This window comes from Gossypium raimondii, chromosome 12, assembly GCF_025698545.1.
Source record: "Gossypium raimondii isolate GPD5lz chromosome 12, ASM2569854v1, whole genome shotgun sequence".
Taxonomy (NCBI): domain Eukaryota; kingdom Viridiplantae; phylum Streptophyta; class Magnoliopsida; order Malvales; family Malvaceae; genus Gossypium; species Gossypium raimondii.
In genome coordinates, this window is record NC_068576.1 from 6687451 (window position 1) to 6740677 (window position 53227).

Here is a 53227-nt window from a genome sequence, read left to right on the forward strand (position 1 = left end):
GAATGTAGAATGCTATTTTTGAGAATGATCCCCTTTTTCGCTTAAGTTATCATTGCTCGAAGTTTATTAAGGCTTTATCTCTGACGTGCTACAACGCTTTCTTGCTCGGCTAGCGTCTCCACTTAGTCAGATTTCCCCCACTGTAAACCTCAAAGTTCAATCTACTAAGACGTAAAATTTGTACCATCATTCTCCCACTGCAACCAGAGGGTAGAAATATATGGCTTCTTCTCAATCCACTCCTATCACAATTCAAGGATACAGAATGTAAAATTCTTTGGCCCTTTACACCATGCCCAAGGTGTCGCACCAAAGGCTTATGTGCAAATGAAGTCTTTCTTCTCCGAGGAAACCTCTTCCTATTACCTAGTGACCATTGCTCGCTTGTTTATTAAGCTTTGTCATCATCATGTCATTTGTTCAATAAATGATTTTGACAACAGAATCCAGAAAGTTCTAATTAGACTCTTCCTTATTAAATTTCCAACCTTTAAACCTAGTGCGTTCTAAATAATAGTCTTGTTTTAGGTTCCTGTATTATTTTAGAAACTTTTAAAGTAATATGCAAAACTTCCCTTGTGAAAGTTTTATTAGTCCATTAATCATTATTCCAATGCAACATGCTTGCAAAAAAGGTCATAACAATAGGTAAGAAAAAATTGGTTCTGAGCATAGCTCGAAAGAAATAGTTATCAAAAATAGCAAAGAAGGATAACAAAGAAATTGATTGGGAATGTGTATCTTTGAAAAGAATGAGGTATTCCAAGAACAACAAATTCAATAGTATGAAAATTGGGTGCCCCAGATATCGCAGCTTGAACTTCTCTGTATAAACTTTCTAAAGACCCTTCTGAGTTTGACATGTGTTTGAGAGATCTACAGTACACTGTCGATGCCTCAAGATGTTGCCTACTCTTTCCCGTTGGTTCGAGTATAACTAGATCACCACATGCCCCAATCTGGTCAAGATTCGAGTTGCTCTGATCACCTCATGCCCCATTTTAATCAATATTCGAGCCACCCTTTTTGGGTTTTAAACTCAAATCCCCTTTAGTCTCAAGGCGTCCTTTGATGATTTTCACCTTGGCCTCTCCATTTTTCTTTTCTTTTTCTTTTTCTTTTTATCACTTTTAATTTTTATTTCGATTTTGACTCCCTTTTTTTTTGAATCTGAACTCATAAGATTAGGAATATCCTTGTTATCCCTTCTAATCGACGCTTTTCCAGATAAGGCCTTCAACATAAGGTCCTTCCCAACTTGGAATAAAGTTCTTTTTGTGTGGGAAGGATCTTTTTCAATACCAGGTCCCTCTCAAGGAAATCTCTAGGGCGGACTCTTTTTTGTGAGCTCGCATCATTTGCTTTTGGCACATTTGACCATGATGAATAACTTTGAACATTCCTCTTCAATCAGAATTAATCCAAAAATTCAGAGAGTAAGAATCTTGTCTTCAATAGGCAATACTGCAATGGGCCCAAGAGAAAAGCATTGCCCCGGCGGAGTTTTTATTTTTTATTTTTTGCGATATGGCATTAATCATTAACAGACTGCAAACCTTTGATATTGTGCTGTTGTTCAAATTTAATACATTGTCAGATATGATCTTTTTGGGGTTTCCATACTGATATAGGATTCTTCGAGAATTTACTGACTGTCGACTTCATGACATTGGCTTATGAAGTAGCTTCCCCTCATTTAGTAAAGTAATTGACGATCACAAAGATAAATCGATGACTGTCAAACTCTTTTGGTGAGATCGACCAAATGACCTTCATGCCCCACATAAGGAGAAGTCATGTATCCCAATGATTCTTTGTAGGGTAAGATCCGTTTCTCGACTTGTTCTACCATCCTTAACAAATCTAGAAATAGGCTACGATCTATGTCATCTTCAAATTCATGAGATCCCTTTAAACACATGTCTTGCTCAGAAGGAGATTCTGAATCAGTAGCAGCGTCACTCATGCCATTGATATCTGGAGACCCATAGTAAGCGCAAAAGAATATATAAAAGAATGTGTGAATTTACGAATAATTATTTGTACAATATAATTATGAATGAAAGAATGATGTGGAAGAAAATTCAAAAGAATGACATAATAATTACTCGCAAAGAATGAAAGAATGTTGGCTCAAAAATAAATGCAAAGATGTGTTTTATTAGAATAATGATGTTCAGACATGAGCCTATTTCACAAAGGAATTCCTATGATTTTTAGGCTAAAAATAACAAGAATGTTCTGAACATTACTCTAAATAAGCTCTAAAGACTACAGAGATTTCTTCCGCAATCCAATTACTTAGACGCTTCCAAGTTTATAAGGGTGGATATCTAACAAGCTCCCTTTTTAAGTGTGTCTTCATATACGACATTGACATGAACGCTCTCGAACTCTTCTTTATATGTCGTATTCATCCCATTATCAATGTGATTGGGTAGCAGATTTTCTCCGCTGGTGGCCTCATTAAATTTGACAATGCCAATATTAAAAAATCTTTCAACTATCTTTTTGAATGAGGTGCAGTTTTCTATCGAGTGCCCCGCAATCCCTGCATGGTATTCACACTGAGCATTTGCGTTATACCATTTAGGAAATGGAGGCAACATTGGTTTCTGGTAGAAAGGGGACACCACATGTGTATTAAATAGGCTTTGATATAGCTTACTATATGATATCGGTACAGGCGTGAACTGAAGCCTTTCTGCATTTACCTTCGTGTAAGATTCTTGCTTTAAAGGGCTCTGATGGTTGGTGATTTCTGTCTTTGACCGACCCACAGTGATTGGTTTTGAGTGGCCCTTGTTATATCTGTCTTCATTATTCCCCTTATTCCCCTTCTTCCTTGAGGCTTTCATGGTATCTGGGTGCTCTACCTTCGCCTGTTTTATTTCTGCTGGATTGTCAAAAGTAACAGTATTAGCTAAATTGATCCTCAAATTGGATTCTAGGCCCGTCAGGCGATTCACTGATGTCGATGTACCAGTCTGATATTGTCAGGAGCTGATAGTAAAGAATGCCCCTTGTGGACGTTCATCTAGCTGGACCTGGACATTTATCGGAGTACCACCTAGAGAATAAGCAAGATCCTCATTATCAACCCCCAAGGTGGACCACCGTTCTTTTCATTTCTTCTAACTTTCCAGCTAGCAATCGGTTAAATTGGCTCATCATAGTTCTCTGTAATTCTAGCATCTGATCTCTCATTTCCTGCTGAAATTTGGTCAATTGCTCTCATATCGTGTTCGCATTCGCTCTAATTTTTCCAACCTTTGTTCCATTTCTCTAATCTTTGCTTGGATACCGTAAGGGTGTTGGTAAGTTGGTTGGTTTCCAGATTAACTAAGGAATGATTTTAATTGATTAGGCTCTTTTAGTGGACTTTAATGTTATAATATTATGTAATGCGAATGCATGAAATAAATGCATAAAGAGACGTTGATTCTAATTCAATTCCATTTAGAGAACTTTACTAGAAAACAAATCTCTTTACATAAAATGGATATTTATACGGCCTTGCCCTCATAGGCAGAGATATTCAATCATTTTCTTCATTCGAGCGTTAAGATAAATCTCACGAACTCTTCAAAAAACGTCTCTTCTATCTCCTTTTTACTCGATCCGGGCCATAACTTGTTGTTCGCTCATCCTCATGATACTCGTTGGCTTCTCTTTAAGAAAGTTCAGCAGCTCTCAAATAATCTTTGTCATCTTGAATCATTGGGCAACGGAGCCATAGTCGTGTAGTCCTCCATTAGATTATCATCCTTCTCTTATCATTTGTTTTTGGACCCTATTCGGACAACCATATTGTCATCCACTTTATCAAGAAACCCATTTTCTTATGACAAGCTCTCTATTTAGCAACTGAACGCGAATCAACACCTCTTTTTTATGATGCAAATGCAATGCAATCATAATAAAAACAACATGAAAAACAAGTTAGTACAAAGTAAAAGCAAATAAATAAAGTACCTACTCGGGTGACCTCTAGGGATTTTGCATAGTTCTACCTAGGGTAAGTTCCTAAGGTTCATTATATGTGGTTTGGTTCTAAAGTAAGGGTACCTGAACTAGCAGATTCCTCGATCCTCACCCATTATAGGTTCATACGGACCAAGATTAGTTCAAGGGAGTTCATTTCCCTATGGCTGCACGGAGATGAAAATCTCACGAAGACATAGGTACAGATGTATCCCGAAAGCAATCCGCTATCCTGCATGGAGGTGAAGACCTCACGAAGGAAATAACTTCTCACTCCCACTTATAAGGGTAAAATCATTCAACTCATGTAATGAATAATGCAAAGATCAATTAAGCAAGAAAATGAATGAATGCACAATGATCTCATGATTTAAAAAAAAAATATTTTCTCGACCATAAGACAAAAATTAATCAACTTTGTGGCTCGACTCTCTTATTTTTTTTAAAAATCCCCAGTGGAGTCGCCAAGCTGTCGAAACCTTCTTTTGAAAAACAAAATTTTTAGGTTGTCGACTTCAAATAAAATTAAAATTTGGAGTCGCCACCAATCTTTTATTGAGGTGTGATTTGATCACCTAAAAAACGGCTTTCGTCTACGAGTTTTTAAAAAAAAAACGGGTCCGGGAGTCAGTTACGTACAAGGAAGAATTAGCACCCTTGTAACGCCCAAAATTGGTACCTAATTAATTAATTAGTGTCTTAAGGTCGAAAAAAATATAATCTTTAAAACACTTAAAACGTTACGTATTAAGACCCTTCTCAATTCAGAGAAGCAAAAATGCCACACCCAATGCGTTAGGGCACAACATTCTAATTTCCTCCAAAATGAATTAGGTCAGAATACTCGTATAATAAAAAAAATTAAAAGAATATCCATTTATCCAAGATTTAAAAAATCGCGGGCCAATACGTTAGGGCACAATTCCTTTAGAATCCCAAACTCGAAATATTTCCTTTATTGTTTTTAGAAAAAAAATTTCATTTCGAGAAATCAATGCGTCACATCCAATACGTTAGGACACAACGTGTTGAATTCCCAATAATGAATTATTATTTTTTGATTAAAAAGAAATGCTCGATTGTTAGACTTAACGAAGAAAATCGGAACCCAATACGTTAGGGCTCAATTTCCTTGAAAATCCTAAATTCAAGCATTCTCTCAATTTTGAAAAGTTTGAAATCGAGTAAAGAATGATGTGATGCTATATTAAATATACAATGCAATAATAAATATTACAATGGCATAGAAATAATATAAATAAATGAATAAATAAAATCAATATACATAATAAAAATAATCACATACAAAATATCAAATAAATCATAAAAACAATTCTTTTAACATATAAACGAAAACATGAATTAATAATCGAATGAAGAAAATAAACAAAATATAAAGAATAAAAGACACATAATATATGTATTGAAATTAAAAGCCATACACGTAATTTACATATGTAACTTTGGATTAAAATTTATAAAAGCAGAATATATAATGCATTTGTGAAAATAAAATATAAAATATAAAGTAAGTGTTAAAAATACATATATTTGAGCAATTAAAAACAATTAATATATTCATATATATATACAAGTATTAAAAACTGGTTAAAAATATTAATATTTATACATACATATATATACAAAGATAAATATAACATATATAGATTATAAAAAAATAATTATATATAAATAAAATAAAATAAAAATAATTACCTCATATTAAAAAAATATACGAAAAATATTAGTTTTAAAAAATATATAAATACGCACATAGAAACAAGTATACATATATATATAGCTAAAATAATAATAATTACATATGAAAATAATAATAATAATAATAATTACATTAACAAAATTAACTAATTTTAAGAAAAATATAAAAAGGATTAAATTGAACTACAAGTAAACAAATCTGGGGTAAATTTGCAAATAAATAAAATCTGGAGGACTAAATTGAACGAGCGAATTACATAGAGGGGCTGGAAGGGAAATTTTCCCTTCTCCTCTAAAACGGTGTCGTTCAAAAGGACTAAATTGGAATTTAAAATAAATAAAAGGGTAAATTAAAAAAATAAAGAAAACTTAATTACAAAAACATTAAAAGGCGGAGGGGCTAAATAAAGTAAATAAATAAAATTCGTAGTGGTATCACATTCTCCCTTTTTTAAAATCGTAAATAAGTAAAAAAATAATCGAAAGAAAAAAAATAGTAAGCCACCTTTAAAAATCTGCCAATCGTTCTTTTTTTTATTCCTCCTCCTCTTTTCCCTTTTTTTTTTTACAATGATGGGAGAGGCCTCTATTTATAGTTGAGCCTCCCCAAATCCAACGGTACAGATCAATTATATCAACGGCTGAGATTAAAGGGTATCTACAAATTAAATCTCTAAGATTACAAAATCATATCTTCTAAGATTACATATCATATCTAAGATTGCATATATCATATCTAAGAGTTCTAACTTTTATTATTTTAAATTTTAGTTTTGATTCTAAATTTTTATTTTTACTTAAGAGTTCTAACTTTTGGATTTTAATTGTGTTATTAATTTATTATTTTAAATTCTAAATTTAAATTCATTAATTTTTAAATTTAGTTTTAAAGTTAAAATTTTTGTAGAAAATTTAATTTAAATAATATTTTTTATTTATCCTTAAAACATAATATAATATTTATCATAGAAATAAATATTATTTAAAAAAATTATTTTTTTTAAAAGATATGTTTTTAGCGGCGTTTGTGGGAAAACGTCGCTAAAAGTGATGATTTATAGTGGCGTTTGTGGGAAAAGCGCCGCTAAAAGTCATGGTCTTTAGCGGCGTTTGTGTGGTTGTGTTCTATAGCGGCGTTTGTGTGAAAAGCGCCGCTAAAGGTCCTGTTCTATAGCGGTGTTTATTTCTAAAAACGCCGCAAAAGTTCACGGCGGTGTTAGTAGCGGCATTTTTTGCGGCGCTTTAAGGCCGAAAAAACGCCGCTAAAAGCCTATTTTGGTGTAGTGGTGTAATGTATTTACTGAATGTTGGTCTTGCATTGGGGTATCTGGTGCAATTAATTCAGACTTGTAACTTTCCAAAGCATCAAGTCTATTTTGAATTTCTGTTAAGAAATCATTTTGGGATTTTTGGAAAGGTTTTGGAATCTCATAAGGTGTAAATATTGGTTCTTTAGAACTTTTTTCTGTTACCTCTTTTACTGGTTCTTTCCTAAGCGGTTGTCTTTCTACCAAATTCTCAATATAATCTAATTGTTTTCCTATTATATGAAGATTGATATTTGTATAGTTGTTTTGTTGTACTATGATTTTAATATCTTTTGATGAGATTTGTTCTCCTGCATCATGAGCTTTCATTATTAAAGAATTTGCTTTTATTCCAGTATTTTTGTGAAGATATTGAACCTCTTTTAAAGGGGGATGTTGAGATTCAACTTCTCCTTTATTAGTCTGCCATCTAGTATTATGTTTGATTGTATTAACAGATTCTGGATAATATTATTCAAACCATTCAAAGAAATTTATATGAATTTTATGAGTATTCATAAATTCATAATATTCTTGAAGAATGCTTTCTTTTTATCATTATAATTTTTAAAGTAATCTTATCTTTTTACTTATTTTTTGGAATAGAAGTGTTTTCTACACCATTCCTTATTTATCTCAAAAGTGTTTTCTAAAACAAATATTTCTGAATTTGCTCATTGTCTTGCATTATTAGTCATTAATGAATATGTTGGTGACATATTAGGTGAATTTTAGGGGCTCTCTTCCTGTCTGACACAAATAGGTTGAGCTATATTTGAGGAATTATCTATTCCTTGTAAATTGGTTCTAAATGTTGTTATGATGAAGAGACAGAGGCTTTAGCTGTCCTAAAATCTGCCGTTTGTGTTTTTGGATTTGACTCTTCTTTTGAATTTAACCTTCTAAAAGCTATGCTGGTACTTCCAATTTCGAATAAATGTCTTGGAGGCATTGTTCGTCGCCTGTTGAATATTAATTCAATTGTGCCATCTTGGTGTTGAGAAATTTCACTTAATAAGGTGTTTCTTATTGGAGTTGGTGCCATAGGGTCTGTAGAAGCCTCAAGTTTCCACCTATCCGGAAGTTTTATTTCATGCCATTGTATTATTCTTGGGATTGTGGTATGAGATCTTGATGTATCTGTTTCTATTAAGAGGGTTTCTCCTTTTGGGCTTTGAAGTAAAGCCTTGGTATTAACTACAAAATACATAACTTTGAAGTGGAGTCTATAGACTAAAGTTAGTACTTCCGAATCAAGAAGCATTTTGTAGTTATGGGTATGTATTTGGAGAGATTGTAAAATATTTTTGTCAGTTAAAGAAACCATAAAATTTGGATAACAATTAAAATGTCAGTACATAGGCATGTTTCTATAGTTCCTAATAATGAGTCATGAAACATGATGTGCCTTTGGTCTTTTAAGACAATTAAAATTGAGGTATTTTTAGTGGCTTCAACACTAAGAGGTTTGACACCAACTTGGACTAGTCTAAAATGGACATATTTGTATTTTTGTTCTGTTAGTTTATTAATGATGATTTTATCTAATAATTGGATTGTTTCATATTCTTTTTGAATAGGTAAACTCCTTTCTTTTTTTATGACATAACTACAAAAAGCATTTAAATTTTCACAAGTTGTCTTCTTGTAAACTTGGTTTGTTGGAACTCTTGGAAATGTCCAACTATCAAATCTTTGAGGAATATTTTCATAATGTTCTTCTTGTTCATTAACAATGTTGTTTGAGGTTTGGTTGGACTCTTGGGATTGATTGGAAACAGAGCTTATAGAAGAATTGGTTCTTCTAAGGAATGGAAATATTCTCTATTTTCTTATTTCCTACAAGGGGGTTCTACTATAAGGATTTTTGGATTATTATAGTTGACTATAGAGATACTTTGCCTTTGACATGCCTAACCCATGGCTATCTGGACTCTGTATCGATATTCAACAAAATAATAATACATTAATGAAGACAGTTAAACCAGAACTCAAAAAAATGAAAAAAATGAATATTTTCAAAACTTAAGAATACCTGCTCTTCCTTGACTCTGATACCACATTGTCCCGAATATATTCTCTAGTATCAAAGCCAGAGAGCCAATGAATCAGTGTAGAAAGGAATTAGGATCATTCTGCCACCAATTTGACATTAGGAATGAACATTCTTCTTCAAAAACATGTTTCCCTGTAAAACCAAAAAATAAGAGAAAGAATATTTTAGAATATTATAAAAAACTCAAATATAGAAAATACAGAAAATAAAAGAAACAACAAAAAAAACATAAAATAATAGATAAAAATAAAATGTTATAGATGTGGAAAACCAGGACACTTTTCAAAATATTGCTAAATTAAAAGAAAAATTATTAATTCAAATCTAGATGAAGAAATAGAATAAAAATTAAATGAGATTCTCTTAGAAACAACTTCTTCGAAAATGATACATCTACCAAACAGATGCATACAACATCCCAATTTCGATGATGAAAATGAACTCTCAATTAATATGTTAACCAAAAACCAATAATTTATGATTAAAGTTATTGATAAAATTCAAAACCTAGAACTTAAAAAGAATACCTTTTGAAATTAAAATCCTCATTAAAAGATAAACCAAAAAAAGAAAAAGAAATTATTTCTAGTCAATCAAAATGTATAATATACAAGATACAATATTTAATAAATATGAAAAAATAAAACCCTGACAAATTGCAAATTCTGAATTACAGTTATAAATAAAACATATTAAATTAGAACTTTCTCAGCTTAAAATGGAAGATCAAGAAATGAAAAAACAAATGCAAACCTTAAAACATGGAATCCCCAAAAATAGTTCGTCGGAAACTGAACCCGAACCTGAAGAAAATACACAGGAATATATGATGGTTTTAACTGAAGTATCTATCCAAAGATATTTAATAAGAATAAATATTGTCATAAATAATGAATTTCAATTAGTAACAATAGCCCTTTTTGATATAGGAGTAGACCAAAACTGTATTAAAGAATAGATAATTCCAATAAAATATTATGATAAAATATCAGAATCTCTTAAATCAGGAAATGGTAAAAATTAAAATTACTTACAAAATTCCCAATACGAAATATGCAACAAAGGTATGAAATAGCAAACATGTTTTTAATGGTAAAAGATATTACCCAAGACGTCATATGAGGAACCCCATTCATATCCTTACTCAAATCATATAAAGTAAGAAATAATTCTATCTCCACAAAAGTTTTAAACAAGAAAGTAGAATTTCCTTTTGTAGAAAAACCAAAATAAGAAATCTCAACTTATTAAAATCTTTATCCATCTATAACGGGCAAATCAATAATTTAATTAATCATAAACGGAAAAAATTATTTTCTAAAAGAAGAAATATGTTTTAAAAATTGACTGAACAATTAGAAAAAGAGAAGTACAAAAAGGATAAATCAAATCAAAGAAGAAATAGAATCAACAATTTGTTCGACATTCCTAATACTTTTGGAATAGGAAAAACACGAAGTAACATTAACATATGAAAATAATTTTGATGAAAGACAAATACCCACAAAAGCAAGACCAATACAAATGAACAAAAAATGGAAGAATTTTGTAAAAAGAAATATAAGATATTATTAATAAAAAATTAATTAGGAAAAACAGTTCTCCTTGGAGTTATTCAGCATTTTATGTAATAAAAAATGAAGAACTCGAAAGAGGAACGCCAAGATTAGTAATTAATTACAAATCTCTCAATCAAGCATTAAAATGGATTCGGTACCCAATACCAAATAAGAAAGATTTGTTACAGAAACTTTGTAATACAAATATTTTCTCAAAATTTGACATGAAATCTGAATTTGTGCAAATCCAAATAAAAGAAGAAGAAATATATAAAACGGCATTTATTGTACCATTTGGACAATATGAATGGAATGTAATGCCTTTTGGTTTAAAAAATGCTCCATCTGAATTTTAAAGAATAATGAATGATATTTTTTACCAATATTCTCAATTCACAATAGTATACATTGATGATGTATTAGTGTTTTAGAAAATTTAGAAAACACTTCAAACATTTATCCATCTTTATAAAAGTCATACAAAATAATGGTTTAGTAGTTTCTAAATCCAAGATAAGTTTGTTCCAAACTTACCCCAATAGAAAGGTCCATAGAATTTGCTAGCAAATTCCCAGACCAAATCCTTAATTTTACGAAGATTCTTAGGAAGCCTTAATTATGTCATAGACTTTTATCCAGGTCTTAGCAAATTATGTAAACCATTATACGATAGGCTCAAAAAGAATCCACAACCTTGGACAAATGACCACACCAATATTATCACCCAAATTAAAATTACAAAAAATAATTTAAGAAAGAAAGATATCAATGTAGAAAAGAATTAATATCATTTTGCCACCAATTTGACCTTAGGAATGAACCTTCTTCTTCAAAAACATGTTGCCCTGTAAAACTAAAAAATAGGAGAAAGAATATTTCAAAATATTATAAAACGAAATATAGAAAATATAGAAAAGAAAAGAAACAACAAAGAACATAAAACAAAATAGATAAAACAATAAAATGTTATAGATGTGGAAAACCAGGACACATATCAAAATATTGCAAAATTAAAAGAAAAATTAATAATTTAAATCTAGATGAAGAAATAGAACAAAAATTAAATGAGATTCTCTTAGAAACAACTTCTTTCAAAAATGATACATCTACCGAAACAGATGAATTACAAATAGACGAATTACATACAACATCTCAATCTTCTGATGATGAAAATGAACCTTGAATTAATATGTTAACCAAAGACGAAGAATTTATTATTGAAGTTATTGATAAAATTCAAGACTCAGAACTTAAAAGAGAATACCTTTTGATATTAAAATGCTCATCAAAATCGTCCAAAAATACAATCGTTCAAGATGCACAAGATCCAAATGAAATGGTTCTCAAATCAAAAAATGGATTGAGTCCCTTTCTCAATCTCCAGAAGTGGCACTGGCCTTTTCTCAAATGAAAGAGGAAACTCCTTTCAAGCATATTGCTGGTGAAGTAGCAAAGATTTCAAAAAATAAAGAGATTGTTTTACACAAACCAAAATCTCTCAAAAATATTTTAAAAGAGACATCTCTCTAAGGTGTTTTTTCAAAAGAAATAGCAGTGTCTTCATAGACCACTACACAAAAATCCTCACAAAAACCTCCACATATACTTGGAAAAGAACTTTTCAATAGATCGCATTTCAAGCCATTGGATTCTCAAAAACCCAACAATATTATAAAAACATACTGGTTCTAATTGAATCAGTATTGTTCAAACACTACACAGACTCAAAAGATCCAAAGTTTATTACCCATTCAACAACCCAAATATTAAAAATTGTTCAACCAAGGGATTGGAGTGAAAACCCAAATACTCCAAAGAAATTTCCAGCCAAATTTACCACAAAAAGTGGCCACCACCTATATTTCATATATTGGGATTACCAAATGGCGTGGTACAACACATTCTTAATGAAGAACCAACATATGAGACATTCTTGGCTTATATATTTCAAATAAGGTACCCAATTCAAATTCCCAAATTGGTTCCAAGAATGGTGGAATTGGTATGGACCATCATCCTTCGAGATCCTACCAGAAAAAATTCAAAATTTATGGCCCAAATTCTTTAACAAATTTCAACCTGAACCAGACCAAAAACACATTTACAGAACAATCCATTTTTTTCTCACAGTTGTGCATTTCTTGGATTGTTTCTTGGAATTATTCCTATGAGCAAGATCAATGTACTGGAATTCCATTATTAATTCAAAACTACAGAAATAAATGGTGGGACCAGTTTAATGATGAAAAATATGATTCAAAATATTTGGATAATTTTTTCAACAAGAATCCGAGATTATATAAGTTCGAAGCCCCAGATCAAACCACAGCAAAATTCCTTCAAGTAAAATCGACAGCTAGTGTGATGTTAGCTCAAACCAAGACCAAGAATGAATACAAAAAACTCATGGTTGAAATGCTCAGCTCAATGGATTCTGAATCCGAAGATGAGAAATCTTCAGCGTCTTCAATCAAAATGGTGGATCTTGCAGACGATACCACCTCCGTAACTATTACTAGGACAAAAAAACATGATGCAAAAGAAAGAAATGAATGAAGAGGAATATGAAATATTCTCTAGGGTAAATAGTAAATATTCCCTGGCAAGAACAGTAAGATTCTCTGGCACATGAATAATGAATATTCTCTGTAGTTTGTATTTTTGTAACCAGAGAATATATTCTCTGAAAAGTTTCAGTTATATAATGATGTAAGGGATTGAATTTCCCAATTCAAATGATGTAAAGAGGCAATAGCCCTCTATAAAAGGGTATCAGATTTAGAATGAAGGGCACGACTTGAAATACCCAGTTCAGAAATCAAAACTCGTTTCTCCAAATTTTTAAGTTTTCAAAATTTAAGTTTTAAATTATTTTCCTTTTCAAGATTTAATCAAATTTTAATTTCAACTTACAAATTACGATTATGATTATCACATTTCAAATTCCATCCTCAGATCCTCGGGACATAAATATTAAATTAAAATATTTACGAAGTTGGTATAGTAGAATATTAAAGGTTGGTTCTTTAATTTTTCTTATTAATTGCTTAATTAAGGTACAAAGACTAAATTGTAAAAATCTTATCTCTATAATTTTTAATTGACCAAAGATTTAGGGACCTAAATTGCAAATAGCCAAAGATTCCTAATGGAAATTAAACCAATTTATAATGTATGTTAGTGGGAAATGATGGAAGAATCCATTTATATGTTAATTATTGAATGATTAGGTTAATTAAGGTCTTAATTAAGGTCTCTTGCAACCTCCTATTCTGCTTCAGTAATTTCCTATTATCTTCAACCAAGTCCGCATGTATCTTGCGAGCTCTTTGTAGCACCCCCACGGTAGATTGATGAACATTTTTTGTTTCCTTCTTCTTAATCTCTGCTTCGTTAATGCCCTCAGCGAGCCCCACACTAGCCATGCCAGCTTCAGTTAAGATCATTTGCAGAGAGAGTACTAACTCTTGCGGAGAAGGTTTACTTGTGCTACTAGATGACTTAGATGGTCAGATGTACTTCTTTGCTTCTTCAGACATACTACTGTTCCATTGCTTCCTCACCTTATTAGGACTAAAAGAAAACTTTTCTTACTGAGATGTTCTCTCTATTGAAATAAAGTCCTTGGTTCACCACCAGAAGCGGTGAACTTCATGGAACCACTAGGGGGCCATGATCAACAATAGCTCTGAAGATGTCATCAGTTGTTGGTCTTAGTGGTGGAGGAGAATTATTAGGAGAAATGGGGAGAGATGAAATTGTGGCAGGAACTGTAGTAATAGGAGTTATCTCGACAGATGGCTCATCGTAATCTCTTCTTTTCTTATGACGAAGCTCCCCTATTGGGCTACCATCATCTTCAGTACTTAGTATAAGGTTAGCAATTCCAGCAGTAGTCTTTTGCCTCTTTCTACTACTAGCACTTCCCTCCCCAACAGTAGTGCTAGAGGGACCACCTCGCACACCCTGCGTTAAAGACCACACGTCCATGTATATGTCGATCTCTCTTGATAAGCTGGTGGATTCCTTTAAACTTTTTTCAATAGTGCGAGCTGTGCTTGCATCACTAGTAAGTATAACATCAGCACCAACAATTAGTATAAGATGGTTCTCACCACTTTCCACATTCCTTGAAGATTTCGAAGACCATGAACGAGGCTTTAATTTACAAAAAATATAGAAATAATTTTTAGGTTTATCTTTGTGTCCCAATAATATGAGCCCCAACTCGTGAGTAGCTCCATGTGGCCAAGCAAACTGTGCAGGTAGTAATCCAACGATGTCCACACCATCACCAGCATCAACTTGTCTCCATCCATTGTTAGCTATAGTAATATAATATTAAAACTTATAATTTTTTAATAACATAATTGAAAATTTCACAAATTAATCTTAAAAATTAGTAATTTTTTTAAATGTAAGAGAAATATAATTTTCTAAACATTATTAAAATTTTATTTATATAATTTTAAAAATACACATTAAAAATTATTAAAAGAACACATTAAAAACTATTTAAAATTTTTAAAAATAATTTAATCTTTTAAGCAGCATACATGAATTTAAATTTCAAAATATGTACATGATATACTTTAAACATAGATTAATAAAAGTTTCTAAAAAGTTTTAGAAATATGTACATGAATTTAAATTTCAAAATATGTACATGATATACTTTAAAAGTTTCTAAAAATTTAAAATAATTTTTGAAAAACATTATTATAAATACATTTCATAAATAAAATTTTAATAGATTTCATGAATACTTTTTTTATATATATGTTTAATTTAAGAATTTGTATATATCGTACTTTATTTTTATCAAATAAACATTGAATACAAAATGTATAAAAAGTATAATATAATTCAAATTTATTTATAATGTGAATCATTAAATTTATACAAAATTATTAAACAATTTTTGATACATATAATGAAACCTGTGCATTGTAAGAAAACTAGCATAATATATAAATAATTCAAATTTCTTTAAAATTTTAAAAATAAAAAATATAAATATAAATTAAAAAATCAAAATTTTATATAAAATATAAAAATTCATATATAATTTATAAAAATTCAAAATTTTAAAAAATTTTAAACAATGAAAAAGAATTCTACAATATATAAATATATAAATATCAGAATATTATATAAAATTGAAATTTTAAAAAATTATATAAAAATAAAAATATTATATAAAATTTAAATTAAAAATCTAAAATTATAAAACATATAAATTGAAATTTTAAAAATAAAATATTATATAAAAATTGAAATTTTCTCATAATTTTTTTTCAAAACTCTAAATTCTAAAGATTCAAAACATATATCTAAATTTCTAAAAGTTAAAATTTGTATATGTTTTGGATGAACTTTGTCTATTTTGGAAATTTAGATATATTGTTTTGACTTTTTAGAATTTTAAGTTTTTGAAAAAATAAAATTTATGAAAAAATTTATTAGAATATATATTTGAAAAATTAATTTTTTCAATTTTTAAAAATCATTTTGATTTTTAAAATTTATATTTATATATTTCATAATTTTATATTTTTAAAATCTTTTGTTAAAAATTAATTTTTGAATTATTTATATTCTATATATTAATTTTTACATTTTAAATAATATATTATCTATAATATTAAAAAACAATAAAGAAGGGTGATGTGATGTGTTTTAATTGCGCGACTCAGATAGTTAAGGTTGGTTAACGCTGACCAATGGTCTGTCAACGGTTGGTCAACATTGACCAACGATTGGTCAATGTTGGTCAATGACCAATAAATGGTGAGTTAATGTCTTTATTTTAAATAAACTTAAGTGCCGCATGATATATATTGATTGGTGTCATGTGACAACTAGTTTTTAAGGGTATTAAAAACAAAAAAGACTATTTCACTAAAAAAAAAACAAAAAAGACTGAATCGGGTAACAGAATGATAATTTTTTTTTGATGTCTCAAGATATCTACTAGAGCGAGCTCAGTAACTAATTTTTTGTATTCTGTAGGCCTATTAAGGGGTAGATATTGACCACGAGTTTTAAAGTTACTCTATATCTGGGGCGAGGATCGAACTCTCAACCACTAGTTAATGTAGGAAAGACTCTTAGCATCTCACCTACCTCCCGTGGTTAACAAAATGATAATTTAAGTATCTATCTGAGACAAAAAAGTTTAAATAATGAATGGGAAAACAGGCCTAGTTGAAGGGCAAAATTTAGCATAAGTCTAAAAAAAAAAAGATTTTTGATCCCAAAATTAGGGAAGAGTTATGGGTGAAAATTTATATTGACAAGTTTGAGATCGACAAGTGAATAACCTTAGATTGTCGAGAACTAAAAAAAAAAAAGAAAATTTCAATATAGCACTCAACAAGTAATCTTTATTACCTCAAATTTGTTTACCAAATGTTTGGGGGAAATCCAAAATCAAAACTGGGTTTTGTGTTTCAAGAGATTGAAGGGTTAAAACAAAGGAAAACGACGACCGCTTTAGCTTGATTTTGTCTATTTTGACATTTTATGAAGCATAAAATTTGTGCAAAGGGAACAAGGACAAAGATGATAAATAATTCTTGATTTAATCTACCATCTTACTCTTGTATGGTTTGGGAATGGACTAATGAAATAAATTAAAATAATGGTGGTGAAGAAAATTAAGAAATGAGAAAGGTTGTAGGCAAGGTACTTTCATGAAGCTCTCTTAAGGGTAATAGTTTTCAGCTATGATGCAATCTCCATGGGAAGTCCAGATCACCCGTGAAGCTAATTTTGCAGCAGCCGTGACTAGGTACTAGGCATGCAATTGTTCGATCATACTCCTAGCGGCATTTGAATCTGCTCTTATGAGGTGTTCAGGGTACAATTTACCAGTAATCCCCGCAAGAGCAAAACCCATCTCTAAAATGGTGAAACCGGCTTTGATCCCTCACGATAATCTCTCGTTCAAAAACTTTTGATGTAAGCTTAATTGCCAAGTGACAATCTGCACAAATTCTCAAATTCTTTACAATCCTAATGGGGGTCCCTGGTGCTGTCTTAAGTAGCATGAAAGCAACCGCAATCTTCTCGCTATGGTAAGATAAAGCATTCTCTTTCTCTTCTTCCTCTATATCAGCAAGCACATTTTCTGTATGGGGAGCATAACCTTCCAATCTTAACCTCTTTGTTATTTCTGCTAGCATTGCATAAATTTGGTCACTTTGAGGATGAGATCTATCGCCCATTAGAAATTCATACACATGATTGCCAAACTCTACTAGGCTATAACCTGGAATTTTCTTCACTCCGTCGCTAAGCATCTTTCTCCTGAGGACATGCACATCGGACCAGCGTTGCTCTGAAGCATAGAGATTGGAGAGGAGCACATAGTCTCCACTATACCCAGGTTCTAGCTTTAATACTTGAGCTCTTGCATACTCTCCTAAAGTCAAATGGCCATGCATTGCGCACGCTCCTAACAATGTCCTCCATATAACAGCATTAGGCTGCAATGGCATGTTTCGGATATATTGATATGCCTCCTTTACCAAGCCTGCCCTACTCAACAAATCAACTATGCAACCATGATGTTCTATCTTGGGCACAATCCCGTATTTCTCTTTCATCCTCTTAAAGTAACTGAAACCTTCATCAACCATCCCACAATGACTACAAGCGTAGAGAACCCCAACAAAAGTAACTTCGCTAGGCACCAATTCCTCTGTTTCCATCTCCTTGAAAAGCTCAAGTGCTTCCTCACCAAACCCATTAACAGCCAATCCGACAATCAAAGAACTCCATGAAACTGCATTCCTTTCCTTCATCTCATCAAATACTTTCCTTGCCTCTCTAATGCTTCCACACTTTGCATAAAAATCTAACAGCGCATTATTAACATGCAAATTATCAGTCAAACCAACCTTCACCATATATATGTGAACTCTCCTCCCCAACGCCAGAGCACAGAGCTCAGCACAAGCGGATAACAAGCTAAGCACAGTATACCCATCAGGCTTTACACCTTCCAACCCCATTTCCCTGAAGAGAGTCAGAGCCTCGTTAGGTTTTCCATTAAGAGCGAACCCATTAATCACAGAATTCCAAGCCACAATATCTCTCTCAGACATTAATTCAAACGCCTTATGCGCACTATCGACGAGCCCACAAGCGGCATACATGTGAAGCAAAGAATTCTGAACAAAGGCTAACGAGTCATACCCATTTCTTATAACTGTGGAATGCACAATTTCCCCGATTCTTACATCTGCCAACTTGGCAACGGCTTTTAAAAGAAAAGGGTAAGTGTGGGTATCAGGTTGGATGCATGACGCCCGCATCTGGCGGTATAATTGAAGGGCTGGCTCTGAGCTTTCACTCTCAGCATAGCCTCTAATCATGGTATTCCAGGTGAACACATTAGAGCTCCGGATACAAGAAAAGATGTTGTGAGGATATGACATAGGAGCAGAGAGCGAAACAAGGCTGTGGATAAGGTGCTTGCCAATATCAGGGTCATTGAGTGGGACCCCATTCCTGATAGAGAAAGCGTGGATTTGTCTGAGTTTGAGTTTGGAAGAGCCGCAGTTTTGTAAAAGGAAAATGCATTTCTTGACCAACAAAGACTCTGGTTTGTGCGGGGAAGATGAGGTAGGTGGGGTTGTGGAGTAGAAGCATGAGGTTCGCGGAAGAGGGTGCTTTGAGAACATCGATCCATAACTTCTACATTTTGCTTTCTTCATGATGCATTATGGCTTGCTTTATTAGAAAATATAAATCATCAAGGATTCAGGATTGGAGTTTATCTCAAATGTTTTTGATATTTAATCAGAAACAGTTGCTGGCAAATTTACTAATAGTAGTAACATTAGACAGAGTAGCAAGTCAACTAAGCTTCATTTATATATATTCCTCACCAACCAACCAGTACTGACACCCGCTTTTTTGTCCATATATACAATATCTTGAGCTATATTACATATCAAGGTTGAAAAAAAGCATGACTCCTATTTTCAGTTAAATTTGAGAAGTAATCTTCTAGTTAAACTCAATTTATTTATTTCAATCAAACACTGATTAGTTTAGATTATTTTATTATTATTTGACATATGAATTTAGCCTATAAATAGGCTCTTTTACAACTTTAAAAAAGACATCCCATTTAGAGATTAGAACTCATAACACATTTAGAGAATTTTGTGTTTACGTTTTGAGGGTTCTTTGTTTTTGGGGTTTGGGGTTTAGTTTTATCTCCATCTTTTGTACTCTTCGTTCTTTTGCCATTATAGTTAAATTATCTTTGCCTGTGGTTTTTTATCCTCTTGGGAGGGGTTTTTCCACGTTAAATTTGTGTGTTTAATTTATCAATTTATTCCGCTATTTTTGTAACTTGTTTCTTAATCGGGTCGATCCCTAACAAGTGGTATCAGAGCTAGTTCAATTTTCATAGATAAGCCCATTCAGATATGGCAACAACAAGGTTTGAAATTGAGAAGTTCGATGGTGAGACAAATTTCAATCTGTGGCAAGTTTGGATGATGGCAATTCTAGTTCAATCCGGTTTGAAAAAGGTTGTTACCGGGAAAAAGCTTGAGAATCTAAATAAAACAGAATGAGAAGAGCTTGATGAAAATGCCTTGTCTGTAATCCAGTTGTGCCTCGCGAATACGGTATTGCAGGAGGCATTGATGGAGAAGACCTTATCCGCCTTGTGGAAAAGGTTAGAAACTCTTTATACGACTAAGTCTCTGGCTAACCGTTTAGTGTTGAAACAACATTTATTTACGTTTCGCATGAATGAATGTGAGCTTTTTAGAGATCACATCAGTCAATTCATTACTCTTTTAAATGATTTAAAGAATGTTGAGGTTCATATTGATGATGAAGATCAAGCTATGCTATTATTGTGCTCTTTACCCCCTTCACACAAGTCTATCAGGGAGACCCTGATTTATGGCAGAGACAAAATCTCGTTCAAAGATGTGAAAGGTCATTTGTTGAGTAGAGACAAACTCGAAAATGAGCTTCATTTGGATAGCAAGGCAGTTATGCAAGCTTCCGTTTTGATGGCATCAAAGAAACGAGACAAAAGGTATCGCTATTGTAAAAAGTTAGGTCACGTCAAAGCAAATTGTTATAAACTGCGAAATAAAAGAGCTACTGAGAGTAACGAGAAAGATGTAGTTGGTGCTAATTTGATCGATGAAAGCGGTGATGTTTTCTTGTTAGTGTCAACGAGCGATAACTCCAAGTTCACGTTCCAGTGGATCCTAGATTCGGGATGTTTTTTCCACATGTGTCCCAATAGAGAATGGTTCTCCACATACAATTCGGTTGAAGGTGGAGTTGTGCGTATGGGAAACGATTCATCTAGTAAGGTAATTGGTATTGGTACTGTTAAAATTAAGATACACGATAGGATGATTAGGACACTCTCAGATGTCAGGTATGTACCTGATTTACGGAAGAATCTCATCTCCTTAAGTATTTTAGACTTGAAAGGATGTAGAATCAACATCGAGTCAAGTGACATTAAAGTATCTCGTGGAGCTCTCGTTTTGTTAAAAGGTAAAAGAACTGGCAGTCTTTATATTCTGGAAGGTTCTACAGTGACCGGTGAAATCGGACGTCCCTCGTCCATAACAGAGTCGAATTCAACTCGTTTGGAGCGGAGACAACTTGGTTATAGGAGGGAAAAATGTATGACCATTTCGTTGAAGAGAGGTTCTCTTTTGAATGTAGGTTTTGAAAAGTTAGGGCACTGCGTTCGTAAAAATCAGACTCTGGTTAGTTTTGATTTGGCAGTGTACAAGTCGAAAGCTAGAAGTCTTCTAGTTTCTAAGCACAGATTCGACTCAGTTAATTCCCTGCATAGTTCAAGATAGGCTCGTGGCGGGCTTTTGGCAAAGATGGCATTGTAGAAATATGAGCCAAGGTGGAGATTTGTTAAGTATGACTCCTATTTTCAGTTAAATTTGAGAAATAATCTTCCAGTTAAACTCTGTTTATTTGTTTCAATCAAACACTGATTAGTTTACATTATTTTTTTATTATTTGACATAAGAATTTAGCCTATAAATAGAATTTTTTACAACCTTAGAAAAGACACCCCATTTAGAGATTAGAACTCATAACACATTTAGAGAATTTTGTGTTTACGTTTTGAGGGTTCTTTGTTTTCGGGGTTTAGGGTTTAGTTTTATCTCCATCTTTTGTGATTTTCGTTCTTTTGCCATTATAGTAAAATTATCGTTGCCCGTGGTTTTTTATCCTCTTGGGAGGGGTTTTTCCACGTTAAATTTGTGTGTTCAATTTCTCAATTTATTCAGCTATTTTTGTAACTTGTTGCTTAATCGGGTTGACCCCTAACAGTAACGAAAGGATAATTAATGATTGTATCAATCAAAAAGTTCCATTGTGGCGTGGCATTGGTGAAGGATCAAAGGTCTCCTACTTGGTTGAGTTGTGACAGCAACAGGCTCTGCTCTACCATTTGATATCTTCAGCATGTCAAGTGTTTCAACACATTTCTCAACCCTCTTGCCCTAGAAAACCATACACTAAACTGTTCTGATTGTTGAGTCACGTTCTGCATTTTACGATGACGGGATCAATGTTTATTATGTGCGAGGAATTTGAAACTTCTCTCGTTCTGAATGAATCCAGCTTAGGCACCTGCAAACTTTTCTGGGCAACAGCATCTCTCTCGGCAGCAATGTTGTCTACCTTTATTGGTTGTCCCATCAGCATCTCACCTCCGGTACCTGGACTCCATTGGAGATTGATTTTTCCATTGCAAAAACCTAAGAGCCCGCCCCCCACCCCCAGCCCCCAACAACATTCAAGTTCCTAGCTCATGCAACAATAACATTAATTTTCTTAATGCATTAAAAATAAAAAGGAAAAAAAAAATTTTCAAGTACAATTGAAAAAGGAATTTGTTCTTATGTATCTAATAGAAAAAATAAGGATTTTGAATTTGGCTAAAACTTGAGATTGTGACAAACACGTTGATAAGGTGATGATGGGGCCTGTACTAGAGGTGATCATGGCTGGGCCAGGCTCAGACAAAATTTTAAGCCCATTTTCTAGGCCCGAGCTTGGCCTACCCCGATATATGAGCCTAAAAATTTGTCCAAACCCGGTCTGAGAGAAAATTGCTAAGCTCGAGCCCGGCCCAGCTCGGCCCATATTAAATATATATAATATATAATATATATTTGATTAAAAATAAAAAATATATTTAATATATAATTCGGGCCAGGCCGAGCCCGACCAAAAAATTTTTACCCGAGGCTCGGCCCGTTTTCTAAACGGGCCTCTTTTTTTGCCTAAACCCATATTTTGGGCCTATATTTTTACTCGAACCCTCCCATTTTTCGGGCGGGCCGTCGGGTCGGGCCGGGCCGGGTAGCCCAACCCATGATCACCTCTAGCCTGTACCAAAGCTCCTAAAATATGGGGAGTGATAGGATTGTAAAACTTGAACTATTTCTTGAATTTTAGTACGGATGGTAAAATTTGAACTGTTTCTTGAATTTCAAATTGATTTGTTTCATGTGGAGTGGATTTTTTTCTTCTGAAAAGTGGATGTGGGGCGGGTGGATTTTTTTTAGAGGGTGGGTATGAAGTGGTTATAGTAATTGCTTCTCTTGCTCCGCTCTACAATATAAAATTACCATGTTATTTTTGTATATATATAACTATTAAAAGGGTAAATTTATAATAATGTATTATAGAAAAATTCATATATTTTATGTTTAAATATTTTTCTAAAGAATTATGTTTAATTGTTTATTTTTTAATTTGAAATAAATTTTCATTAAAAAATAAGGATAACGGTGCCATTAAATGTTCCACTACACCTCATGTCTCGGGCCCCTCAACCTACCACAAAAAAAAAATAAGCAAACGGTAAAAACAAATGAAATAGACTTCTTGATAGAAAGCTAACAAACGAACAAACACCAACAAAAACAGTGTAAACTAATCAAAACAACAAGAAATAACAGCCCCTTCCTTTCCTCCTTCAGTTTCGATGAAAACTTGCTAAAAATCTCTCCTCGGCACCTCCCCATAATATCATTGCCTACGCACTCTGAAAGATTGAGAGGAGAGAAAAACTTTGGAGACCACATGGAGGTAGAAATGATGGGCATCTCCAAACTCCAAAGCTGACTGACACTGTTCATCTTCGAGAAACCTAGCGCTGCTGATCTCTTTCAGTTTCTCGTTTCACTACCAGTGGGGCTTCCTCCACCTAGTATCATAGCTCGTGTAACCGTCACCCTTCAGCAGCCAAGGCTTGCGCAACAACGCTGGCTCGTCTACCAACAACTGAAAGGTGATTATTTCGAATCCCCCATTTTTCCTTTGATGTCTTTGATGATCGGGCTCAACATACTTGTGTAGCTAAGTTTACTTTCTTGATTATTGTCAGAGAGTCCCCCTCCACTTGTACCAATTTAAACCCTAGCTCCACAACAAAATCAATGCCCTGTTCACAAGCTCATGCTTTGGCAACAAAAGCATCGACAATCCCATAATGCGGGTAGGTACATGCAGCCATTATTAAGCCCAAAGAATTCCTGATTAGAACCCGTGAAATGGAACTCTTTGTAAGAAGCATTGAAGTTGACTTTCATACAATCTGAACCGGGCGGCATCCATTCCTCCTCTATCTGCGAGCAGGTTGATGTTTTGAACTCATCCACGACCTTCAACTTTAATAGGGAAGCCTTAATGAACACAATCAACTCTTGCACAGACTACCTAACACTCTCATGCACAATCTTGTTTCTAGCATACCAGATTGCCCAATACGATATTGCTATTAGTTTTAGTGTTTTTTCATTAGAAATCAGGACCACCTCTGCTAACCATGACTTATGGTCTGAGCTCTCTGAGATAGGAACAGTTCCAATATTCAAAGAATCCATAATCTATTTTGAGATAGAACAGAAACGTACCACATAATTAATGGACTCTTCCTCTGAGTTGCATAAAAAGTAGATATTACTTACTTGGAGATTTTTCCTTTGTAAATTATTCTTCCTCTAAGTTGCATAAAAAGTAGATATTACTTACTTGGAGATTTTTCCTTTGTAAATTATCAAAAGCTCGTAGATAATTATTTGTAAACCTCCATAGTGTAATCTTTATTGTTGCTGGGATTGGTAAAACCCATAACCTAGAATAGAACTTTGTAAATAGGTAGGCGTGGTGGCATAAAATCCCCTTTTTTGTAACTATTCTTCTAGTAGTAGCCTATATCCTCTCTTATAAGTATATTCCCCAGAACTCTCATACCTCCAAACCATCTCATCAGTTATGATCGGCCAATTGGAATACAAAAAAATTTCTCTGCCAACTCCTCATCAAACAATGCTCTAATTGCCCCCTAGACCCAAGTATTAGTGCTATGATCAATTAAATCGGCTACTGTTGTGTACCTCACATCAATGTCCTGATGCCTTACTCGTCCATTGCCTTGTCCAGGGATCCAAAAATCATTCTAGATAGTAACATTCTCACCTGCACCAATTTTCCAACCTGTTCCCTTTTCAATTAAGCTTCGAGCACTCTAAATACTTCTCTAGGTAAGTGACGGGTAAGCTTCTAACTGAGCTTGGGAAATATCTTGCTTTTATAACTTGATCCAACAAACTGGATGGTTTGGTTAAAATACACCAATATTATTTTTCTAACGAAGAAACATTAAACAACGCTAGATCACGAAATCTCAAACCACCACAAGATTTCAGTAAACAAAGAGTTTGCCAAGTGCTCCAATGACAACCTCCACCCGAGGTGTTATTCCTCCACCAAAATATATTAAGTACACTTTCCAACCTGTTACAAAGTGGCTTAGGAAAAAGAAAGCACTACATGACATACACTGGTTGTAACTGCCCCATTTCAGTGGTGCTAGAAATAGTGGTTCGAGACCATTAAATTTGACGATTGAGTTGAAAATTTTATTATCTAGTATTTATAAGCCAAATGTAATTTTAGGAAGACTTTTGAATTAGTGAATTGTGTTTTAGAAGAATTTCTTAGGATCATTGGTTTTGAAAACGAGGTATCGAGACCTCGATTTTATTAATCGAGCCGTGAATATTTTATAAATATTTACGGAGTTTCATTATGGTAGTATTAAAGTTTCGTTAGAAAATTTTAATGTTTTGATAATTAATTAATTAAAAAGGATTAGATTGAAAAAGGTGCAAAACTTGTTAATTAAAGAAATAATGATTCAATGGCTCAAGTGATAAATAAGGGAGGAATAAAAGGGAAAATTATCCCAAAGAGGATGGTTGGGGCGGCATAAATAGAGAAAAATCATAAAATTAGGTTAAATAATGGCAAAATTAAAATTTTTGTAAAAATTAAACAAATAAACAAGCAATTAAAAGAGATTGGGATTGAAATGGTTGTGTAAATGTCAAGAGTTACATTTTGTTTATGTTTCAAGTTAACTTATATATGTATGGTTTTATCATGTTTGGTATAAGTACTAGTGTGGTTAATGGATGGATAGTTCCTAGTCATAATAATGAATAAATTGGTAAAACATGTTGATATAGGTAGTTACACGTGTGAATTGATTTATAATCTAATTAGAATGTTAGAATATATGTGATAATATGGCCATATTAAAATTAGGAATTGGTATTTTTGGTGACCTTGTTACGACCTATATGTAATGCCATTTGATGTGTGTAGGTTGAAGTCAAGAATGTGTGAGAAAAGAGACCATAAAATGACTTGTTTTCGTCTACACGGGCAGAGACACGGATGTGTGTCTCAGCCATTTGTGACACACAGCCTGACACATGGGCGTGTGGTTTGGCCATGTGTCCCCTGTATCTTAAATTTTCGAAACAGAATGTCCAAGTTTTTTCACACGGCCTAGTACACGAGCGTGTGAGTTGGCTATGTGTCCCCTGCATCCTACACACGGCCTAGCACACGGGCGTATGGCTGGCTATGTGACCCAAGTCAGAGAGTTACACGGGTATGGATACAGGCTGGGACACGGCCATGTGCCTCACGCCGAATGTCCATACGATCTACGGCAGGGCATGTCTCTTCACACGGCCGGCCGCACAGGTGTGTCTCCTCTGCTCCTAAGAAAAATTTTGAAATTTTGTGAAATATTATTTGAGCTTTCGATTTAGTCTTAATTTATTTCTAACGCGTGTTTTGAGCCATGGGGACTTATACAAGGGACAATACGAGTATTTTGCATGGTTTCTAATATGTTTGCTAAATGTTATGAAATGTTCCTATTTAATCCGGAAAGTCCAGTAACACTCCGTAGCCCTATACCGACGACGGATAAGGATTAGGGGTGTTACATTTAGTAGTATCATAACTTGGTTTAGCTGAATCTCAGAATGAATGTAGTGTGTAAAGTGTCTAGAAATACATGCCATATAAATCTGTGATAGTGTGATGTGTATGATTCAATCTAACCGTTGTTTTTCTTACAGATTATAAAGATGTCAGATAGATTTGAACATGCTGATCATGATGAGGCTAATAGTAGAGTACAAACATCTGAACATGGGACAAGTAGTAACGTCCCAATTCTTTCGGCTCAAGAATAAGTGTTTAAAAATATATTTTTTTGGGTTTATGAATCAATGGTTTAGTGAATTCATGCAAGAAAGAAACTTGGCTCAACAACCTCCTCCCCCTACTACACCGTCCGAAATGCCTCCGGTTGCACCTCCACCTCTTCCGATGACTGAATTCAGTAATCATACACCGATCGAAAAACTCAGAAAGTATGGGGCCGAAGAATTTCGAGGTAGATCAGAAGATGATTCTGTGAAAGCTGAATATTGGCTTCAGAACACGATAAGAATTTTTAAGGAAATAGCTTGTTCTCTTGAAGATTACCTGAGATGTGCTGTGTCACTACTGAAAGAGGAAGCATATAATTGGTGAATGACTATAGTGGTCGTGGTGCCGAAAGATAAAATCACTTGGGAATTCTTTCAGAGTGAATTTAAAAAGAAATATGTCAGCAAAAGATACTTGGACAAAAAGAAGAGGGAATTTTTTGACTTGTGACAAGAGAATCGGTCAGTAGCTGAATACGAGAGAGAATTTGTATACCTCAGCAGATATGCCCGGGAAATTGTACCAATAGAAGAAGAAATGTGTATTCGATTAGTAGAAGTGTTAAAATATGACATCAAAATGGTGATTAGGGGCACGAAAATATGAGAATTTGTCGTTCTATCAGATCGTGCTCCGAAAATGGAAGAGGTGTACAATAGAAAATGCAACGGGATAAAAGGAATAAAGAATCCTACAAGAGAAGTTCCTCCAAGTCATTTTCAGCTTTACCTGCGAAAAAGTCTAGAGATGATTTCAGTCGAGCTACTCTAATGCCGGAATGATCAAATAAGAATGTAGAGGTAAAGTGATGGCTTGTTACAAATGCAGAGCCACTGATCATTTTATTCGGAATTGTCAATTACAAAGACAGGAGGAAGACCAAAAGAGGAACAGTTGGCCACTTCTCAACGAAGTAGACTTTCGGGACAAAATAGTGCTACTGGAATAGCTTGTTCGGGTATTAGGGATTCTGCTACCCGGTCAGAGGCTAGGGCACCTGCATGTACTTATGTCATCCGAGCGAGAGAGGAAGCTACATCTCGGACGTGATTGCTGCTACATTCTATCTTTTTTATGTTACTATATATGCATTAATTGACCATGGATCCACACATTTTTATGTTTGCACTCCATTAGTAACAGAAAAGAAATTGTCTGTTGAGTCTACTAATTATGATATTCAAGTCACTAATCCATTATGCCAAAGTGTGATAGTTAATCTAGTGTGTCGAACTTGTCCATTGAAAGTAAAAGGCTGTAAATTCCCTGCTAATTTGATGTTGCTAACCTTTCGGGAATTTAATGTTATTCTGGGAATGGATTGGTTAACGAAGCATGATGATGTAGTAAATTGTTGAAAGAAACAAATTGATCTGAAAGGTCAGACAGGGGAGGTAATGAAGCATTTTTAGCCTACATTCTTGATGCTCGAGATTTTGAATCGAAGTTAGAACAATTACCAATTGTTAATGAGTTTGCTGATGTGTTTCCTGAGGAATTACTGGGTTTACCACCTGATTGTGAAGTTGAGTTTGTAATTGGTGTAATTTTGGGAATAATTTCGATATCAGTAACACTATATCGTATGGCGCCAGTTGAGTTAAAGGAATTAAAAGCACAGTTGCAAGAATTACTAGACAAAGGGTTCATTAGGCCGAGTATTTGTGAAAAAAAAAAGGTTCCTTCAGACTGTGTATAGATTACAGACAATTGAACAAGGTCACAATTAAAAATAAATATCCTTTGCCTTGAATTGATAATTTATTTGATAAATTAAAGGGTGTCGCAGTATTTTCGAAGATAGACCTTAGGTCTGAGTATTATCAGTTGAAGGTTAAAGAGTGTGATGTGCCAAAGACTGCTTTTAAAACTCGATTCGGTTTGACCAATGTCTATGCTGCTTTCTTGGATTTAATGAATCGAATTTTTCAACCTTATTTGGATAGATTTGTGGCTGCGTTTATCGATGATATACTAATTTATTCACAAACAAAGTACGAACATGCACAACACTTGAGAATTGTGCTACAGACTTTGAGAGAGAAACAACTGTATGCAAAATTTAGAAAATGTGAATTTTGGATTTATAAAGTTGGATTTCTGGGTCATACTATATTAGCCAAAGGGATTCGAGTATACTCGAGTAAAGCATCTGCAGTGGTGAATTAGAAAATTCCAAAGAATGTTTCTGAAGTACAAAGTTTTTTGGGTTTAGCAGGATATTATTGCCGTTTTGTCAAGAACTTTTCGATGATTACTTCGCCGATAACTAGATTACTACAGAAAAATATTGAATTTGTTTGGTCTGATGAGTGTCAGCAAAGTTTTGATCAGTTGAAGAAAATGTTGACAGAAGCTCCGATATTAACTTAGCCAGAATCGAGTGTACCGTATGTTGTTTATAGTGATGCATCTCTAAATGGATTGGGTTGTGTATTGATGCAATTAGGAAAAGTAATGGCCTATACTTCTCGACAGTTAAAGACGCATGAGAAGAATTATCTTACACATGATTTTGAATTGGCTGCAGTCGTATTCGCTTTGAAGATTTGAAGACATTGTTTATACAACGAGAAATGTTATATGTTTACGGATCACAAGAGTTTGAAATATTTGATTACTCAGAAAGAGTTTAATTTGAAATAAAGACGGGGACTAGAGTTACTTAAAGATTATGATTTGGTTATTGTCTACCATCCGGGGAAGGCTAATGTGGTTGCGGATAGACTTAGTTAAAATTCGTCCTTGTTTGCACTTCGAGCGATGAATGTTAATTTGTCTTTTATTGAAGATGGTTCTGTATTAGTAGAATTGAGAACAAAACCTTTGTTCTTTCAATGGATTCGGGAATTGTAAGATGAGGATCCGAAATTGGTGTAAAAAAGACAGATGGTTCAGGATAATCTGGTTTCAGAGTATAGCATTGCTGATAATGGTATGTTGCGTTATCCCAGTAGAATTTGCGTTCCGAATAATTCAGACTTGAAAAATAGTATTCTTTCTAAATCTCACAATAGCATGTATTCCATCCATCTGGGAAGTACGAAGATGTATTGTGATTTGAAATGGATGTATTGGTGGTCGGGTATGAAAAGGGAAATTTGTGAGTTCGTAGCAAAATGTCTGGTTTGTCAACATGTGAAAGAAGAACATCAGGTACCAACGGGTTTGTTACAACCTGTCATGTTTCCTGAATGGAAGTGAGAGCTTGTCACGATGGATTTTGTATCCGGATTACCTATGACTCCGAGAAAGAAAGATTCGATTTGGGTGATTCTTGATAGATTAGCTAAGTCGGCACATTTTCTTTCGATTAGAATCACTTGAGAAGTTAGCTGAATTGTATATATTAGAGATTGTGAGGTTACCTGGGTCCTCACATCCATTAATTTAGATTGGGATCCGAGGTTTACATCGAGATTTTGGAATAAATTTCAAGAGGCTCTGGGTTCAAAATTAAATTTTAGTACATTGTTTCATCCTCAGACTGAAGGGTAATCAGAAAGAGTGATTCAGATTCTGGATGATATGTTGAGATGCTGTATACTAGAGTTTGGAGGTAGTCGGGAAAAGTATTTACCTTTGGCTAAATTTGCTTATAACAATAGTTATTAATCCAGTATAAAAATAGCACCATTTGAAGCTCTTTACGGAAGGAAATGTAAAACTCCATTGTATTGGTCTGAATTGAGTGAATCCAAGCTAGTGGAAGTCGACTTAATATGGGAAACTGAAGAAAAAATTTGAATCATTCAGGACAGTTTGAAAGCTACTTCTGACCGTTAGAAATCATATGCAGACTTGAAAAAAGAGATATAGATTTTGCAATTGGAGATTGAGTGTTCTTAAAAGTCTCACCGTGGAAAAAAGTATTGCGGTTTGGCAGAAAAGGAAAACTGAGTCCAAGATTTATTGGACCATATGAAATTATTTAAAGAATCGGCCCTGTGGCTTATAGATTAGCTCTGCCTCCAGAACTTGAGAAAATTCATAACGTGTTCCACATATCGATGCTGAGACGGTACCGATAATATCCTTCACATGTGATTCCTCACAGTGAAACTGAACTGCAACCGGATATGACATGTTCGGAAGAATCGGTAAAGATTTTGGCCCTAGAGGTTAAGAAATTGCGAAATAAACGAGTACCATTAGTTAAAGTATTGTGGTATTGTCATGGTTTAAAGGAGGCTACTTAGGAAACAGAGGAATCGATGAGATCACAATATCCGAACCTATTTCCAGGTGACAACCCAATTTTCAGTGGTGTCGAAAACAGTGGTTCGAGACCACTAAATCCGACGAGTGAGTTCAAAAATTTTATTATTTATTATTTATGAGCCAAATGTGATTTTAGGAAGACTTTTGAATTAATGAATTGTGTTTTGGAAGAATTTATTAGGATAATTGGTTTCGAAAACGAGGTATCAAGACCTCAAATTTATAAACCGAGCTGTGAATATTTTATAAATATTTACGGAGTGTCATTGGGGTAGTATTAAATTTTCGTTAGAAAATTTTAACATTTTGATAGTTAATTAATTAAAATAGATTAGATTGAAAAAGGTGCAAAACTTGTTAATTAAAGAAATAATGATTAAATGGCTCAAGTGATAAATAAGGGAGGACTAAAAGGGCAAATTATCCTAAAGAGGATGGTTGGGCCAGCATAAGCAGAGAAAAATCATGAAATTAGGTGAAACAAGGGCACAATTGGAAATTTTGTAAAAATTAAACAAATAAATAAGCAATTAAAAGAGATTCTAGCAATTTCTTCACAATTCTTCAGCTAAAGACGCCATAGGAGATTCCCAAAAGCTGATTATCATATTTTTACTTCATGTAAGTTTAATTCAAGCTGATTATCCAACTATTTATGTCATTACTTTTTGATTTTATGGGTAATTTTGAAAGTTAACATTGATTAATGCTGGATTTTTGTGATGAATTAACATGGATTTAGAGCTTTAATTTTATTATATGATGATTTTATCAAGTGATTTCGATAGAAATTGATTTTAGGACCAAATTGTGAAAAGATTAAATATTAAGGTTTGATAATAAAATTATTTTGATCAAAGGTTGTATGATAGTTTATATTATTTAGATAAATTTTCAATTGAGAAAATTAGCTCATTTGATAGGCTAATTGGCGAGGACAAAATTGTAAAAATTATAAAATTTAGGGTAATTCGTAATTTTGAAAATTGAAGGGTATTAATTGTGAAGTGAATTAGAATTGAAATATATGCTAATGAGTGAATAATTTTATATTTTAGATCAAGAGCCCGTAGATAATCGTGAAAAAGGGAAATTAGCACAATAGTCCTTGAACTACTACAAATTCCACAATTTAACTCGGGTAAGTACATCTAATTGCATTTGGATCTAGTTAATTGTCTGTACTTAAGTACATCTAGTTGCATTTAGGACATTTCATTAGAACTTAGGCTGCGTTTAAATACTAGGTGCTTGTAATTGCTCGTGGAAGTGCTATGTTTTGTGGTATTGGTAGGTGCAGGATGAAGAACAAGAAATAAAGAAGTGAATTTTGTCGGGGCAGAAGGGTGGCCAAATTGTTAGCTCGTATGCCGTGGAAATACCGGGAAGGAGTCCAGTCAATATTCAGCGCATATCAGTTTCAGTCTAACTCTACTTATACCAGATAAATCTGTTTGGAAAAGAGGAGAAGATAAATCTTTGGCTGTGGGAATTATCCTGAAAAAAGAAGAAAAAAACAATTTAAAAAGAAGAAAAGAAGAAAACCCTAGTGGCGAAACAACGGATAGAGATTCTTAGGCGAAATAGAAGGTAGCGACTGAATAGAGACATGAAGAGAAAAATAAAAGGCAACCCCTTTCAGCCATTGTGCAGTTGGAGTATGGATTGGACAAGCGAACGTTGTCTTCCAGACTTTCTTCCATTATTTTTAATATGTTCCTTCGTGAATTACAATGATGAAAATGATGTTTGAGTTGAATTTTTTTTGCCAACTTATGATTTTAATCTAATAGGGTTGTGATTACTTTGATGAAACTTTAATTGTCTTTAATGGTTGCAGTATAAATTTGAACTATTTTACTGTTTCATTCAATTTTTTATTCTTTACAATATATGGGAGCAATCCCTAGACATAGTCGACTGTGTAGAATACCCTTATATTAATCTAAATTTTGAAAAGGTTAGATTAGTTAGACTGTGGTTGAATGATATGGGCAAGTACTCAAGCGATACTTGCATTAGACTCTAGACATAGAGCAACGTTCCTACAGAAGGGAACAGTACATGGTACCATATTAAAGGCCTAAGACACAAGTAAGGTAACTTGAGGTTTTTGCTCTCAGAAGAAGCAGGCCACTCTAGAACTCTTCTAGGTTGTAGGCTAGGTATGATTTTGCTGAGGAATCGCTGACAGGAGAAGTAGATTCTTAGTAATCCCGATCTTCCCACTCAATATGACGTAACCCTTATCTTTTACCGTAATATCTTTGCCATAGCATTCTTAGTCGTTTATTTATTCGTTGCATATTATTCACGTAATTATTCTCGTAATTGTCATTTCATTCTTACTGTTGCTTTGCCTTAGCATTTTCCAATATTAGCTAGCATACATTTCGCACTCAATCTTATTAATTTATTTTATCACTGCATATTTAACTCAGTTTTTCCATAACATAACATTACTCGCACTTTATTATAACAACTTGACCAATTTTATACCTAATCTGATCCCTGTGGAGACGAGCTCACTTATCACTTTATTACTTGATTCGACGTGTATACTTGCACAATTCGTATATCATAATCACACGCGACACGTTCAAACTTAGTATTTTCATTGTGCCCAATTGCCTTACACCATAGAACCAACTGATCTTCCATAGCTTTCCTCCAAAACCTCCGAATCAATATTAATAAAAAACATTTGATGTTCTTCCTACCATACGTTACCTTTTTTACCATCAAGAATCAAAATTAGGTTATCTTTATCACCAAAAGCCAATTTCATAACTCTTGTATCACTAAGCCCTATAACAATATTACTAGGTAAGATTGGTTGAAAATTAAATGGACCCATACCCTTCGCCTTCAGAAATTAATAATGAGTGACAAAGTTCTCACCCTGACCGCTACTTATCCCTTCCTTTTCCTTATCTAGTCTCTGATCCACGTTCATGTCTACCTCCCTCAGCCACCGGCTAATTATTGGCGCCCCTCTTCTCGACGGGGCTCTTAACGATATATCCTAACCAAATGTTATCTTGGATGGCTCCACCGTTACCTGCAGTGGGCAAAATCTCCCCCATGTCCAAGCTTGCCAAATGAAACAAAACATACTAAGCTTCTCATACTGAAATCAGGCGTTCATAACCCGATTTCCCCCCAAAGAAATCTTTTTCCTACATTTTAGTGGTAATCAAACATCCAACCTAACTCGTATTTTCATAAACCTTTTCATACTTGAGAGGATTATTTTTGTGTTGTAAGAGAGAAAGCCCCCTAAGAAAGTCCCAAACTGTCTCGCCATTGACTCTGACATATAAATTTTGCATAAATCATGTATCTAAACCCAAAATTTTGCATAAATTAATGGGAAGATAGACAGATCTTCACTCGACTAAATCTTATACAATAGGAGCAAATGGTTATTAACGAACCATGGTAACCCTTCCAAAACCATGTTCATATCCACCTTATAGAAGAATCAAAATAGGTATCTTTTATCACCAATATCTATGATTGAGATACTCCTTATAGGATGCCATAGATTAGCCACTGTATTCCTCATTGAAAGAAAATACATTACACTTGCTGCCAAATAACTCCCCACCAAACACAGTTTATAATCCTCCTTCAACGTCGATTCATCTTCCTGAGCCTGAAATGGATTCTCCTTCTTGTCTATGATGCTTAGATTACCCAACTCCTCCTCCATTGAGCTCCCACCAGTTGGTTAAACCTTGTTAAACAACAGACCAAAGAGTGACAATCGGCAAACAATCTCATGCCAGGCGGCAGACTTCTAACCTTAATATATATTTACTTGACTTTAAAAATATTAAAGATAAGTAGCAAAAATTAAATTGAAGTGGAGCGGGGTGGAGTAGGGATAGATGCATCCAACATCCATAGAGGTGGTAGTGGATTTCAAGATTATACATCCACAGTGGAGCATGGCAGGTGGTGGAGTAAAGCGTGTGAACTGTGGAGCGGTGGTGGATTTAGGAACATCCATCTCTGCCTCACTCCATTGCCATCCCTAAGTAGTGGTCAGGGTTTGTTGATGCCTTTACTTGCATAAAGCCTGTTGCCCCACTTGAGGATCTTGATTTTAACATTTAAATCATTCATGATTTTTAAGCCCCAACTTTCACTTCATCTTCATGTCATCCAGCTGTGACACACTTGCGTTGTCTACACCTTACCCTTAATCCAAGATTCTTCTATCAATGCATTGACCAATATTAAACTTATGTATAATCATAAATTTTGTCTCTTAATATTAGATTTTTTGTTAATTTAAATATTATTTTTGTCTAAGTTAAGTTTTACCTCAACTTTAAAAAAAAATCGAATTTTACCATCAAATTTAAAAAAAATTGTTGAATTGTTGTTTTTAACATAAATACTAATTAAAACGTTATATTGTTAAACAAAATAGGTTGCATAGCAATCCACAGTACTTCATGTAATTTTTTAAAATTTTTATTTTTAAAATATTTTATTTTTGAATATTTTATAATTTTTAAATTATTTGTTAACGTGACATATAAGATAAATAGTGACATTCCAACATGAAGTAAACGCGGACTACCATGGAGGTATCATGCCAACATTATTAAAATAATTAATGTTTTAGTTTGCATTTCTCTTAAAAAATGATTTGACTCTTTTAAAAGGTTAATGTCTAAATTTAACTAAAAATCAATTTAACTAAAGATGTAAATATTAAAAACTAAATTTATCATAATACCATAAACTTACTTAACATTTGCTTTTACCTTTTAGAATGTGAACTAAAATAACTATTATCATCCACAAATTACATACTCCACTAAGTTAATTAAGTAAGGTTAAATGAATTTTAAGGTTAGAAATAGAGTTAATTATTTGAGGTTTGAGTTTGACAATAATTTTAATTTAGGGTTTAATTTTTTTAGCTCAAGGTAGTTTCTAATTTTGTGATTATTTTTATATTAGGGCTTCAACTTGTATGAAACGATAGTTAAAACTCTTTTAAGACACTTATTTGGCACTTGTTCGAACTATATTAATGCTTTCCCTATTATATATCATAAAGATAACTAAAATATCAAATCCTACTAAAAAATATGAAAGTAATGGAAGTGTAAATCCCAAAAAAAAAGTGTGTAAAAGTAATGGTTAACTTAAAGTAAATTCCCCCATAAATAAAATATATGTGGATGACATTGAAAAAGGCTTGGTCCACTAGCTGATCAAGTTCCATGGGACGTGATTGATGTGCGATTAAGATCTTGGCGTCTCTATTCTTGCTGGGTCTTTCATGAGTATGGGTTTTGAGCTATTTTTCATTCCACACATATCTAAATACTCAATTGTTCTCTCTCTCTTTGTCTTTGAATATCAACCTCTATTGCCACACATGTAACCTTGTGTCCGCTGTTAGACCTCCCTTGCAATGTTCATGGACCATTCTTTCGATTTCATTTACATGATACAATAACACTTATATTTTTTAAATAAATTGATTTAATAAAATATCAATTATGTAATTAATATTCTTTGTATATTGTCCTCAACAGTTGTTGCAAGTTAAACAAAATGAAAATAAATGTTGACTCACCAATTATCTAATGTTTAACTAATACTAAACGATATTACGTTGTTGAATCATAATACAAAAAGACATTGTATTAGTAGATAAACCTAAACATGTCCTTAGTATAATCGGAAATGAACAAACTAATTGAAAGACTAATATGTTGTTTATCAAATCCAACTGCAGAGATGTTTTATCTTGAGCATCATAACAAAAGATTCCAAGAAGATAAAGACATATATGTGATTGATTGGATTGACAGTACATTAGATAAGACCCAAGTAGAATAGATCCTAGATCTGTTTATGGATTTATTCACTTGTGACGTTCAGAATGTGGCATGTCTTAATCCTGAGTGGATGATGAACTATGTATGCGTGACTTGTATACTTTGACATAAGTAAAAACCTGAGCTCAAATAGATAATGAACCGAGAGCTAGCACGTTGAGTATACGGCTTCTATAATATGTAGCATCATTCACAATAGTGAAATTCATAACCCAACTAACGGGTAAATGATATCCTTTCATCGGCATTACATGATATATGAAAAGTAAACGTGACCACGAGTCATTTGTCTTTGTGATAAATGTCTTAATTACCATTTGATAGTAATTTACTTTTCATAAAGGAATTTGTAATGATTACTATGAGATAAAAATATGTTTATATTGGGAGAACTAATTTATCCCAAAAGATTAAGAATATCCTAGGAGGAAACACACTTATAATAATGTCATTAGACGAACACTTATTAAGTAGCTTTCATAATAGAATATAATTAGAGAGAGCTTAGTGAAGATGCTATAGTGGAATGACTTTGTGACTAAATAAATTTATAATTAATAGGAGAAAAGATGAAACTTAATAATAAATTATTTGAGCCTTAATTATAAATTTCAATTAGTCCCTCTGCTAACTCGTTGAAACTAGAAATGAATTGCGTGTAGGACTAAATGAACATAAAAGAATGAAAATGATGAAGTTACAGATATGAGTTGTACTAACAAATGAATGGAAATGATGAAGTTAGAGAAATGAGTCGTATTCACAAATGAATGCATTTTCTCACTAAGTACAAAAATAACTTGAGAATTAATTTAAGTTTTTGAATTATTATTTAATTAATTATAATTAAATAACTGAAGTTTGAAAATAGATTTAAATTAATTATTCATTATGAATTCGTTGAATAAAGAAATTAAATATATTTCCTCATAAATTCTTTTACGGTAAAGTTGTCATGATTTCAACGAAATTAGAATTGAGTTGAAAAATTATTTAATTGAGAAATTAATTTAGTTAACTGAATTAATTAATTAATATTTATTTTAGAAAATAGAAAATAAATATTGGGTTGAATTAAATTATAAATTGCTAAGTTAAAAGTCTAGGAAAAACATATAATTGGACCCAATGCATAAGAGGCCCAAAACCCCTAATATCATAATTGAGGGGTGACAACCCTAGTATTATTACTAGGGTGTTAGACTAGAGGAGTATTTTCTATTTCAATAATATTATTTTACAATGGCTTGTTCAATCAAGACTCTTCTATCTGTCCTTATAAATAGATGTCACTAGTTGGTCTAAAATCATAAATTTTCATACATCATTATTCTGCCAGAAAGTCATGAGAATTTATTAAATAAGAATAAATTATATTTTTTAGAAATTATGTTCTTTACCACTTTTTTGTTGAAAGTAATAATATTGTTTCCTGTTATGTGATTGGTTCGTATTGCTCGATCCCACACTCGACGCAATTTAGAGTACGAGGATAGCGGAAAAGGTCATTTGGTTGAAAGTCGGGATTAACTTGAATCCGTCTCACACAAAGTTAATGTACTTTTTGCTAAAAAGTTTATTACTATAAATATTACAAACAGGCTTAGTTTTGAAATTTTAAATTTTTTTCTATAACCGTAAATTGTTTTTCTAAATGGATTTTTCCAGCACAATGAAGGTAATAGTAGACTAGGTAATGTATATGTTACCAAAAGTCACTTGAAAGTTGACTGAGATCTTACAATGAGATACCTCGTAAATAAATCATAAGCAAATATCAAGGGCGGGAACCTCATATCTCTTCGTTCTTTTGTGCACTAGCATCCCACTAGTTCTTATTTCCCACTCGATTTCTACTTCTATGATTGTGGACGATGATGTGTTCTTTGAGCTTTCACTCATTCTGCAATTCACATTGGATTTTATCTTTATCATCTTGGTGTCAAACTAAAATTCTGTTGCGAGAAAATTTTCTTAGCTAAATTTGTAAGAGAAAATAAAGGAAAAATAACTCTAAGACATTGGATCGAATGAATGAGTTTAGCTTTCTTTACTGATAATGAACACGAGAATTATATTTATAAAATGATAAAAAAATGACAAGAATGTGTATGTTGAGGCAAGTTTTTAAAGTAGCTTCTTATGTGCTAATAGAAGTGGCCACTCCGGTTATCATTGTGCTAGACACATAACTTGCCCTATTTGTTGGCATGTTTGACCGAAATATTTTGAGTATTTACTTGCATCTTTTTTGAATTTTGTACAACCAATCCTGTGTTTAGTTTTGGAGAAGAGACTAGATCAAGATTATTTTTCAAAGATTCTTATGTGATCTACTTCCTTTATATACTGAGATATGCAATCCAAGAAGATATGGGTTGACTTTATGATATTTTATATCCTGGATAATTGATAATTTGATGAGATTTGAGCAAATTAAGATAGATTAAATGTTACTTTGTGAAGATGAATTCATACTCTAAATATAAAAAGACTGATCAACCTTGAAAGAGGTTTTATTATTAAAGAAAGTTTTTTTAAGTGGCTGTTGAAGTTCTAACGAAAATGGCCACTTCAACTAGCACTTTGATAAGTAGCATAACTCGCATTATTTGAAGTTGGAAATCTTTTCAACCAAATCAATTGAGCAATGGCTTAAATATTTTGTGGACGAGTGTGGGTTGATATTTGAATATTCATCTTGTAAAGCAATAAGCCTTTGAAGATTGGATCTAATCGAATCAAAAATTCGAATCCCTTGAAATAACAAGATTAGATCAAAACTTCATTGAAAATTTATCTTGGAAATATTTGATTTATTCTAGACTTTGTGAGGCTATTTTTATGGTATCTTAATTGTAATTGACCTTTATCTTAGCAAGTCTTATACTCTTATATATTAGAGGCTTCTGTAAGTTAGAACTAACTAGAGTTTATAGCACTTATATGTTCATTGATGAACTTTCATTTAAGAGTGCATTGAGAGTGTAAAACAAGTTTGTTGTTTTGTTTTACAGCCCAAGTTCTCTACTTAAAGGTGAGAAATATAGTTTTTTAGATACAAAAGTAAGGTTGCTATATTGGGGTGTGATAGGACATAAATTGTACAACCCATTTTTAATTTGTGTCAAAAATTTGATTTTAGTTTTGGAATTTGATTGCATCTAAAAAATAATATTGAAACAAGCATAAAAGTAAACACAAAAGAAAATGAAAACATACAATGCATCAAATTCCACCAAGGATCAGTTTGAACAATTTTATCACATATTCATGCAAAAAAATACAGTAGAAGAATTAGTACCTTGAACGAGTGTGGTCACCATTCTCATTCAATTATTGCTCCGATTTTGTACGAACACCGAGCTCGATTGTCGAAAACCAACAGTTGCCCAAATATCCGGCCTCTAACAATGATCCACATTAGGAATTTAAAAAACCTTTTAAGATCGAGATTCGCTTTGCAAAGATAGTGCTAGCTATTTGATCACGCATATCCACACCCCTTTCGGTCTTAATCTCAATATTGAAAAGAAAATTAGAAGCAAAAATTCAAAAAAAAAAATTTATTATCTTTTTGCTTTTCCATGAGAAAAGGAGAAACCAAAAGAAAACAACTAGATAAGTGTGGCTAAGTTAGAATATATAGGCTAGTTTTTAATCAACTTTTGATTAATAACACTTTGGCCCTTGGACTTTGTTGAACTATTCAATTTAGTCTTTTCTAATTTTAATTTCCAAATTCCATTATCGTGTGTGACCCATTAGACTTCCAATTATGTTGGCAATAATAATTATATTTGTAGATCATGAACAGTACCTAACAACTTGTAACGCCCTCAAATCGACCATTCAAACCTATTACAAGAATTTATTGGCTCATTCGTATTCAACTTGGCCCCCAAGGCTTGGTTCTAAATGGATCGTATAATCTTTTATATACATTCATATCACATTACATATATGCAACCCCATAGCTTGTTTTATTTTTTTCCAACTTAGATGGTGGAAGAAGGTGTTATCATCTTTCCTTCCACTAATGTTATATATATAATTATCCTTTTATTAATCAAATTTAATCAAATTAATTATGTTTTATTATATAATTTTATCTTTTAATCAAAACCAAATTAATGTCATCATTATCATTCATTAGTTATTATTTATTATTGGTTTATTTGTCATTTTGGTCCATTGGATAATTGTTTTCTAGGTCCCCAAGTCTTTTTAATTAAAACTCAATAGCGATTAAAATTTTACAATTTAGTCCCTTAGTTTTAATTAACTACACTTAAGTTCTTAACAAAACTTTAATATATTTTCATGATAACTCCGCAAATATTTTTATTTTATATTTACAGGCTCAGTTTACAAAAATAGAGTTCTGATACCGCATTTTTCGACACCACTGAAATTTGAGTCGTTATAAAGAAAGTATAATATTAGCTATTTTCATCCTTTTGGTTACAAATGTTTTGTTTTAAACAATGGAAAAGATAATTTATGAAAATTTGATGCCGAAAGTGATGAAGACATTTTTCTTGGATATTCCACTAATTCTAAAGCTTATGAAGTTTTTAACAAGAGAACCCTGATAGTAGAAGAGTCTATACATGTGAATTTTTATAAGTCTAACTCTTCTTTAAGAAAGGATTCTATTGATCTTGATGATGTAGAGATTTATCAAGCAGGTCCAAACAAAGCATCACTTAAAGAACAAGTATTAGCTAAGATGGTTCAAGAACTCAAAATTGATTATCTATAAGAACCAACTCAAGTTGGGAAGGAAACTAACCACCAAAGAGAGCGATCACATGTTAAAGATGGCCACATTATTGATGATCCTTTTAAATGGGTAATTACTAGATTTTCAATAAGGAATAATTGTAATTATGTTGATTTCATTTCTTGCATAGAAACTAAAAGTATTGCTGATGAATTGAATGATGATTTTTGGATAATGGCTATGCAAGAAAAACTAAATAAATTTGAAAGAAATCAAGTATGGACCCTAGTTGAAAGACCTAGTCATCACGCAACTATAGGAACAAAATGGGTATTTAGAAACAAACTTGATGAAAATGGAAATATTTTTGGAAACAAGGCTAGTCTAGTTGCTCAAGGATATAGCCAAGAGGAAGGAATAAACTATGATGAAACTTATGCACCAGTAGCTAGGTTAGAAGCAATTAGAATATTGTTAGCTTTTGCATGCTTTCATAATTTTAAACTTTTTCAAATGGATGTCAAGAGTGCATTTTTAAATGGTTTTATAAATGAGGAGGTTTAAAACAAGCTCCTAGAGCTTGGTATTAAAGGCTTTCTAAAATTTTGATTGAAAATGGTTTTAATAGAGGAAAAGTTGACACCACCTTATTTATAAAATCTAAAGGCAAAGATATTCTAGTAGTACAAATTTATGTTGATGATATTGTATTCGGTGCTACTAATGAATCACTTTGTCAAGATTTTTCTAAGATTATGCAAGGTGAGTTTGAGATAAGAATGATGGGTGAGCTCAATTTCTTCTTGGGGCTCCAAATTAAGCAAACTAAAAATGACATCTTCATCAACCAAGCTAAGTACATCAAGGAAATGCTCAAAAAGTTTAAAATAGAGGACTAAAAACCTCAATCAACACCAATGAGCACCTCACCAAATTTTGACAAAGATGAATGAGGTAAATGTATATATACTAAACTTTACAGGTCTATGGTAGGATCATTACTTTATCTTACCGCAAGTAGACTGGATATAATATTTAATGTATGCTTGTGCTTTAGATATCAATCATCTCCTAAGGGTCTTATTTACAAGCCATTACGAGAATATTTAGGTACCTTAAGGATGCTCTAAACTTAATGTTTTGGTAACCAAATGATTCATCTTTTAGTTTGCATGCTTACTCCGATGAAGATTTTGGAGAATGCAAGTTAGATAGAAAAAACACTTCCAGGACATGTACATTCTTATGGAATATGCTTTTTTTTTCTCTAAGAAACAAAATAATGTTTCTTTATCCACCACCGAGGTAGAATATGTTGCCGTCGGTAGTTGTGCCCAAATTCTTTGGTTGAAGCAACAATTAGTAGATTATGGAATTGACATGGATCACATTGCAATCAAATGTGATAACACTAGTGCAACATGGTTAACCAAAAATCTTATCCACTCTATAACAAAGCACATAGAGATTAAAAACCAATTCACCCTCTTTTGGTGATTATCGAGCTTAACACATTGTGTTTGAGGAAAAGGTAATGGTGGGTTTAATACAATACTTGGCCCTAGTATCAATTGTGTGGCAAACTTAGCCACTTTATGTTCAAGTGCTTTTACCAGTTTAACCCTTTTTATTGGTTTATCTACCAGACCTCCTAGTCAATTCTAAAACCCATCTCTTACCATAAATGCAAACACTTGCACCTATGTCCCTTCTTCAGCTAACACTTACCTTCCCTTTAGCAAATTTTTAGCTCCACCTAACACCACTCAGTTTCCTTTCCCCACGCCACTTATTCCGCCATCTAATCCTTCTTTTGTAGCAATTTTGCGTGTTTCTATTGTCTTTGATTAGTCTCATTAGTTTTCCCTTTTCATATACACCACTTAACTTAAATAATCTTTTGGTCCTACACATTCAATTAATATTGTGACAACCTTAGCCACACTAGAAATGGTGTGGGATGTAACTTGGTATCTAGATACAGGGGGCACCAATTACATCACCAGTGACCTTAGTGCTTTGTCCAATGGGTCTTCATATAGGGTCCAGATATGGTTTAAGTTGGAAATGGTGCTTATATTCCTATTACTCATATAGGGTACATGTATGGTTCAAGTTTATCTAGAGTAGGAGACCATGCCTACCCGCACTATTACATCATAGCTTTTGTAGTGGCTACTTGGTCCAAAGGATATGGGAATTACTACCTTTCATAGAAGTCATTAAAGATTGTCCAAACAGGAATGATACCCTCATTTTATTGGTGTGCTCAATTGTTTAAAGTTTTGCAGAGTGTTTTTACTCAAATTTGGATGATTATATCCAAGCATTTTCAACGTATCAAATCACTACTAATGGTTGAGCCTGCAACAAAACATGGCCTTTACCTTGAATTGATGCTCATTTGATCATAGAAACCATGTTAAACCGCTTACGTTTGGGAGGTCTTTAGTAGATCATACTTTGTTGTTTCATATGATGTTGGCCCCTATTCTTTTGGTTGTTTTATTGTAATTACTAATAGTCATGGATCAATCCTTGTTTTGCTAGTTCTTGTTGTTTGCTCGTTTGGAACAATTCTAGGTTTTGGCCTTTTTGAATCATTGGCATGTTTGTTTGTTTGTTTGTTTTTTTTTTTTTTTTGCAGTCTGAGTGACTAATAAATTTATTTCATGATTGGAAAAAAAAATTATCCTTTATTAAAGAAGAAATTATTTGTTTCACAATAGTGAAAAAATGTGAATAAGTTAAATAGAAATATTTAATTTAATTTTATTTAGCATGCTTTGAAAAGAATACCTACTTAACTCGTTAAATAACATGTTAGCTTTCTTTCTTTTTTTCAGGGATGTTTCAAAAATCTAATAATTTACTATGCATATTTTATCCAAAAATCAAAATATATTCCAAGTAAATTAAAATTAAAATTTGAGAATGTGGAATTGTGAGCTGGTTTCATCAAATTGAGAACGAGGCCCATGTCATATAGTTCATTTGAGCTTTCCTAGAACCTAATGATGGATGGACTTGAACTTATACTTAGATAGATCTCCTAACCCACTACATTAAAATTTTAATCTATTTGTGGAGTTTTTCTTATTTAATTCCACTTAAGAATCAACAATATAATAATATCCATTAATTCTTATGATTATTATACTCTTACACCATTTGGACATGTGGTGTCTTGGGAAGTTATTTGAGAAAGACTCGTGAATGGCTACCCATTCCATAGCGCTCGATTGGTCTCCCACCTTGCATCGTCCGACTGGTCACCTAGTGACCAACTACTCGTGCACTGCAATCGCCATCAGGTCACCAACTTTTAGCAAAAACACACTTACCATCAAAAAGGGATGACTAGGGACCGCTGAGATATAACAACTTTGTACTACCCCATCCAAGGGAAAGTCAGAGCAGTACCACACTTGAGGACAACCGACTTGCCACCTGGCTAACCACACGAGTGAGCCACCACCCATACTGTCGGTGATGTGGCACCACCAAGATGAGACTAGGCATGAGATCTTCCCCTATAAATACCCTGAAGAACAATGAAGGAATAATTTTTTACTCTCTCAACATCCTTAAGCATTTATATACAACACTCAGTCTCCCTTGCCTTCAAGGATACTTTACTCCTCCTCTACTTTCTTAAATTTTTTGACTCTTTATCTAAGTGAATTCGCCTCCTCGTCACCAATTTTCTCTTTTATCCCCTTCTTTATTGTACACTTATATCAGCGATTATTCAGAATAAACGCACAAAGTAACAAAAGAAATTGGTTGGACATGGACATGCGTATAATATATAATAACTTAATATGGCCTTGAAGTTAGATGAAACGCAAGCATAAATAAATAAATAAACCAACACCTGAAGCGGTGTATGGCAAAGAGGCAGAACATAAGGCAAAGCCCAAAGGCATCTCTTAATTCTAAAAAAACTAATAAGAGTGTCAAGTCCACCACCAACCTCCATCAAGTGCGGTTTGTTGTTGATACATTGACTCACTACCATCTTTGATACCGAAGCTGAAACTACACTCTTATATGCTCTCGACGCCCCCTTTCTTTTTTTTTTAAAAAAAATTATTTTTTCTGTTCAATATCGCATGGTTCCCTTTTTATTGGTCTCATAAATATATTAATAAAATATTATTTATTTTAATTTAAAAAAAAAAACCACGACAGTGGTACACTACACTCCGGACTCACCAACCCCACCAAAAATATAAACAAAACCCTATTGTATGTAGTTGCACTCCATAATACGAGGTGTCCAACACAGAAGCAAGCAGCTAGCAGTTTCCTTTGAATTATACTACTATAACTCCACCACTTTCCACCAGATTTACATTGCAGATGGCTTCATCAATGCTGTGGGCTTCAAGGGCGGCTTCTTACCTCAGGATCTCTGTCTTCCACAGAGGCTTTTCCACTGGTAATTACTTAACTTTTCTCCTCTCTGTTGTTTTCATGGTTTCTTAAATGATCGCGAGGACCCTGTTATCTATAGAATGGTTTTGGGTTTGGATCGAAATCGGGATCTCGTGTCTGGGATTGATCCAAGGCTTTACCTTTCAGAAACAAATAAAAAAAATCAAATCGATTTATGTGACTGGCTTTTTCTTTTCTTTTGCTATACATGGTGTCAAGATGTTTTGGATTTATGTTTTGTGATCGATATATACATGTCCCAAATTTCCGTAATTTAGGATTGTGTTTCTGATCGATCATTTTCATAACTTTTTCTTTCGGTTTGATTTAGATAAAAAAAAAACCATCATAAAGATTAAAGTAGCCTAAAGCCTTTCATTTGTTGGGATTCAAACAACCTTTCATAATTTGCTCTCCATGTAGCACTTGTACGGCTAGAGATATGTTTAATACTTGAGCATTAGAGCGTTAGGACTAATAGTGATCTAATGGTGATTACATCAGTGAAACGGTGAAGGGTATAGCGTATAGTGTATAGTGTACAGTGACACCTTGCAACTATTGCTGCTGTTGCTTGAAGCAATGGTGGTTCATTTCTCATCAAAATGATGATGTTAGAGTTTTGACTGAATTGTTTGCCTTATTTGGTAATGAAAGAACAAAAAAAATGTGAAGAAATCAGGAAATAGCAGTCAAAATTACAGAAATTGTATGCGCACCTTTTGTTGGTGTATCAAAACAAATAGAACCGAGCACGAGGATTCGGTATTGCTGCAACACCAATATACTGCAACTGATTAATGGGATGTAATGTGCATGCAGAGACATGGAATTTTTTTTTATCCCTCATATTCGTTCTGATTCCTTGTGCTAATAAGCTATGCAGTCCAATTGCCATTAGTTGCGGTTTTTTTTTAAACAGAGACATGGAATTGTCTTGGATTTTTGCCCACTAATGGCAAATTAGCAGACACTGATAGGGTTCTTAGCATGTTTATGTTCTCAACCTTTGGTGGCTATCTTATATGTGATCTTACAGTTCATGGTGATTTTCTGTATCATTGAGGTTCACATCTGGAGCTAATATTAGCAGTATGCAACCGTTTTCACTATGATATAACTTCATATTTTGCTTTCTGTGGAAGCATGGTTCCTTGTTCCTTAAAAGAACAAGAAAGCACCTAAGAGGCTAAGACCAGTTATATGATGCCTGTATTTAACTGGATATTCAATTGTTTTAATCCCTTAGTCAGCTGCAATTTATGGTTTAATTTGTGTCTAGAGTTGTAAGTACTTTATCCCATTTTCATTGTTATTGCTTATTGTTTGTATTACAGTAGCTAATGCATCTCTTCCGTTTTCTTCCAGTTCTAAAGGATCTGAAATATGCGGATTCTCATGAGTGGGTGAAGGTTGAGGGTAACTCTGCCACTATTGGTATCACTGATCATGCTCAAGATCATTTAGGTGATGTTGTGTATGTTGAATTACCCGAAGTGGGAGCTGCTGTAAAGCAAGGTGAAAGTTTTGGAGCAGTTGAAAGTGTCAAGGCTACAAGTGATGTTAATTCTCCTGTTTCAGGAAAAGTGGTTGAAGTTAATGATGAGCTCAGTGGCTCTCCTGCTAAGGTTAGCTCTTCCATCCTATCATAGACTATTCCTTTCGAAATTTCATTAATTCAATTATATTAATTGTGTAATGGTGTCTGCTAAACTGGGTTAAGCTTTTCACCGTGTGAAGTGTCCTCCACTATGCATGTGCTTGTGTCTTTCCCATAGTGCCCGTGTTCTTCCATACATCAATGCCTGTTTCATAAGGATGTTAGTACCCAACATTTCATTAATCTTGATCGTGAATGCTACTAGTGGTCCATCCAATACTTCATTCTTTTCGCCTTTTGGTTGAGCTTAACTACCTGCAACTGCCTCATGTTGAAATGTAGCCAGAGTCTTGATTGGATCATTTGAATGTTTCAAGTGTTTCTTTTAATTGCTTTTAGTAATATATCCTTCACTTTTGCTTATGTCCGCAATCTTTGTTCACCACAATTTAGGTTAACTCAAGTCCATATGAGGATGGATGGATTATAAAGGTTGAGATGAAAGATGCTGGGGAGTTGAAGAACTTGATGGACTCAGAAGAATACTCTAAGTTCTGTGAGGAAGAAGATTCAAAGCACTGAGAGCAGATGCCCTGGCGATGTTGGATGTCGGGTTCTATGCAAAGAGAGATAACCGGGAAGACGACTGGTTGAGAATTGTAGCTTTCTTGTTGATGTTTCCAAACTATTATCAGACTATGTAGTTTAATGTCCCCGTATTTGGGTTTCGATTTGGTGTCATGTTTTCTTGGAATAAATTATTGGTTTGGGGTTTGGAAATGAGTGATTTAACTATCACTAGTGTACCAAATTTGGGTTTTGATAAGGAAATGACGCTGAAAAGTGAAGCATTTCAAACATTTCGAGGTTAATGCTGGCTGATATATTTATGTATCCGTTCAAATTACAATGATGGTGAATGGTTGGGGCCTGAGGTTCTTAACTCTTGTTTCCTCAGCATTAGGCCTTTCATCTAGTCCTATCCATCCAAAGGCAGAGCTATCCATTAGACTTTGAGGTCTTTCATTTTCATCTCTTGAAACATTATCGATATTTAACTGAAATAGGATTTGAATTATAATATTTAAGACTTCAGTTTTGCTTGATTTGATTTGTTATCGATGATAATATTTTACTTTTCCTTTTAGTTTTATGTACATATTATGTAATTTATATAGTATGAAGATTGAATATATAATTTTATAACATAATATAAAATGTATCTTTCCAAACTATGACTTTTATATGCAATTATATTGTAATTATGGATTTTAGGGTTTTTTTTTTTGTGAAAAATAAAATTACAAATAATTAAGTTAAAACACTGGAATAACTAGTAAATAATTTTAATGCTTCTTCTTTGTCGAAGGCCAATTTAGCCATTTGGTCGGCTTCTCTATTTTCATCTCTTGGGACATATGTTGATAAATTCTTCTAATTAGCACTAAGTTGGAAGTCTTCGAGTTGTATTTCTTTATTGCTTCAATGACACTTCCAAGCTATTTGTTTGTAACAAAACTGTCACGTTGCCTTCCTTGTAGTAGTGATAAGCCATCTAAAATACCCTAAAGTTCTGCCTCGACAACAGCACATCTCCCCAACCTTTGATTAAAACCCAAAATGCACTCCCCCCGTTCATCCCTCAAAACTCCCCCTGCAATAGCAAATTTCGAATCCACCTTAACTGAACCATCAATTTTCAAACACACCTATTTACCACTCTGATTGTACTTCCCCCCCAATCACTAATCCACTGTTACAGTTTACATTGGGGAGAATCCCATATTGCTTGGCCCAAGTAATCGACCCCTTGATAATATCTCCTGCATGCCATGGTGATCCTTGAAAAATGTAAAGACTCTTATTTTTCCAAATACACAAGAAGCTAGACCAAAGAAAACTGAGCAATCAACCCCTCCAAATGCCAAGTCTTGGCGATTCTGCAGATTATTAGTAAACCATTCCTGCATATCACCAGAAAAGAAAAACACTTGTTCCTCCACAAAGACAACTTGGGTCCAAACTTCTTTCGCTAACCTGCAATATCTAATAGCATGGATAACATCCTCTGGGCTTGACTAGAGGTGTTCATGGGCCGGGCTGGGTCTGAAAAAATTTCAGCCCGATTGCTAGGCCCGGGCCCGGCCCAGAATATGGGCCTGAGTTTTTGCCCAGGCTCGGCCCGTGGAGAAAATATGAAGCCCGGGCCTGGCCCAGCCCTTTTTTTTTACTTAAAACTAATTGTTATTAAAATTATATCAAATATCAAATTATATATATATTTTTTGTATATACTATATAATGAACAAAAAAATAAAATAAGATTACTTATTTGAATTTAATTACAAACAATCAATTCTTAAAAAAAGAGAATAAAAATAAAAAATGATTATACAAGTAATTACAAAACAATTAACTCGAATTTAATTACTTTTAACTTTTTAACTTAAATATTTTAAAGTTTATCATATCATTACATTTTTATGCTTTTAAAGGATAACAAATTAACAATATTATACTAAATCTGTTAATTTATGGCCAATTTTGCATTTCCCAAAGGTAATTTATGGCCTCACAATTTATACTAAATCTGTTTGTTCTTGGCTATATTTTGTCTTAATTATTTATGGCCAAATTAGTTATTTACGAATGGTATATAGAAAGCATTTGAAGAAGACTCTCTTCATTTTGGGATTGTTAAATAGACTTGATAAATCTGCTTATGGCAGCTTGTAAAAACTGATTCTCACCATTTTAACAAGGATTTGCACTTTCAAAAGTATAATTGCAGAAGAATCGAAGTGAAGAGAAACTAAAACTTAAAACTTTGGGGTTTCATAATAACAAAAAGATAACATTTTTCAACAGTTCATAACATAAAAATAATACCTTCGAACAGTACATAACATTTAAAAAGAAAACAAAAACAAATCTTTGGACAGCATAAAAAATAATACCTTCGGAAGTTGCAGAAGAATCGAAGTGAAGAGAAGTAGAGAACAACAACAACGCTAGCGTCGTGGAACTAGAGCCTGGAGGTGGAGTCGTCGAGAATCGTACACCGGAGGTGGGATGGTTGATCGGTGGAGGTGGAGGTGGGGTTTTCGATTTGGGGGAAAAAAAGGAGGAGGGAAGGGAAGGGGTTAGGGATTTTGAAGTTTGAACGGGTGGAGGAAAAGGGAAAGGTAAGTAGGTAACTAAAATTGTAAATGTAATAAATAATAATAATATATATATTAATTATAATCGGGCCGGGCCGGGCCCGGGCCAAAAAAGTGGTACCCGAGGCCAGGCCCATATTCTAAACGGGCCTTTTTTTTGCCCAAGCCCATATTTCGGGCCTATATTTTTATCCAAACCCTCCCATATTTCGGGCGGGCCGTCGGGCCGGGCCGCCCGGCCCATGAACATCTCTAGGCTCGACCCACAGATCGTGTACTTTAACTTTGACCCACAGAAAAGAAAAACACTTGTTCCTCCACAGAGAAAAACACCTTTCTACTTGCGTTAGCAAGCGTTGCTCTAACGCCAACCAGATAAAAAGACGAACTTTGAGGACCTTGAAATTTCCATGATAGCTTCCATAGATCATCCTTGGAATTCCACGTATTCTCCTTGATCACCCTATAGACACTTTTGATAGAGAAGGAACCTAACGAAGTACCCGTCCATGCCACTCTCTCTGGGCCTATAGAAGGATCTAGGGGAGGTATGCTTGTAATCCGGTCAATAATCCTTTTAGGTAGCTAAATCTGGAAGAAATCCAAATTTCAAGAACCGTTCTCGATGACCATCTCCCTAAGAAAGAAGTCCTCATCTATGTTATTCCGAGATGGGATAAGATTGATAAGAGGCCCAATTCTAGGCACCCAACTGTCCTTTCAACACCTAATGATATTACTATCTCCTAAGGACTAGAAAATATTCTCACGAAGAATTGGCCAAATCTTAGAGAGGGATCATCATAAGAAAGAACAATTTCCTTTAGAGATACTCGTAAGAATACCTTCCTCTACCCTTTATTTTGTTCGGAGAACCTAAACCCACAGAGGATCAGTGTTTGACAAAATACTCGTAAGTATTTTGGTCTGTCAATTGCCGCAATCCAAGCCCTCCACAAGCTTTGGGTTGACAAACTGTTTGCCAATTAACAAAATCCAACTTATTCCCCCTCCAGAATTCCCTCATATAAATTGTCTAGCAATACATTCAATCTCCTCACAAATATCTTTAGGAATCATCAAAGATTGCATAAAGTAAATAGGAATTGTGAGAAGTACCGATTGATCTAATATGACTCTGCCAGCTAAAGATAATTGCCTAACGTCCCATCTCTGAAGTTTCGCCTTGACTTTCTCAACCATAAATCTTAAGAAGCTGTTAGTGATTCTTTCATGGAATAACAGAACTCCTAAATAGGATCCAAGATTTTGAACCCGACAAAAACCAAGGACACCATAAAGTTTCCCCCAAGAACGTTATCAATGCCTTTAGAAAAAAAACACATTCGTTTTGCGAACATTGATTCGATGCCCAGGAAAACCACAAAAGTCATTCAGGATTTCCTTAATTATTCTAGCCTGTTCCAACTTAGCTTTACCAAAAATAACCAGATCACCCGTAAAAAAAAAGGTGGGAGAAAGTTGAACTTGATCTTGACAAACATATTCCAATCACATTTCAACTTAACTTACCATTTTCTTCTATATGCAAATCTTAGCATATATGTATATCATGCACAAATTTAACATGCTTATCTTAATTGCATCAACCAAAGCTAAACCATGCATCATTTAGTATATACACCAAGCTTCACATACAATTCAACATTTTCCACAAGCTCAAGTGTACCATTCTAACAATAAAATGACCATTTCCATACACTTTATACCTATTTACATGCCACAAATTTGATAACCAAAATAAATACATTACTACCAATTCGATGATAGTGTCAGCTTCGTGATGATCTGGTTTGATGAGTTCCGCAAGGTGATGGTCTACAAGGGAAGGAAACAACTTGAGTAAGCATTAAGAAATGCTTAGTAAGTTCAAATAGAAAATACTATGCTTACCTTGATTTTACATAAGCATTAAAGCTACCTTAGTTTATCATAACTTTGGCTAGAACATG

The 53227-nt window shown here is 33.5% G+C and overlaps 2 protein-coding genes and 1 pseudogene across 2 annotated transcripts; 1 reads left to right on the top strand and 2 right to left on the bottom strand.

The window, feature by feature from the left end:
* Positions 1–16991: 16991 nt before the first annotated feature.
* Positions 16992–19478, bottom strand: LOC105763055 (pentatricopeptide repeat-containing protein At4g21065). The gene has a single exon (XM_012581101.2). The coding sequence runs from the start codon at positions 19346–19348 to the stop codon at positions 17495–17497; it is 1854 nt and encodes a 617-aa protein (XP_012436555.1). The 5' UTR covers positions 19349–19478; the 3' UTR covers positions 16992–17494.
* A 2525-nt stretch (positions 19479–22003) lies between these two features.
* Positions 22004–39262, bottom strand: LOC105761942 (BAG family molecular chaperone regulator 3-like; annotated as a pseudogene).
* Positions 39263–46088: 6826 nt separating this feature from the next.
* Positions 46089–48953, top strand: LOC105763056 (glycine cleavage system H protein 2, mitochondrial). The gene is made up of 3 exons (XM_012581102.2): positions 46089–46497; positions 47862–48121; positions 48547–48953. Exons 1-3 carry the CDS (start codon positions 46419–46421, stop codon positions 48673–48675), a joined length of 468 nt encoding a protein of 155 aa, XP_012436556.1. The 5' UTR covers positions 46089–46418; the 3' UTR covers positions 48676–48953.
* Positions 48954–53227: the final 4274 nt, after the last annotated feature.

Excerpts from the sequence above, each read along its gene's own strand:
- LOC105763055 (XM_012581101.2), bottom strand. The coding sequence starts at position 19,348 with ATGAAGAAAGCAAAATGTAGAAGTTATGGATCGATGTTCTCAAAGCAC.
- LOC105763056 (XM_012581102.2), top strand. The coding sequence starts at position 46,419 with ATGGCTTCATCAATGCTGTGGGCTTCAAGGGCGGCTTCTTACCTCAGG. Across the intron at positions 46,498-47,861 it reads CCACAGAGGCTTTTCCACTG|TTCTAAAGGATCTGAAATAT; the intron begins GTAATTACTTAA and ends GTTTTCTTCCAG. Across the intron at positions 48,122-48,546 it reads TCAGTGGCTCTCCTGCTAAG|GTTAACTCAAGTCCATATGA; the intron begins GTTAGCTCTTCC and ends ACCACAATTTAG.